Source organism: Typha latifolia, chromosome 9 (assembly GCF_019914945.1).
Source record: "Typha latifolia isolate L0001 chromosome 9, TyphaL0001v2, whole genome shotgun sequence".
Classification (NCBI taxonomy): Eukaryota; Viridiplantae; Streptophyta; class Magnoliopsida; order Poales; family Typhaceae; genus Typha; species Typha latifolia.
Genome location: NC_133094.1, coordinates 6,619,612 through 6,691,700, shown reverse-complemented (window position 1 = coordinate 6,691,700; position 72,089 = coordinate 6,619,612). Strand labels below are relative to the sequence as shown.

At 42.3% G+C, this 72,089-nt stretch overlaps 2 protein-coding genes across 6 annotated transcripts; one reads left to right on the top strand and one right to left on the bottom strand.

The window, feature by feature from the left end:
- Window positions 1-18,458: 18,458 nt before the first annotated feature.
- Window positions 18,459-46,660, top strand: LOC140795321 (uncharacterized). Of its 5 annotated transcripts, none has more exons than XM_073147820.1 (3): window positions 18,459-18,655; window positions 18,798-18,886; window positions 46,236-46,660. In XM_073147820.1, the coding sequence occupies exons 1-3, from the start codon at window positions 18,511-18,513 to the stop codon at window positions 46,365-46,367; spliced, it is 366 nt and encodes a 121-aa protein (XP_073003921.1). In that variant the 5' UTR covers window positions 18,459-18,510; the 3' UTR covers window positions 46,368-46,660. The 5 variants fall into 5 exon arrangements, with proteins under 5 accessions (XP_073003921.1, XP_073003920.1, XP_073003923.1 ...); XM_073147819.1 differs by having other exon boundaries at window positions 18,461-18,655; window positions 18,792-18,886; XM_073147822.1 differs by having other exon boundaries at window positions 18,467-18,655; window positions 46,127-46,660.
- Window positions 32,860-34,817, bottom strand: LOC140795320 (uncharacterized). Its single transcript, XM_073147818.1, has one exon. It carries the CDS (start codon window positions 34,214-34,216, stop codon window positions 33,026-33,028), a length of 1,191 nt encoding a protein of 396 aa, XP_073003919.1. The 5' UTR covers window positions 34,217-34,817; the 3' UTR covers window positions 32,860-33,025.
- Window positions 46,661-72,089: the final 25,429 nt, after the last annotated feature.

Here is a 72,089-nt window from a genome sequence, read left to right as displayed (position 1 = left end):
ACTTAATTACATTAAATTAACTAAGCTAACCTAATTGTACATATATATATATATAGAAAGAGAAGAGAGAGAAAATGAAAAAAAATAGAAAATAGAATTGCATTTAGTGCTGGGCTCAGCCCAGCACCATGCACAGCAAGGCGCTGGGCCGAGCCCAGCGCCTGGCGCTGCAAGGGCCCTGGGCCGAGCCCAGCGCCACTTGCAGGGTGCAGACAAAAGAGAGGAGGAAAGAAGGAGGAGGAGGAGAGGAAGAAGGAAGAGAAGAAGAAGGAAGAAAGAAGAAAGAAAAAAAAAAAGAAGGTTGGGCCATAGGGAGGGTGCGGCCGCCGGTGGCCACTCGGCGGCGCCCTCTCGACGACGGCTCGATCCTCCGGCGGTTCCGAGAGGAAGCCGACAAGGAGAAAAAGAGAAAGAGAGAGAGAGAGAGAGAGAGAGAGAGAGAGAGAGAGAGGGGAGAGAGGGAGGGGGAGAGAGAGAGGGAGGGAGGGAGGCTCACCGGAGCTAGAGGAGGTGGTGGCGGCAGTGGGTAAAGAGAGAGAGTGTTTGAGAGAGAGAGAGGAAGAGAGAAAGGTCAGCGAGAGCTCAAAAGAGAAAAAGAGAGAGAGAGAAAGAAAAAAAGGGGAGAGAGGCGGTGGGGAGGAGGCTGCGGCGGCGGCGGCCCAGCTACGGCGGCGGCGGCGGGGGCGCGGCGGGGCCCACCGCGCTAGCTGGCTCGGCCAGGTTGGCCGGGCCAGCGCTTGGGACGCGTGGCGCCCATCTCGGCTGCCACTGCATGGCACGAGCTGTCGTGCCATGCAATGCAGGAATAATTTTTTTTTAACCTTGGGTTATTACAAGTTGGCCCGGCCTGGCTGGCCGGGCTAGCGGCTGGGAGTGCGTGGCATGTGGCCGGCCACGTCGTGCTATGCAAAATTTCTTTTTTTTTTGGGATAGGTTGTTACACCTAGCCCAAGATGTACCTGGTTCATCTTATCGTGCATTCTATGAGCCAAATCCAACGCCTTGGGTTCTTAATGAACCAGTTCAGTCTTGGGTTCGCCCTACTGAACTAGACGCGCGGATTGAGCCACAAGTTGGACGGTTCAACATCGAACTAGAAGAAGCAGATGCGTGGGCTAGTGGGCCAAGACGACAATCGGGACAATGGAACCCACACCAAATAGTTCCACCAATTCAAGGGTATAGAGCGCGTAACTAGTCTTGGGCTCAAGTGGGTCGAGATGAAAACTAGATCCCTGGAGTTCAAGTTTGTACTTTACAACTTGAATTTCCTACGTTTTCAAGTGGAGATATGCTAAACTTGTTGCATCGAGTCGAGTAGCTATTTGACTAATGAGGGACCCCGGCGCACCAACAAGTCAGACTCATGTCGTTCCACTTACAAGATGAGGCGTGCAATTGGTTCTACGCTGCTAATCGTACCCAACCATTTCAGACCTAGGCCGAGTTCGCTGATGCCATATGTAGGCATTTCGGTCCAACCGACTCCAGCAAAAAATCACGGTGCAAGTGTACAAGGCTGAGTTTGCCCGAATCAGCAATTGAACTATAGGATGGTTTGACTCGCAGCTACGCTCAGCTTTCATTGGGGGACTTAAACCTGAAATTCGAGCTGAGGTGAGAGACATGAATCCGATGACCCTCTTGGACACCCATGCATGTGCAGAGGTCATGGAGGAGAAGCTGCAAGAGATGGGGCGGACCAGCATATCAGGAATGGCCTCGGATTGGAAGAGCACACGCCCTGCATCAAGCTTGACTTCTATAACAACCTAATCCCAAAAAAAAAACACTAGTTACATGGCACGACGTGGCTGGCCACAGTGTAGCCGCCCTTGTGCCATGCAGTGGAAGGAGGGGAGCGTGCCATGCCCCCCTCGCGTCGCCGCAGCCAACTGGCTTCAGCCAGGTGGCCGCGGCGGGCCCCAGCGCCGTCGCAGCCACCGCCAACCCCCTACCACCTCTCTTTCTCCCTCTACATCTCTCTTTCTCTCGCTCTCTCTCTCGGTCCCTCTCTCTCTCTCTCTCTCTCTCTCTCTCTCTCTCTTTCTCTCTCTCTCTCTCGCTCACGCCCAAGCTCGGGCCCGTCGGAACCGAGCCGCCGGCTGGCCAGCAGCGGCCAGTGCCCTCCCTGCCGACCCGGTTCCGCAGTCCCCTCCCCTCCTCTCTTTCTTCTCTTCTTCTCTTCTTCTTCTTCCTTCTTCTTCCTCTCTCTCTTTCTTCTTCTTCTTGTCTTTCTGCAACAGTGTTGGGCTCGGCCCAGCACTGTAGCAGGCTAGTGCTGGACCAACCCAGCACTAGTACTAGTAATCCTTATTTTGTTATTTTTTTATTTATTTGTTTAGGTATTTCTATTTTAATTAATACAAAGAAATTTAGACATTATTTATTTTAATAATAATATATATTCATCAATATGATTATTGTTAATTATAATTAATTAATGATTAATTAGGTTATAAACTATTACACATGAATATAAGTAATACTTATACTTATTTATTTATTTATTTACTTATATGTATATTAGATTAATAGATAGATTTGTAAATTATAATTATTAGATTTATATTCTAATATTCTTATGATATACATTTTAAGTAATTCTATTAATGTCTTATACATTATTATTTTTATAACAAATAAAATACTAGGCTTATGTATTTATTTATTATTTAATAAAGTAATCTCTAATTAATCAAGATATAATTATAGTTAGGTTTTCATCTATATTTTTATTTTTATTTTTATTTTTATTTGTAATTAAAAATCTAACTAGTTATAAAGATGAGTAGAAATTCTAAAACCTTCTAAATCATCATATATTATATGAACGGATTTTAATCAGATAAACGGCTAATATCATACTACTTAAATAATTTCAGATTTCGATCCCCCCCTGTTCAGGATCCCGTAGACTTAGCTATCGAGGCTTGATCATTGTCGTAGCAACGTGAACGAGTGGTTGTTTGGTATTTGCAGTGGTAGTGAGTAGTCTTATCCCCTAGACGCCTTTCTCAAATTAGGATATATTATATCTTATGTACACGCATGTTTTGGCCTCCAGCATGATTATATAATTTTATCTAAAGATGATTTCAGTCAAGCATATTTTATCATACATTTGATTAGGCTGATCTGAGATATGAGTACATTGGTGATATATAGAGATGATTATACTGTTATGGTTTTTATGTCGGGATGATCTCTATCATGAGTATGCATGTGATAGACTAGCAAAAGTATACATGGTTAGAGTCGGCATTGCATCATTTTTCTCTCGGCTTTTATACTACCTAAATTCCTGAGTTGCATGATCTGTTGTCGTACTGGATATATGCATATAATTTATCATGTATAGAAAATCATAAAAGTACATGTGTATGTGATGTGATATGATATGATGTGATGGCTGGAATAGTAACCGGTCCGGACTGGTACTGGACATACTCTTAGCGTTTGGTAGAGTATGGTGATGGTTGATGGTTGTACTCTTAGCGTATGATAGGGTACAACTATCATTGATATACCCTTAGCGTATGGTAGGATATGATTACTTTCTTCTGAGATACCCTTAGCATATGACAGGGTATGATTTATCTACAGAGGTACTCTTAGCGTATGACAGGGTATGCTTTGAGCTTGTGACATAATGTGTATCGAATTTGGGGCCGGGTACCGTAGTCCAGCATGGTGGATGATATTCAGAGTTGAGACGGTTGATTGTGATAGTGAGAGATATGTGGATTATATTTGGCTCTAACATATATGATTATCTAGTGGTTGGCATGCATCATGCATCATCATTGATGTGACCAGTTTTATTATTGTTATACATAATATGTCGTTATATTCGATGATGTTATATGGTAATTTCATCATGTGATATATTTTTAGTTGAGGATATAATATGCTCATTCATGAGAATTAATTTCATTCATATATATATCATTGAGGATACATATATACATGTTCATACATGGCATCATGCTACTTTCTGATTCATATTATCCAATACGAGATTTACTCTCTATTTGGCATCACTGATTCGGGGTAAGGTCTATTCACTGAGCCTTTTGCTCACGACTCTCTTTATTTTTTTTCTAACCCACTTAGATACGTGGTATATGATAGCGACTTGAGATATCTCGAGAAGATATTTTAGAGCGATGATGTGGTGAGCTATAGATGCGAGATAGTATAGATGATAGTTTATATAGGAATTGAGTTGTACCAGTATTTGATATTTGTACTCTGTTGTATTAGACGATAAATTGTATAATACAGGTCGAATCATAGTGTACTCTTATATTAGTCATTTTAGTTGTATCTTGATGGTTTGTTATGGCTTGTGTGGGTCCTACTAGATTATGTAGTGGTTTAGTGTATATTATTGTGGACTGGGATATTCATATGTTAACAGGTTCATTTGGTTAATAATATGATTTAATTAGTGATGGGTTATGTGATCATGGATATGTTAGCAGGTAGTATTTGATGATGTCATGATTGTATGTATATAGGAGAGTATCGGTGTGCGACGGGCCCCGCCCGACCTGTCGCGTGCGCCGTCTGTGCCGTGTGGGCGCGTGGGCGTGCACGTGCCCGTGCCGGGCGGGGGCGTTACAGTTCAGGTGGTATCAGAGCCTAGGTTTAAGGATGATCTGGCCAACCATCAAGTATAGTAATCGTCGATTTGGTTTAGGGTTACGTTAGTAGTCGATCTCAATGAGTTTGATATTAATTGGTTGAGATAGAAATCTAGGTTGTAATGTTGAGATTATTACGTTTTGATACTTTGACGATATTGATAGAAATAATTTGTAATGTTAGTATATTAAGAATTTATTTGAGCGACTAATGAATGAGAAGAGATATTACTAAATCATGCATTGATGTTATTGATATTGAGATGTTATAGTGTACGGAGCATAATATTGGATATATAGACTTGTTCTTACGTGATGATAAAGTGTAGAAATTTATAAATATGTGGAGATATGTATTTTGTATAGAAGGATTATTATCAGTAGATTTGAGGTTATTCTGAGTAGACATAACATATTTTTGGATTTTTGATCTTTTATGGATATATGTGAGATTAGGAGGTTGATATAAAAGGTATATGTGTAGAGAGACTATTCTAATTTTTATGAAAGTTATAATTATGGATTGTGGATGGATGAGTAAGACATATGATGATTTTGTATAGTGGAAAAGAAATTATGTGTTGTGATATAGATGATTGTAGATTGTATATAGAAAATAATTTTCGGATGACCAGTATGATAAATTATGTTTGCAAGATATTTGTGTTAGTAGGTATGAAATTTTGATTGTATCGATAAGATGGGTGATTTAGTAGGGATATGTGTAGCTAACAATATTGTTAGAGGATTAACGTCTCGTTTAAACCTTTGAGTTGATTACCAAATAGGGTAATGGGTATAGGAAATATGATATGGATACAGTTATTGGTTTGTGAGTGATGTCAATAATTGAGAAGTAATGTATATCTTTTTGGATGACATGATAGTAAGTTTAGTTTAGAAGTTGTTGATTATGTGAATTTGATTAGATAGAAAGAATGATAATGAAAGGAATTATATAGGGTGATGATAGTTGCTAAAGTTGATAGTCTCAGGATATATCTTATATGACAGTGAAAATGTATTATGGTTATTAGTTTAGTTTTGAAAATTGAAGGAACATTGTGCTAACCCGATACTGCCGAGCTTGCAGCCTATTCTTCTCCTACCTTTCCCTTCCTTGACGAGCTGAGGTATGCATGTACATCTGACACAGATATTTTGAGATTGTTGCAGGAGGTGATAGATGATCTGGAGCGCCATCTAGAGTTTGAAAATTGAGGTGGTTTGCTGCTAGACCGCGGATGCATTCAAGTGCCCGCAAATGATGGATTAAGGTAGAAATTGTTGGAGCACTTACACCACACTCGATAGGCTGGTCATGAGGGTGTCTTGAGGACTTATAGGAGGATATCTCAGAGTTGCACGTGGCCAGGATTAAGGTGGGATGTGAGGAGTTTTGTGCGTGCTTGCGAAGCCTGTCAAATGGCTAAGGCAACACATTGAAATCGATCGGATTACTACAACCTTTACCTATACCGGACTGTGTTTGGGAAGACATTTCTATGAATTTCATAGAGGGTCTTCCACTTGTACGTGGTTATTCTGTTATCTTTGTGGTGATTGACAGATTGAGCAAGTATGCACACTTTTCGGCATTGTCACATTCGTTTTCAGCCAAGTCGGTGGCTGAAATTTTTGTTAGAGATGTTGCTCGGTTACATGGCATGCCACGCACGATTGTCTCGGATCATGATCGTGTATTTATGAGTAACTTTTGGACTGAGTTTTTTAGATTGTAGGGGACTCGGTTGAACTTCAGTTCGGCCTACCATCCACAGACGGACGGCCAAACTGAGGTGGTCAATTAAGGCATTGAGCAGTATTTGAGGTGCTTTGTGGGAGAGATGCCGAGATGATGGTTGGAGTTCTTATCGTGGGCGGAGTGGTCTTATAACACCGCCTACCATAGCAGCATTGGCATGACTCTATTTGAGGTAGTGTATGGACGCACGGCTCTGACGTTATACGCTTATGATCTAGTGGTATCTGCAGATCATACGGAGGTGGACTAAACTTTGATGGATAGAGACACCACATTGAGGAGGTTGCGTGCTCATCTTAAACTTGCTCAAAACTGCATGAAGCAAGTTTATGATCGTAGCCATAGGGAGCAGGAGTTTGACAACGGCAGTTGGGTGTTTGTGAAGGTGCAGCCGTATCGAAAAGTGACCTTACGACTGATGCGTAACCAAAAGTTAGCACATCACTACTTTGGTCTGTTTCGGGTGTTGGAGCGTATTGGTCCAGTTGGATATTGTTTAGAGTGCATCCTGTCTTTCATGTTTCATTGTTGAGAGAGCGCATTGAAGATCATGAGATTGTTGGATCAGTCCTACTAGAGCCATTGGAGGAGATAAAGATCGCAGAGCCTGTTCGAGTACTTGCTAGACGTCGACGACGACATGGTACCAGATTGGAGATGGAGATTCTAGTTTAGTGGCTTGGTACTAGATTGGAGATTGCTAGACGTCGACGATGACATGGTACCACCTGTCACCACCACCATCACCCACGTTAATCTGTATTTTCACTCCTGCTATATTTCGAATCTGTGAAGAAAGTAAATACAAAAGTTGTAGATAAGGAAGTTACAGATCTAACCCATTTAGTTTTGTAATTTGCTAACTACCAGAGAACATTTGACAAATATTTTCTCATAGTCGCGCAGACTGATTCCTATAATACATGCAAATCTTGAAGGAATCATTGCATAGCCTATATTTGGTTCAAGAACTTATCAAGTGGTATCGAAACTTATCATAAACACTACAGCAAGAATAAAAGACACCCCTAAAGTGTTTCCATGCTCGAGACAACATTGGTGAAGCCCGAATCATATCAATCCACCACGCTTCCGCAACCTTGTCCTCAAGGTGTGAAATTGGGGAAGTGATCAATGATTTCCGACTCAAGCTCCCAGATAGACTCATCAGTGGGCTTGCCTAGCCACTCGATCAACACTTCTGTCTCCAACCTAGATCCATGGTGTCTTCTCCTATGGCCTAAGACTTGGACTGGTTCAGCTGGGCTATCTTCCTTCATTGGTTCGGGCAAGGCCAAACCCACCACATGGTTAGGCCCGCTTGGTTTGAGCGTCTCTGATTTGACTCGTTGGCATATTTGACATTCACGCATATATTTTTCATGTCTGACTTCATCACTGTCCATGTACAGCTTTGGGCCAGCCACTTATAGGTACATAAGACTCCTTTATGGCCTGCTATAGGGATATCATGGAAGTGTGCCATCAATAGTCTCCGTAGCTTTTCATCCGCGGGTACCTTGATCCGCCTGCACTCGAGTACCAACCCGTCGCGTTCCTCGTGCTCAGGGTGGCTCGATAGGTTCTCTCTCAACTCCTCCATGAGTCGAACCAGATCACTATCATCTGCGCTGGCTCTCCGCAGATCTAAAAAAAAAGGAAAAGTAGGTGCTGAGAAAGAAGCAAGCTCACTTGCGTCCTCTACGCTTGGAAGTTCAACAGCGGTTGATTTCCATCCAATAGCACTCTCCGGTCATTCCTCCAAAATGTCAGTATGAGGTTTGTAAAGTCAAATGTCATGGGCCCCAAGATTCGAAGCCATTGAGTCCCCAAGACAATGTCGGCACCTCGCAAGGCCAATGGATAAAGATCCAATGTGAAAATTTGGCCTTGCACTTTTAACTCCACACCTCTACAAATAAAATCTGCTCGCAAGGTGGTGCCATCTCCAATCGTCACATCAAACCTGTCCATGGGTTCCGACTTGAGCCCAATCTTCCTAAGAGGCCTCTTGTTAATGAAGTTGTGGGTGGGCCCGATGTCAATCAAGATTCTCACTATGGTTTTCTTGACTACACCATTCACTCGCAAAGTCCTTGGCGCGGCTATCCCAGAATAGGTGTGGAGGGAGATTTCGGCCATCATGTCCTCTACGGGTTGCTCCTCAGCTACTCCTCCTTGCTGTCCAGCCACACCCTCATCTTCAGCTGCAATCTCATCCTTTGCCTCCTCCAACCTGTCTATTAGCATCACTGATTCCATCGGCTTAGCGCAGCGATGTCCGGGTACAAACTTCTCATCACAGTGAAAGCAAAGGCCTTTAGCTCTTTGCTCCTCCACTTGAGCTGGTGTGAGTACTCGACTCAGACCTCTGGGTGCATACTTCACATCTTGGGAGGGCTTCAGGGGTGCTCGAGGAGGCACCATTGTAGCAGCGGCTTTTGGTACGCCGATAACATTTCTGGCTACTATGGTAGGACGAATCGGATTGCGGCTTTCTTGGCTCGTCCAGTTCTATTTGAGGTGTAACTTCATGGCTCGATGTTTGTCTTCCATGAGTATTGCATCTTCGAAGGCCTCCTTTAAGGTTCTAGGCTTTAAAGCCCTCACGTCGGCTTGTATGTCTCCCCACAGCCCGGAGATAAAGGTGCTGCGAAGTTGTTGATCCGTCCATGGAGGTTAGCATCGGCTACTTATCCTCTCAAATTCTTCTTGGTATGCCCCGACCATGGTCCTTTGCACCGTCTTTGAGAGGAGAGCATCATCGAAGTCTTCATACCCCGACGCTCCAAATTGCCGCGTAATATCGGTGCAAAAATCGACCCAAGTTTCAATCATCTCATGGGAATTGGCTGCTTGAAACTAGTGAAGCGCCGCATCTTTAAGGTGGAAGCTTGCAAGCGTCACATTATATTCTTCCACTGTACCCTGGTACGCGAAGAATTATTCCGCACTATACAACCAATCGATCTGATCACCACTTTTGAACTTGGAAAATTCGAGACGCACGATTTGTCCACGGATATCGTTGTCTCGATCCGAATCATATCCAAGTCCTTGTCTAATCGAAGGAGGATACACCATGAATGGTTGATGATCCCTCCTTCAGTTTTGGTTAACTTGACGCGGTTCCGGTTCGTATTGCCCCGCCCAAGGATCTAGATCTCCAAGACGATTTCCATTTTGGTTCGCTTGTCAGATGAGCTCACCTACAACTAGGCCTAGTTGAACCATCCTTGCTTGTCTCTACCCATAGGGTGGTGGCAGCAGAGGCTCTTGTTGGTGCAAATTCTGAACCGGTGGCAGCGGGTTCATGGGGGTGGACTCGCGTTGTGGAGTCGTTGGTGCATTTTTGTTTGTCATGGCTTCTCTTGTCGCCCGTATTTCCCACATCATGTCCATCATCATCTGGTTATTGATGGCCATTTGCTCGGAAAGAGACCCAATCATGGCTTGAATGCTAGGCTCTTCAGTATTTAGATTTAGTCGGGCAGTTCTGCGGGTGGAAGTTCCCGCAGCCATCTCCCCCTTCTCTATTGGGGAGATCTCTTCCTTCTCATTTCGCCGTACAGCCCTAGCTCTAGTGGTTGTCATCGAAAGTACGCGTCTGAGAAATGGTGGCTCTGATACCACTCTTGATACGATCGCCCCTTGGATAAGGTTCGATCTATCCCATTTTTCAGATCTTGACAAGATTTGATATGGAAATTTGGAAAAAGATCCCAAAAGATTCAGCCGTCGGATCGATGTAAACTTTTGATATGTTGTAGCCCTAGAAAAGAGTTTCCAAAAAAATCTAGCTCTAGGGAAATCAGACGGTGGGATCTCAAGATATCGTTTAAGAAGTAGATGAACATCAATGACTCCGTCTATGGATCCGTTGATGGAGACATGAGATCCTAGATGATGGTGGATGGTGATGGACCAGCGATAATGGGGTAGCACCGGTGAGTAAGTGGAGATGGAAGGACTATGGATGATGGAAGGACTATGGATGATGGAAGGGGTTAGGCAAGGTGATAGATAGATTGGAAGAAGGAGGAGGAGTGGGCCGTCCTAAGGGACTAGGGTGAGTGGCCGGTCAAGGGAGGCTAGAAGCGGCGACGCTGGGGAACGAGAGAATGAGAGAGAAGAAGATGAAGGAGACTAGGGCAAAACTCAATTCATTCAATAATGACTCATTGATTTTCATCCACAACTTTAGAGGCTAACCAAATAATTCAAAAATGCCAATTATTAACCCTAGAAACAGCGGATTTTCGCCGATCACGTTTGAACGCGCTCGATCACGTTCGAACGCACAATTTGCGCTCTCTGTATTTGCGAACCTAATGTAGGTGTTCACAAATGCGTTTGAACGCACCCCACCTGCATTCAAACACAACATACAAGAAAACCTTTTTTTCCCTAAAATATACACTATAACAAGAATAAAAGATACCCCTAAAGTATATCAATGCTCGAGACGACATCGGTGAAACCCGAATCGTATCACACCGAAAAAGAGGAAACTGAACAATGGGAAGATGAGCATGAAGATCATGAAGAGGCTGCGGAAGAAGAAGAGGAGATGATGCATGCTGAGTTGAGTCTCCATGCCTATTCAGGCTCATATGCTCCTAGGACACTACGGTGCAGGGCATGCCATGGAGTTTGGCGACAGTCTTCGCCAAAAAAGGGTGTGCCAACTCTGCAAAGTGAGCATACTTGCTCAACCTATCTACCACAATAAATATCACTAAAAATCTATGTACCAATGGTAGACCTTCGATAAAATCCATTGATATATATTCCCAAACTCTATCTGGCATTGGTAAAGGCTAAAGAAGTTCGGCCGATTTCATCGTCTCCACCTTTGCTTATTGGCAAGTCTCGCACACCAACACGTGCTCTCTAATGTCCTTTCGTAATCGAGCCTGGGTACAACTCTTGGAGAGTCTTTTATAGGTCCTCAATATGCCTTCTGATATGGTGTGGAACACCCTATTTAATATCTAGATTGATTGTAGGAAGCAGTCCGCGCAATCGAAGAAAAATATTCATCAAATATTCTTCCATAGTCAAAAAATTGCGAAACCAAGAGTGGTTGAATCCACTGGCTCATGAGTAGGGAAGGTTTCTCTAGTCCGCGCGGATGGTGAAGCGATGCCCAATCAAATACGACCTCCATTTGGTGACGACATGCAACATAGCCAACATTTGTTATTTAATATTTTATTTAGATATAATTAACATAAAAATATTAAGAGTTTTTTATGCGAATCAGATTAGATCGGATCACATCAAAGGGAGATTAGACTCAATGGATTGAGTCTAATTATATTATTTGGTTATTTGGTTTAGTTAGAGTCTTAGTGATACGATTCGGACTTCACCGACGTCGTCTCGAGCTTGGATTTACCTTAGGATAAGATTGAGTTTTAGGATAAGATTGAGTTTTAGGATAAGATTGTGTTTTAGGATAAGATTGAGTTTTAGGATAAGATTGTGTTTTAGGATAAGATTGAGTTGTTGGTTAGCCTATAAAAGTATGCGTAGGGCAACCAAAATTAGGAATTGATTATTGAGAATTGAGTTTGCCTTGCCTCCTTCGTCTTCTTCGCTCCCGTTCCCTCAATCTCCCCGGCGACACCGCTTCTAATCTCCCTCGACAGGCCAATCACCCTAGTCCCTTAGGAGTGGCCTTCTTCTCCCCCTTCTTCCAATTTATCCATCGCTATCCCTAACTTTTCCATCATCCATAACCCTTCCACCATCACTTTTACACCGGTGCCACCCCATCAACACCGGCCCTCCACAATCCACCATTACCCAGGATTTCGTGCCTTCATCCACGGAATCCAAAAACAGAGTATCCTGACGTTCGTCTACTAAACGAACGATATCTCGAGATCCCCAACTCCAATTCGCTTGAAACTAGATCCGTTGGAAAGCTCTTTTCCGGGCCTACAACATATCGAAATTTCACAGTGATCCAACGGCGGGATATTTCGGGATCTTATCTTAAAGTTCCGTGCAAGATCGTAACAATCTGGTATCAGAGCCATAGCACCAAAAGAGGGTTCGTATCAAGCTGGTATCAGAGCCTATAGCCGAGGAAGGATCATACCAAGCTGGTATCAGAGCCTATAGCCGAGGAAGGATCGTATCAAGCTGGTATCAGAGCCACCGTTCCTCGGACAAGCGCTTCCAATGACGACCACCAGATCCATGGCTGCACGGCGTGATGATGAAGAAGAGATTCTCCCAATAGAGGAGGAAGAGACGATTGCGGGGACTTCCACCCGCGGAACCATCCGATCTAATCGGAATACGGAAGAGCCTAGCGTTCTATCCATGTTGGGGTCTATTTCAGAGCAGATGGCCATCAACCACCAGATGATGATGGAGATGATGCGGGAACTACGGGCGCCAAGGAAGCAATGTCTAACGGGAAGGCACCATCGACCCCACGACGCGAGTCCACCACCTTGAATCAATCCTCACCGGTTCAGCCTTTGCAACCACAAGAGCCGCTGCTACCACCACCCTATGGGCAGAGGCAAGCAAGGATGGTTACACCAGGACCAGTTGCGAGTGAACCCATCCGACGAGCGAATCACCATGGAGACCACATTGGAGATCAAGATCCATGGGCGGGCCGATACGATCCGGAACCACGGCGAGTTGATCTAAACCGAAGGAGGGATCATCAACCCTTCATGGTGCATCCTCCGCCGGTTAGACAAGGAGTTGGGCATGATCCGGAACGAGACAACGGCATTCGTGGACAAGTCGTGCGTCTCGAATTCCCCAAGTTCAAAGGTGGCGATCCAATTGATTGGTTGTATAGGGCGGAGCAATTCTTTGCATACCAAGGTACGGCGGAAGAATACAAGGTGACGCTTGCAAGCTTCCACCTTGAGGATGCGGCGCTTCATTGGTTTCGATCAGCCAATGCCATTGAGGCCATCGAAACTTGGGCTGAATTTTGCGCCGATATCACACGGCGATTTGGAGTATCGGGCTATGAAGACTTTGATGCTCTCCTCTCAAAGACGGTTCAGAAGACCACGGTTGGGTCATACCAAGAAGAATTTGAGAGGATTAGTAGCCGATGTCATCCACCATGGATGGATCGGCAACTTCGCAAAGACTTCATCTCCGGGCTGCGGGGTGACATACAAGCCGATGTGAGGGCTTTAAGGCCTAGAACCTTAAAGGAGGCCTTCCAAGATGCGGTGCTTATGGAAGACAAGCATAGAGCCATGAAGATACACTGGAAGCGAGTTGGACAAGCCAAGGAAGCCGCACTCAAGCTCTACCAAACATAGCGGCGGGAAACACTAGCGGAGTACCAAGAGCTGCTACGGCATTGATACCTCCTCGAGCACCCTTGAAGCCATCCCAAGATGTGAAGTACGCACCTAGAGGTCCGGGGCGAGCACTCACACCTGCCCAAGTAGAAGAAAGAAGAGCCAAGGGCTTATGCTTCCGTTGTGATGAGAAGTTTGTACCGGGGCATCGTTGTGCTAAACCGATGGGATCGGTGATGCTCATCGATGGATTGGAGGAAGCGGAGGATGAGCTTGCAGCTGAAAAAGCGCAGATGTGGCTGGACATCGAGGAGAAGAAGTTGAGGAGCAAAACGTGGAGGACGTGATAGCTGAAATCTCCCTCCACGCTTATTCGGGGACGGCGGCGCCAAAGACATTGCGGGTGAACGGAGTAGTCAAGAAGACCACAGTGAGAATCTTGATTGACACCGGGTCCACCCACAACTTCATTGACAAGAGGCTCCTTAGGAAGATTGGGCTCGAGTCGGAACCCACGGAAGGGTTCGATGTGACATTGGAGATGGCACCACCTTGCGAGCAGATTTTATTTGTGGAGGTGTGGTATTGAAGGTGCAAGGCCAAAGTTTCACATTGGATCTTTATCCATTGGCCTTGCGAGGAGCTGATATTGTTTTGGGAACCCAATGGCTTCAAAGCTTGGGGCCCGTAACATTTGATTTCTCAAACCTCACACTGACCTTTCGGAGGAATGGAAGAAAGGTACTGCTGGATGGAAATCAACCGCGGCAAGGACCAACATTGCAACCACTTGTAGGCTTTCCTAGTGCAGGGGACCGAGCTCTACTATTGCAAATGGCTGTTCCTGAACCAGAACATCCCTCACCAAGGAGAATAGCCGCTGACTTGCAAGAGCTGCTGCATGAGTTCCAGGATCTCTTCGAGGAACCCCGAGGACTGCCGCCGAACCGTCGCCATGACCATCGCATCTTCATAAGTGAGTTTTGGTCCGAGTTCTTCAGATTGCAAGGGACTCAAATCAATCTTAGTTCAGCTTATCACCCCGAGACGGATGGCCAAACCGAGGTGGTGAATCGTGGACTAGAGCAATACTTGCGATGCTTTGTGGCGGATCGACCAAAGGATTGGGTCAAATTTCTTCCCCGGGCCGAGTGGTCATACAATACCGCTCATCACTCAAGCATTGGCATGACCCCATTTGAGGCGGTTTATGGGCGCACTCCCCGTCTTGCGTGCCTACGATAGACTCGCGGCGACGGATAGGACTGAGCTTGACTTGGAGCTTGCTGATCGAGATGAAACATTGAGACGGCTCAAGACTCACCTAGCCACAAAGACAAAACCGCATGAAGCAAATGCATAACAAAGGCGGACGTGAGCGAGAATTTGAGGTGGATCAATTGGTGTTCGTTCGAGCTCAACCGTATCGATAGTCCACATTGAGGCCAATTTTGAACCAAAAGTTGGGATACAAGTACTATGGTCCGTACCGAGTGCTACAACGAATCGGTCCAAAGTAGCTTACCGATTGGACCTACCCGAAGGAACCAGGATACATCCCGTCCTCCATGTCTCGGCATTGAAGGCCCAGATCGGGCCTAACCATGTAGTGGGTTCGACCTTACCCGAACCAATGGAGGAAGATGGCTCCAATGAGCCGGTTCGAGTCCTAAGTCGTAGGAGAAGACGCCAAGGATCCAGATTAGAGACTGAAGTGCTGATTGAGTGGTCTGGGCAAACCTACGACGAGTCTACATGGGAGCTAGAGACAGACATCATGGATCGCTTCCCAAATTTCAAACCTTGAGGACAAGGTTGCGGAAGCGTGGTGGATTGATACGATTCGGACTTCACCGACGTCGTCTCGAGCTTGGATTTACCTTAGGATAAGATTGAGTTTTAGGATAAGATTGAGTTTTAGGATAAGATTGTGTTTTAGGATAAGATTGAGTTTTAGGATAAGATTGTGTTTTAGGATAAGATTGAGTTGTTGGTTAGCCTATAAAAGTATGTGTAGGGCAACCAAAATTAGGAATTGATTATTGAGAATTGAGTTTGCCTTGCCTCCTTCGTCTTCTTCGCTCCCGTTCCCTCAATCTCCCCGGCGACGCCGCTTCTAATCTCCTCGACAGGCCAATCACCCTAGTCCCTTAGGAGTGGCCCTCTTCTCCCCCTTCTTCCAATTTATCCATCGCTATCCCTAACTTTTCCATCATCCATAACCCTTCCACCATCACTTTTACACCGGTGCCACCCCATCAACACCGGCCCTCCACAATCCACCATTACCCAGGATTTCGTGCCTTCATCCACGGAATCCAAAAACAGAGTATCCTGACGTTCGTCTACTAAACGAACGATATCTCGAGATCCCCAACTCCAATTCGCTTGAAACTAGATCCGTTGGAAAGCTCTTTTCCGGGCCTACAACATATCGAAATTTCACAGTGATCCAACGGCGGGATATTTCGGGATCTTATCTTAAAGTTCCGTGCAAGATCATAACAATCTGGTATCAGAGCCATAGCACCAAAAGAGGGTTCGTATCAAGCTGGTATCAGAGCCTATAGCCAAGGAAGGATCGTACCAAGCTGGTATCAGAGCCTATAGCCGAGGAAGGATCGTATCACTTAGCATGTTAGGATTTTATTTAATTAGCTAAATCCAACTCTGTGTAGTTTTGAAAAAATATTCGTAAAATATCTACACATATCCAAATAATATCAAACTAGTTGGATAAGGTCTCCAACCTCGACATCTACAACTTTGATATTCATGGCTTCTCCAGATTCGGAATCTACTTGCGATGAAACGAAGGGTGAATCGAGAAAGATAAGGAAGACTGGTTTAGTTGATTTGTTAGGGTTTCAACTTAATTGTTGGTTTGTTAGGATTTGTTAGAGTTGTTTAATTTAGTTGATAAGTCCCTAAGAGCAACTCCAACCGGGCTCCAAATTTAGAGCTAGCAATAGTGGGGCTCCAAATTTGGAGCCCCACCATAAAAATGGAGCCCGGCTCCGTTTGTCATTTCAACCTTTTGAAATACCAAAATTGCCCAATAATTATTACATTCAATAATTTTAATTCCATTTATATCATTTATTAAATAATTTAGTTAGTTAAACTGAGTATATAATTAGTTTTACTAATCAGTTTTTAACAAAAATAATACCATTGGAAAGGTCTCATCGAGACCTTTAAAATGAATCTAATATTAAATTATTTTTGAGTTAATTTAAAAATTAAAATTTTTAATCCTAAAATATAATTACTTAAAATTATTCTTAATATAAATATTAAATATTAAAATATATTTGATATGAAATACATCAAACATGAAATATATTAAAAATGAAACCGAGACCGGAACTGGTTGCTACGGAACTGGAACCGGTGGCTACGAAATTGGAATATTAAACATCTATTGTTTTTATTATGTTTGATTAATTTTTGCTTATTTATTGTAATGCAATTTTGATATTTTTAGTTAATGACATGTAATGTTTATTTCGATGTTTATTTTGTGTAATGTAATTTCTATGCATTTAATTAAAAAATTAGTAATTTAAAATTAGTTCTGAAACTATTAAATATTAGTCTTATTTTAAAGATCTCAATGAGAGTTTTCTAACCATATATTTTTTATTAAAAAATAATAATGCTAAAATAACCTATTAAGTAATTTAAAATAGCTAATATAATAATATATATTATATTATTATTTTAATATATATAGAGCCCGGTGCATTGGAGTGCACCGCGCTCTTGCTCCATTTTTGGCTCCATATTTGGAGCCTTTGGGCTCCAAATATAGAGCCACGATTGAAGATGCTCTAAGGTGAGCCTCTATATACATGTGGAGAAAATCCTAATTGAATGATGATGATGATGTTATTGGAATTGGCTTTAGCCTTATCTCCTTCTCTACTTGACTCTAGCCATTGGCGCCCTCTCCTACCTCCCTTCTTTTACTGCCCAAGTCTTTGGTTGACCTCTTCCAGCCTCTAACTACCCTTTTCCACAATAACTTCTTTCTCTTTATACCAAAAACTAACTCTAGCATCCATCTAGCCATTGGAGGACCATCAAGTTAGTATCTAATTGACCTTCGACCACTATTTGGTTGATATCTTGAGATCTAACCGTCCAAATCCGGTAATCTTGGATTCTTGGAAAGCTCTCTTCAAGGACAACAACGCATCCAAAATTCAGGAGGATTTAGTTAGTTAGATTGTTCGTAAATCCCCTTGGAAGTTGGGTGCTTCATAAACTCCAGAACCGTTGCCGACCGGATTAGGCTGATTTGTAATATTTTACAACAAATAAATTTTTTGTATGCCAAATATGTAAAATTAGATAAATTAATATCTATAAATAATATATAACATATTATTAGTAACAATATTAATATTTACTATTTAAATAAGTAAATTATAAATTGTAAATCATTTAAAAAAATATGCACGTAAATAGATACCCGATTTCCGTATCCGACCCATATTCGAATCCGTATCTAAATTTTTTTTAAAATTCTATCCGTATTCGAATCCGTATCTGTTTTTTTTTTAAATTTTTATCCGTATTCGAATCCGTATCCAAATTTGATAAAATTTTTTTATCCGAATCCGATTTGAGTAGAGTGAGAAAGTGGGTCGAATCATAGTTAATGAGACTTGTTTTCACCCGTTAGCAGGAGTTTACTAGCGCAACACGAGTTCTCCAAATTATAACAGCAGACAGCCGCAATTTACGGTTTCTTTAATTTACAAGGACCACACTTACGTTTAGACCGAAGCTTCTGATGGCTCCGCCTAGAAGAGGGAAACCAAAGGCCGCCGCCGCTGCCGCCGCCGCCGCTTTTCCAGGCTGCCTTCGTCTAATTCCTCCCTCCACCGTCGCCATTTCCGTCCACGCCAAGCCCGGCTCCAAGGTCGCCACCGTCACTGGTTTGCATACCCTTCTTCTCTCTCTCCCTTTTCCTTTCTATCTAAACCTTTTTTGTTCCTTTTTTGATTTCTTTGTGCGCTTGATACGAGGAGTTTTTTTTTTTTTTTGAATTCTTTGTTTGCTTGATACGAGGAGACTCAGATCTCAGCGACGAGGCTGTGAGCGTGCAGATCGATGCTCCAGCGAGGGACGGCGAAGCTAACACGGCGCTACTCGAATTCATCAGCTCGGTGAGCCCTTTTCTTCGAATTTGGAAATTAGTTTCTATTATAAGGAGAAGTTGGTGTGAAAATAAACTTTGAAACACATCTTATTAAATTTGTTCAATTTGCTCAAAGGTTAATTATTGATCTGATTTGAAGAAACATGTATATGTGTCAAACGAGATTAAAGAAAAGGGAATTCAATGTCTTAGATTATTTCATGAACAATCTGGACGCTAGAATATTTTGCTTTTCTCCTGTTCTGTTAGAGGAACCGCTGGAAGAGCACCATCTTTCCACTTACATCTTTTCAGCACAATTAACTGGAGTGGCATGTGATCTTGTTGTAATAATTCATTGGTTATATGTAATCTAATGCATTTGTAACATTATTAAAAGAAGATGGAAAAAGAGGAAAGTAAGTGGAATAGAATTCTCATCTACTCCCTGCATATTCAGCTACTGCAATAATCTATGCCGGATATCCTACATAAGTCAAGAGTGCAATCTCCTCTTAGCTGTGTTATGTAAATATACAGTTTATATCTCAACTTTGTAATGTTGGTTGATATATGAACGGAGGAGAAGTGTTGTGCTTCTTGTTCTGCTGGGATTAGGAATTTTTGTAGGAATAAGCATCTTATATAGTCTGAGTTGTTATCTTAAGGATGAAAAATACTTCTAATTCTCTTCTCTCTCTCTCTCTCTCTCTATATATATATATATATATATATATATATATATATATATATATATATATATATATATATATATATATATATATATATATATATATATATATATAAAACACACACACTATGTCGAATAATCTATAATCATCCATATACTACTGTTTTACCTAGCACGAAATAGGGTTGGACCAAAAAAATGCAAACTAAGAACATAGCTTGCATTGGGTGTGCTTATATTTAGGAAAAATGTACTATAAGTGACAACATCAAAACATCATTGACAAATAGTTGCTCATATAACTTAATTGACAATTTTGATAGCTCACAATAACCAAACTTGAGATCTTTAGAGCACTTACTAATTGCTTTTCGTTTTGTTCGATCCAATCATGACAAAAGGAACATGTCATACTAGTTCTAAACATGGATGGTCGTGCTGATCGGCACGGGGCGTGCCGGTTGGCACTTGCCGTGCCGGCGGCGTATTGGCACGTGGCACGACGACACGTCTCCTAATAACTTCGCCGCTCACTATCGACCTCGTCGTTGAGCTACCTGTCGTCGATTGCCGATCGTTGATCGCCGCCCGCCACTCGCCGTCGCTTCGTCATATGCCCTAGCCTGAGAGAGAAGAGAGATTGAGAGAGAGAGAGAGAGAGAGAGAGAGAGAGAGAGAGAGAGAGAGAGAGAGAGAGGGGCTAAAAACATAAGTTGCGGATCGGCGAGCGGCGGGCGGCGATCGGCGAGCGATAGCGACGGTAACTGCAAAGGTGAAGGTGAGTATCTCTTACCTTTTTCTCTCCTTCTCTTACGACACGGCTGGTAAGTGCCGCGGCACGTGCCATGCCGTGCTGTGCCGGCCGGAGGTCGGCATGGCCATCGTTGGTTCTAAACTAGTGCATGTTTCATTTCGCTCTTTTGTAGCACATCTTATCAATGTTGTACAAAGGGTCAGGATATTTTTATTTAGAACTTAAAATTATTCAAGTGCAGTTTTGGACCTGCTAATTTTTAATTCAGTTTAGGATAAATATCATGTCAATCTAATTTCTCTTGTTTGCTTTACTTGAAGACACTGACTAGATTGAATTAGGTTTGAACAAGAAATGAAGTTTAAGGATAAGGTTTTATGGCTATCTTCATCTATTATACTTTACAAGGTAAAAGTGGAAAAAAGTGAAGCATTATATGATGGAAGTCTATTTATTTGAAGCTGTCCTTATCTTACTCTAACAAGAACTAGCTGCATGCTGCTATCATATAGCATGCCGCTGATTGGTAATACAAGGTTAATGCTCTCGAGTTATTAATCACGAGTAAACTTTTTTCTACATGTTCCCCATTTATCTTAGAATAGGATTTTCACATTTTATTATTGGGGAAAGCATCCACCCATCTTCATGTACGAGATTCTTTGACAGTAATAGTTTTGATGTGTATTTTGCTGACTAATGTACAATGATAGAATATAAATGCTAAAACTTTGTTGTGAACTCTTTCTTCAGTATTAGCTCTTAGAATTGCATTTTGTAGCGTCACCTTCTTAGGAAACAAATAACAGGGTTCAAGTTCATAATTTTGCTTGTCCCTTCTTTTATGTTATCACTGAGCAAAATGTGAAAGACTATGATACAACCGTAGGTTAGGGTTATCTCAGAAAGACTAAAGGTTGGCCAAGCAAAGAATAAAAGTGGCTTTCATACTAGGGCACCCTGGTCTAGCCGACTGGATTGGTTTTGATTGGCTAGAACTTTGTGCTGTCACTTGACTGGCGGATATGTCTTGGTCTTAGTGAGAGTTAGCTATGAAAAGGACTTGAGGACTTGGCTAAGAGATAGATCAAGTGGGCAGAGGCTCTGGACTTGATGGGCTGGCACGGGTTTATCGAGTCCGACAAGAGCTTCGGACCGGTTCAGGCTGTTAGGTATAGAGTTTTAGACTGAAATTTGGTATGGAAGTGGGTTAGATTTTTAGCTTGAGATGAGCTAGACTTTGAGCCGTGGAACAAGGGTTAATAGGCGAAAACCTTGGCTAGCCTGCAGCAACTTACGTAGTGGGGCCTTGGGCCAGCTAGGGTTTTGGCGCCCCTACTGAGTGGGGAAGCACGTCTAGGGTAGGGGTGAGGCCGACTTGGTTAGGGGAGATCTTGGCTAATGTTTTGGCTGTAGTGGAGCAAGGAAAATGATGATTAGGAGATGGGGAATGGTCAGTGAATCGGAAAGGGGTAGCGATGGTGATGGGGACACCACTTTTCGTCAAGTTTATTTTCGTAAGCACAAAAGGGCTGCACCCATGACCCTTTGGCTTAACGAGAGTTGTGACTAGTCATCTTCTAGGGCTATTTTCGTCTTTTGTCTTTTACTTTATTTTGCCTATATAAAGGCTTGTAATTATCTTTTATGGGTTAATGAATATTTTGAGAGTTTTTGCCTATTGAGTGTTTGTTGGTGGATTCCAACATCGGTGGATTCCGACACCCCGATTGGTAGATTCCACGGGTTTAATTATTTCTCTCTACTTTTTTTTTTCAACTCTACAATCAAGACGTTGTCCTGTATCAGATGACTTAGTTGCGGCGGGAGCTTGGTGGTGGTGGTGGTGTGACCTAAGGCTAAAGGTGACGGTGATTTGGGCTAAGGATGAGAAGACACGTATAGGGTGAAGGCTGGTCGTGGAAGAGGGTGATGGTGGTGGCAACGTGGAGGCCGAGTGGAGTAGTGATGAGCTTGGTTAGTGGTAGCTGCAGTTGTGAATGGTAGGCTTGAGACATCGACGGTAGAAATGAAGGCCTTTTGGTAGGTAGGAACGGGTGGCATTTATATTGGAGGCTATTCGTACTCAACCCGACTCAACTAACATACTTGATGAGGACTCAACGAAATTAAAAGACAAATATGTTTAGACCGAACTAGGCCTAAACTAACTCATGCGATAAGCAAATAACACAATATGAAATGCAAAGAAAGGAACTAGACTTATCTGACATAGTTGGTCTGCCGGCTTGGGCTAATTTTGACTTGGACCCAGATTCAGAACTAACTCATGCCATAAGCAAATAACACAATATGAAATGCAAAGAAAGGAACTAGACTTATCCGACATAGTTGGCCCGTTGGCTTGGACTAATTTTGACTTGGACCTAGATTCAGTCCAGATCGTAGTATTCTACAACGCTTCCATTCATCTTGACCACAAGGTGAGAATTAAAGGAAACCAAGCCATGTAATCTGATTTAGCCATCTGAGTCGCTTTCTCCTCCTTGAAGTTAGTCTCATTTGGCTCCTTCCATCAACATGATTGTAGTCGGCCTTGTGCACTTGTGTCTTAGGATAAATTTTTTATCATAGTAAAAGCACAAGCCTACGTGTAGGAGGCCGTGGTTGAGCTCTGAAGGCTGTGAGCACCTTTGGCCCAACTCTGGCCATTGAGCCAATTTGCGTGTCTGTCTTGGCCTCAGGTGGAGTTGCCACTGGCTGAGGTAGCTCTAGAGTGTCTGTCGCTATCCATGGTGGCTTTCTACCGGTCTTCAGCATCAAAGCTTCTTCTCTTTTACCTAAGTAAAGCGGAAGGTGTCCGTTAGAGATAGAGGTTGAGTTGTCTTCACCTTGGCTTGGATCATATGTTTCGATTACGAGCGTATCAGGGTTTGATTGGTCTTGATGTCAAACCTGGAAATTATGTGTGATTGGGCTAAGGCAAGGTGTAGAATATGATTTCGGTGGCGTTTAGGCGTGTGAGTAGGCTAAATTGATGAGGAGAACGAGAGGAACTCGCTGGTAGTGGTGGTTTGGGAAAATGACATGGCTTGATAGATGATAACCCTTGGTAAAGGTTAGGTGGTAGCTTAGTGCAAAATTGCAAAAATAGGTTAATGGATGTGTTAGGATACTTGTGGGTATTATTGACGGTGAAAGGTCGAAGATGGAGAAGTGGGTTGGCCTCAAGGATTGAGGGAAACAACCAAACAAAAAGGATCTAAGAAAAAAGACGAGAGAATTGAGGGAGAAAGAGAGTTTTAGAGAGTTAGAGGAAGATAGAGTTTGGAGAGATAGACTTCAATCAAATATTCAATGCTTAATCAAGATAGGCTACCTAGACACATAATTATAGGCTAAACTATGTTGTAAAGACCCTAAAGATAAATACAAAGAAAACACATTTAGAAATACAAAACAAACTTGTCATCATGTTTGCTTTTCATTCTGCCATAGATAGAGTTCAAATCTAGATAAACTTTGAATATAAAAGTTGTAGATTAGGTTGTCATCAATCTTATCCAATTAGTTTCGTAAATTTTGGACCTTATATCTTATGAATATTCTCTCAAAACTGCATAGGTTTGAATTCAATTAACTAAGCAATTTCTAACCTACTACGACTCACTAAATTATAGAAGCAAATAAGATAACAACCCATTGAGCTAATATCCCTAAGATGTGATATGACCTAACCCGGTTCGTATCATATTGGATGCCATGACAAAGATTGCTAATGAAGGTACTTCACAAAGTGCAGTCCGACCACCCATGTACTAATACAAACCGAGTTAGCTCGGATTATACCTAGGGGACATTGGACTCAATGAATTGAGTCTATTTGTCTTATCTAATTTTATAGTTTAGTTAGAGTCTTAGTAAGTCAGAAATTTATTTAATTAGCTAAATATAGAACTGTGCAGTTTCGGGAAATTATTTAGAAGATATTCTTTAGGTATCCGAATATTATTAAACTGCATGGATAATATCAGCAATCTTAAGATCTACAACTTTCGTATTCAAGGTTTCTCAAGATTCGAACTCTATCTGTAGCAAAACGAAGGGCTAATCCGAGAAAGATAAGAAAGACTAGTTTAGTTAAGTTTATTTAGGACTCTTTTAATTTAATCTCTATAAATATGATATTATGGCTCGTACCTTGGTATGCTTGGGATGAAGAATTAACTAGCTTTTGCCCTTGCATCTCTCTCAACTTAGCCACCGGCTTCAACATCTCCCACCTCCCTCTTCACCAACCAACACTCTTCCATTAGCAAGGTCTCGTTTAGCTTCTAATATCTCTTCCGTTGATTTCCTTAGTCCTATAGGGCAGGCCTACTTCTTTCCCTTCTTATCTAAACTATCAATCTACCTAACCACCACTATCATCATCCACCATCGACGCCATCTCTATTATTATCTACAAACCGATCCACCCACTACCTACACCATTGTCGGTTTGTCATCCAGATTTGACCCCAATATCGTCCAACTAGTTTCATAATTTTCTAGCATCCGAAAAATATTCGGTGTACATTCTCCCTCAAGCAGAGTTGTCTGCGATTCAGATTGACCCCAAGTCTGTTCGTATCAATTTGGTATCAAAGCCAACATTCTTTGAACCATGATGAATACCACTAGATCAACAGCAGCAAAGCAAGTGGAGCAAATATCACAAATAACGGATCTAGCCATAGAGACGGAACAAGAAGTACCATCTAGATCGCCATCTCCATTGCGTTCGCAAGATTCGACGGAGGACCATGCTAATTTATTGCAAATGTTGGCATTCGTGGCGCAAAACATGATGGCAATTCAAGCAACCCTCTTGGACATGAATCACCACCTTCGAAGGTGTACCCCAGACCCTACCACCCATGGGGTGAATGTCTAAGGTGGCATGCCACCTCGAACCAATGTCGTCGCCGATCCTGATCCACTCGCGCCCACTAACGAACTAGTGATGGCCGCAACTTTTGTGGTGCCTCCCCCGGCCTCGGCTTAACTAGATCAGCATCCTCCACCTCATGACCAGCATTGTAGGCCAGAGGAGCGTCCACCGTTGGAAAGGACCAACAATGGTCAATTCAGCAAGCACTATGGCCTCGGCGCGACGAACCACAACGTCAACGTGCAGAGTTTCCACTCTTGTATCCTATACCACCTATGGCAGCAAACGATCAAGAAGACTCATGGGATAAGTGGGATGAACCCCACCATCGACCAAGGGCAGAGGCAAAGGTGAAGAACCAGCTAGAGGCCACAACTAAGGACTAGTTAGGTACTTTCACTTGGGAGGATGAGAAGGACTCAAGCCAAGTTGATCCGATCAACTTAATTATAAATTTGTGTCCAAACTTTCTTTGTGTTTCAGGCCTGAAGAGTGGCCACTTGCAAGGACCAGATGTGATCAAACCCTGGTTAGCGAAGATGCTCGGACTTGGCTCAAATGTTGAAAGAAAGGATTCGACAACCACAAAAAGGTTCGTAAACCACCATGGATATCTTGAGGATAAGATGGTTAGAAGCATAGTGGATTGATACAAACCAGGTTAGTTTGGATCATATCAAGGGGATATTAGGCTCAATGGGTTGAGTTTGTTTAGTTGGAAATTTATTTAATTAGCTAAATCTAGCTTTGAGCAGTTTTGGAAAAATATTTAGAAGTTATTCTTCAAATCTTCGGATAGTATGAACCACATAGATAAGATCGGCAACCTTAGGATCTACAACTTTCCTATTCAAGGTTTCTCAAGATTTAAACTTTATCTGCAGTAAAACAAAGGGCTAATATGAGAAAGATAAGATTGATTTAGATAAGTTTGTTTAGAACTCTTTTTATTTGATCTCTATATATATGACCTTATGGTTTGTATCTTAGGTATGCTTGGCACGAAGAATTAATTGACTTTTTCCCTTGTATTTCTCTCAACTTGACTATCAGCCTCAACATCTCCCACCTCCTTCACCAATCTACGCCACCTCTTCCGTCGATAAGGTCTTGTCTAACTTCTAATTTTCTTCTTTCACCGATTCCGTTAGTCCCGTAGGGTAGGCCTACTCTTTTTCCTTTTCCTCTGAACTATTAATCTACCTAACCACCACCATCATTATCCACCATCGACGCCATCTCCATTATCATCTACAAGCTGATCCACACCCGCCACCTACACCATTATCAGTTTGTCATCCATATTAGACCACGATATCATCCAAATCTAAAAAGAGTCTAAATTCAATAACCTAGATCTGGAAGTTACGAAACTATTCCAATTGGTTTCATAATTTTCTAGCATCCAGAGAATATTCAACGAATATTGTCCCTCAACTGTGTAGAACTGTCCGCGATTCGGATTGACTCTAAATCGGTTTGTATCATGTACTTGGTTGAAGATTCTTTCAAACTTGTCTTGATAGATCTGGATAGAGGAGAATTGAACAAACTTCGATAGGATTGCCTAAAAGTCATCATACCTATATGATCCAAATCGTTCACAAATTGCCTCGCGAATGCGTCCCATGTCTGAACGAACGGTTTCATTGTGCCAATTGGAACCATTTTATTGCAATGTTTTCTAGATATAGGGAGGCCAACAACACCTTATGATCCTCCAGTGTCTTGGTAGACTACAACAAAATTAAATTCTTGTGACATTTTATGTGTGGCAAAAAATAGAAAATGCATCACAAAAAGTATTTGCAATGACTTAAAAAGTCATCGCAGGTTGTTGAAAACATTGCCGTCGCAAAAATATTTATGATAGTATAATACTAAGTTGATGCAATTGAGTAATTATTTGCGACGCTAATTGCCATCACAAATATTTGGGAATGTCGACGCGATTAATATGTTATTGTTACCATCTGAATTAATTGTCATTGCCATCTCTTTTTGTGACGGTTATTTATAGCAACAAATACATGAATTTACATCAGGTACAATATGTGTTGCAACTTGCAAATAATATATTTTTAACAACTTACATCCGACACGAAAGATAATTTAATTAATAAAGTAATATTTATTTTAACTTCTTTTGCATCCTGTAGTAGGTGTCACAAATGGTACAATATTTTGTAACACTATTTAGCTTGTCATAAAAAGTAGTTTTTTTTATAATCAAGTTATATTTTTATCGACGTTTATATGTTGTCCCAAAAGGTAGTTTTTATTAAATTTTTTTTTGTCAATTACATTCTTTAATACAAATATACAATGTAGTGATATTTTTGAGACTATCTAAGACAAACGACAACTTATCATCCACAACATGAATAAACCTGTAGTATAAATTTAGCAAAGTATCAACCAATAATTGCATTAACAAAACAAAATCTTCATAAACATAAGAACTTGTTTATAAGTAAATGATAAATTAAATCATACATGACAAACTAAATCATCTCACTAACTAATTAAAGCCATTCAAGATATGAAATTTGATTCTACAAGTAAAAGCATGTCACACTCCGCAGTAAGCACTTGAGAAAGAACTATCAAGGTTCTCCAAGATTGGTCTCCTGTAAAAATTTAAGAAATAAACTATTTAGAATTCGTACGTGTATTTGATATCATTGAATAAGATCATAAATAATATTTACCTCTCTTTATACGCAATTAAGTAAAACAAAATATCTAAAACAAAGGTGTCTAATAATCTTTAATTAATTTCTATGTAGTAAGAGTATTACACAAATTCATATGCCTGATCTTTTACTGCTGGTGATGATTTAGATGGTAGAACTACATGAGAATTTGGTGTGAACTGTGATCCCAAAATGGATGGCATTCCTGGAAAAGCAGATCGCATATGATCCATCCATGTTTGTACCGAACTCACTAATTCATCCATGCAATTTCGCGCCTCGATAAGTTGTTCTTGCATTGTTGCACATCTTTTGTTTGCTTCTGTAGCTTCTTGAACAGCTTGTTCATACTTTTGGGACAACATTGTTGACTTAGAAGATGTTTCACCATAATATGACTTGATAGTCTCACTTCGAGGGGCACAACGAATACGACTAGACCTATTAGGACCCATGACTTTAATGAATATCTCTTCACGGGTGGGAGCAAATTCTCACGGCCTCTGATGTTTGAGTAGTAGATTGCACCTCTGATTGTATGTTTTCCTGGATTCATGAAAATAGAACTTGTTAGTTCATGTCTTTCGACTATCTAAAAGACTAATTAAGATGCATACCCAACACTTTTCAGCCTCTGTATTAACCCACTTTCCATCTTTCTTTTGCCGACTCATCTCAAATATTTCAAGTTGATCAAGTTCATGATGTAGTGTTTCCTCCTATTCACAACAATAGTATCAAATTAATTATAAGGATAAAATTTTATGTTACATAAACTAAAGCTAATGAAATCAATTATTACCGCAGAGTAGGCAAGTTGTGTGAAACTAGTACGACCTGTCAAATGTGGCATCCCCTGATTTTTTGATCGATTTATCTTATTTCTATTGGAGACAACCTATATTGACAAGTAAATTGTTAATTATCTACATCTGAAAACAAAAAGAATAAAAATTAGGATTGACATAAAATAACACATATAGAGATAATTACTTGGAATTCTTCAGAGCCCCAATATTCACAGAGCTAGGCCCAATCATCTCGTAATCAATGTTTTAAAAAGCGGCCATGGGTGGCAGGCGGTCACCCCACCGCCTAGCGCCTAGGCGGAAGGCGGGCGACAAGGCGGGTGACAAGGCAGTCTAGCATTTTTAATATAAATAAATAAATAAGTATAGTATATACATAAATTTTAATAGTGCACTAAATCAAAACACTAAATAACATAATCACATTGGCTAATTGTTTATTAGTGATAACTGAATAACTAAGATATCTATTTACTAACTCTAGTTTATTCACATGAATCACATTTCAAAATCCTCTAATCAGAAATTATATACTTAAATAGCAGGCAATTAGTAATTCCCCCAATTAATAATGCATGACAGTGAAAAAAAATTTCCTCTGTAATCTCAATTCAATAATTCATAAAGCAATTAGCAATTAACTCCTCTAAATTGGTTAGTTTTATTAAACCCGATTCGCTATAAAACCCGACCCGCTCACTAATAACTGCATCTCGACTTGGCGGGCCGAAGCGCTAGCCCGCCAAGTCGGGCAAGGCGGCCCACCTAGCACTATTTAGCACCTAGGCAGCCGCCAAGGCGCTTGGCTGCCTTTTGCCGACGCCTTTCAATATGGCGGGGCGGCCGGTGCACCTCCTCGCCATGGCGGCCGTCTTTTCCGCTTTTCAAAACAGTGCTCGTAATATATTGGAAGGACGAAGATCAACCCGCTTGTGAGGTGTCTTTCCTTTGCTATAGTAGAACTTCACTAATTGTGAGTGATAGTTTTTATATAACCTGTTAAGAAAGCGAAATATACCCTTTCTTTGTTCTCCTTCCCATGAAAAGCAACTCTGTTTCACATTTAAAACAAATACTATTAAATTTATTGAAAGCGGAACTTAATTTTCTATGTATAAAAAAATGTTACTTACTCCAAAATAAATATATACGTACTTTAAGGCGAAGGTATATATTTTCTTTCACAGTATCTGGAACTTCTTTCCAATTCTTTGTTTTCAAAGGAACAAGCTGTCTTACTAGCATTCTGGCCTCAGAAGCAAAGCTAGCAGAATCTTTACCAGAAAAATCACCTTGCTTTGTAAATTTAAGGTCCTTAAGTTTTTCTCCTTGAGCTAATTTCCTTTTTGATCCCAATTGCTTTTCCTCGCCCTTTTCTTGATCGATTATTGGAACCTATTACTCAGATACAATATAAGTATCAAATACCATAAATTATTAGTACATTAATCAAATTAATATGAACAAAAACTTTTAGAAAACATAAGTTTAAATTTGGTACTAGTAGAATTTTATTGTCCAGTAGTAGCAAGATTTTGAGAAGAAGGCTCAGTCACTGAAGATTGCGTTGTTGGTACAAAGGAATTTGACGATGACATAAATTGTGTAGGAGCTTGAACTTCTATACCTCCTGTATATCTGAGGTGTCCTTTTGTGTCCTTTTCCACTAACCATCTTAAGAAAAATATATTCATAATCCATGTGAAATATCATAAGTGAAAAACTCTAAAATTTGAGATAAATTATATGAAATTGCTTACCAAATCTAGGAACTAAGCACACTGACGAATAATGTTAATAAAGAGAAAAGTCAAATAACTCACAAACTAAATGTTATAAGTGCTCTAAAAAAATAAGGTGACTACAGAGCTATATGCTGACATTACACTAATATAATGTCTTAATAATAATTAAGATATAAAATAGAAAAAAATGACCATAATGTAACACAATTTTAGGCCATTACTTCAACATCCATAATATTATCTCTGATATTCTAATTATTATCTTGATCTCTATCAAGGCAATCTGCATCGATAGCTGCTACTGGTTAATATGAACTTCAATATCATGTTGTTGGTACAGGTCCTCATCATGATCTGATTCTGACTCATTCATATTTGGAATATTAAAATAGTCTCTTGGTGGTGTCCGCACTACAAGATACCAATCTTTTCTACTATTATCTGGCACGTAAAAGACTTGTTCAGCTTGGCATGCTATTATAAATGGTATTTAAAGGAGATTTGCTGTTGAGACATGATCCCATGCACATCTTTGACCCAACCAATATGATCACGCTCATTTCGAGAGTCCCACCAAGTACATTTGAATAAAACAATGTGTCTTTCACCATATTCAAGTTCTATGATCTCATTTAAGATGCCATAATAGTCACATTTTGAACCTTCCTCAAATGTTATTGACAACAATGCCACTATTCTGTGACATGCTCTTCTCTTCAACTTTTTCTGTACGAAATCTATAACCATTCACAATGTATCCACTATAACATCTAACTCCAAGGCTCGGGCCCAGCTGCCAATGAAAGCATCTCCTCAGTTGCTCGAGAATCTCTGGCCATTTGTAGTGAGATGATCTATAAGATAATATAAATCATATTATAAATAAAAGCATATCTCATATAGATTAGGAGAGAAAATTCTGATATTTATATAACTTACATGATTATAGAACCATCTACGAAAATCTTGTCAGTGAGCTCTCGATACATTCTCAACAAGTAAATCTTCAAGCAATTTTTTATGCTCACTAGAGAAAGACAAGTCATTAATTATTTTATAAAAGTAAAGTTATTGTAATAAATGATTTATAAGTGCATATAATAGTTAAGGGTCTAAGTCTTACTCAGCAAATGGAGTGACCTCATCCAATTGATTTAGCACATACCACTGCACTTGGTCCAACTCATATTCTCTAAGCCATTGTATTTTTCCTTTTTTGGATGTTGATCGTCCATTTTTTTGAAAAATCCAGATGGTGCCATTATAATCAGAAGGACCACCATCATAGTTTCTTTCAGTTTGATTAAATCTTGTATCTATACTATGAAGATACCGTGAGCAGAATGTTAAAGACTCGGCAAGATATCCTTCTGCTATTGATCCCTCAACTCGACTTTTGTTTTGGATATAATTTTTAACCTCCTTAGATACCTATAATTATCATTATAAGTTAATATTTAATATATTCCTAAAGTAAAAGCATACAAGTTATGAAAAAAGTAGCATTTAAGAAAACTAACCTTTCAATAGGATACATCCATCGGTAATAAACTGGACCACCAATTTTAGCTTCACTCCCAAGATGGATAAGTAAATGGACCATAACATCAAAAAATAATGGTGGAAATATCATTTCTAACTTGCATAATGTTATAGCAATTTGTGATTCCATCCTTTCCAAGACATCTACCTTTAGGACCTTCGAACACAAATCTCGAAAGTATATACTCAACTCAATCAGCGGATTTGCTACTTGTTTTGGTAAGACTCCACGAATTGCTAAGGCAAGAAAATGTTGCATCATTACATGACAATCATGACTCTTCAATCCAGATATTCGACGATCTTCCAAATTCACACAACGAGATGTGTTTGATGAAAATCCATCTGGAACTTTTATGTCTTTTAAAAATTTGCATACTGTAGTCTTTTGGTTTGCATTCAATGTGTAAAGTGCATTTGGTAGTTTATACTTATCACCATGTGGTACTGGATGCAGATCTTTCCTTATATTCATCTCTTGCAAATCAAGACGAGCTTTCAAGTGATCTTTAGTCTTCCCTTCAATGTTCAATAATGTTCCTAGAATATTGTCACAAACATTCTTCTCAATATGCATAACATCCAAATTATGGCGCAAGAGATTTGTTCTCCAGTACGGTAAGAGAAAAAAAATACTTTTCTTCTTTCAATTATCTGAGCGTCTCTTTAACTCACTTCTCCTAATCATTTTTCCAAATTTATTCTCTCCAAAATCCTCCAATTGTTTCAAAACATCACCACCAACTCTTCGCTTTGGAGGACGTGATTCTTTAGAATTATCAAATGACTTTTTATTTGCTCTCCATTTATGGCTCATTGGCAAGAATCGTCGGTGACCCATATATGCAAACTTGGCACTATGTTTAAGCCTACATGACCATGTATCCACATTACATGTAGGACATGCTAAACTACCTTTAGTGCTCCACCCAGATAAGTTAGCATATGCTGGAAAGTCATTAATTGTCCAGAGTAGTGCAGCACGCATTTGAAAATTTTGCTTTTTAAAGTCATCATATGTATCCACACCATGGTCCTATAATTGTTTTAGTTCCTCTACCAAAGGTTGTAGGTAGATATCAATGTCATTTCTATGAGCCTTAGGTCCAGGAATAAGTAAAGTGAGCATTATATACGGTTGCTTCATGCATAACCATGGAGGTAGATTATAAGCAATAAGAACAACGGGCCATGTGCTATAGGATATGCTCATTGATCCAAAAGGATTAAAACCATAAGTAGCTAAACCAAGCCTTACATTTCGATTGTCGGATGCAAAAGTTGGGTGTATTACATCAAATGTCTTCCAAGCTTGGGAGTTGGCTGGATGTGCCATAACTCTATAAAGTGAAGTAGAACGATCTACACTGTACCATATCATATCTTTAGCTGTTATTGGTGACATAAATAATCGCTGAAGTCTATTTGCAAGTGGGAAATAATGTAAAATCTTGTTTGGTATCTTACTAACTGTGGTAGAACAACGATCAACATCTGCATCTTTTCCCAAGTTTCTATTCAGTTTATACCTGGAGGCTCCACATATATGACATGAATCTGTGTATTTAAAATCTTTCCAGTACAACATGCAATCATTCACACATGCATATATCTTCTCGTAGTTCAAACCTAGATCTTTAATTATTTGTTTTGCTTTGTACCAACTGTTTGGCAAAGTTTCACCTGAGGGGAGTATGTTTCTCAATAGCTTAATAATCATATTAAATCCCTTGTCACTCCAATTATTAAGACACTCTATATGAAATAACTTCACAAGGAATGATAGCTTGGAGAATTTTTCACAGCCTGGATAAAGAGGTCTTCGAGCATCTTCCAACAATCTGTAAAATCTTGTAGCCTCTTCATTTGGTTCTTCCTCTAGATCTACACTTGTTCCACAATTTAAGTCATGCATCATTTCCTCTAAATTATCATGCTCATCTTCATCATCATCATCGCCAATTTCTTCTATATTGTTAAGTTCAATAATGTCCTCTCCATGTGCTACCCAATGGGTGTATGTTCGTAAAATTCCATGTATAATTAAATGATCGTAGACTTCTTTTCGAGTCCTTATGCGAGCATTATTACATTTCCGACATGGACATAATATTTGATCTTGATGCATACTGTGTTGAAAGGCAAAATCCAAGAATATCTGAACTCCTCTGTACTCATTGCTTAATCTATCTTTATTTTCCATCCATCTTTTATCTATTTGATCCATTTGCAATCTAGGCAATAAAAAAATTTACAATTAATGATATACATATTACAGTATCAATAAAGGAAAATAAATTATGCTATCAAGTCACAAACTAGCTTACTCTTCAAAATATCTGTATAATTCTTAGTTAAAAATCAGAGTGTAGTAGTAATTGCATGGTTTACAAAGGCAAAGCACTGTTTAAAATTAATAAGAAAGATGCAACACTAATAGTTGTATATGCCCCATGATTTATTGATTGTTTATTTCATGGCTAATTCAATAGAGTCAAGTTGATGCTAATCATTCAATCTTAAAATAGGTTAAAATTTCTAAGTTGTGGGGCCCGTATTAATTTATATAAAATTATTAAAATATTTTATATTTACTAGTGAGTGAATGAACACATATTGATTTATATAAGTTGCAGGGCCCACTAGTATTCAACTTGTCATCAATGTCTTAATCTTTTTATGATGTAGATTTGTTTATATCATCATGAATAGATAAAGATAAATAACAAATCTATATTTCAAATTTCAAAAATTAGACTTTTTCTTTTCTTTTTACTCTATTGCTATTTTTCCTAGTTTATGTATATAATAGTGATGCATGAAAATATTATTTGTAATCAAATAGGTATTGGAATTCAAGTTGGACTTAATAATTCAAGTTTTGTATCCCTTATTAGTTGTCACTAAGTCTTTTATAGAGTAAGTTATATATGTGTCCATCTTAATTGAATTATTTTTATTTGGTTTTATATTTGTGTTACACAAAAACTTATACTTTTACATAATTATTAGTGACAATCTTGTGAAATAGTCACTCAAGTAATACTTGTTGCGACACTTATTTTATATTATCACAAAAAACTATTATTTATGTCAGCTTTTATACCCCGTCATGAAAATTAAAATAGTTGTGACACATTATATAATCGTCATAATTAAGATCTTTTACGCGTCAACCTAACAAAAAGTGATGCAAACAAATCTATCTTTTATGTCCCTTTTGTTAACCGTGACAAATATATATGTAGTTGTGTCCAAATAAAAAATATTTCGCAAATAATATGTATTGAAGTCTGTCGTAAAATAATGTGTCATAAAAGGTACAATTTCTTGTAGTGGTACGAGAAGAACTGCTTTGCTCGATAGATCTAATCGAGCGGGTCCTTGTTGCTGAATTTTGAAAAGCCCAGCCTTGTGGTTAGACCTTGTTTCGCTGGTCCACGAGTGTCTCTACGTCCAAACTCTCCTCGGCCATGAAAGGGCTCTTTCACTATCGTTTGATATAGCTGCCATGATTCTGGTTGGTCAGCCCATGGATCAGCTGTGGGGTTGCGCAGGTCAGTGGGCGTGGGTATATGATATTAGCCTATGAGAGCGATTGCTGCTCTTGACTCTAGTGTGGTCAACAATGGTGCTTGGGGTTGCTGATACATTTAGTCAGAGTCTTTTCTTATTGCATTAGTTATTTATTTTCATTAAAATAAATTTTCTATAGGTTGCGTTCGAATGCCTTTGTGAATGCCTGCATCAGGTTCGCAAAAACAGAGAACGTGAAATACGCGTTCGAACGTCTTCATCAGGTTCGCATCGATAGAGAACGCCTTTTGTGCGTTCGAACGCGATTGAGTGTGTTCGAATGCGATTGGTGGAAGTCCATTAGAAATAGGGTTAATAATTGTTATTTTGGTTTGTTGGCTAGCCTCTATAAAGGTGTAGATGGCAGCTAAAATCATTATGTTATTGTATTATTGGTTTCTTGCCTCTCTATCTTCTCTCTACTCTAATCTCCCTTCTCCCTCTTCACCAATTTACTACCTCTACCATTGGCAAGGTCTCTCCTAACTTCTAATCTCCCTCGTCTGTCGAGTCCTCCCTCTTCTTTCGGATCTCGACCACTTCTTCCCTTTCGTCTTTATCCCTTAAGCAACATTACCCATCCACCCTCATCTCCATTATCATCCATAACCCTAACATCCATTTTACCCGTCACCACCACCATCATCCGCACTATATCATGTTTTCGTCCCAGTTGCAGTTCGAATCTGCGAAGGGCATAAGTACGAAAAACGTAGACCAGGGAGTTACAGATCGATTCCATTTAGTTTCGTAATTTTTTGACTACAGAAGAATATTTGGTGAATATTTTTCCTCGGTTGCGCGAATTGCTTTTTGCAATAAATCCAGATCTTGAAGGAATTGTTCCATAGTCTATCATTGATATCATAGCCTATCAATTTGGTACTGTAGACCCTATCATTGGTATCAGAGCTAGGCAAACCGTAGACCTCCATTAATAATAGAAATAAGGAAGATGACATCAACAAGAAGATCAATAGAGGGCACACCGACAAGGGAAGACTTAATCCACGATAACCCTAACCGTGAGGCCGATTCCTTTGGAGCGACCACGGCAGAACTGAGTCAACCAACGTCCATGGGTGTGAACATGGGTTTAGCGGATAAACTTCGGGGCATGTTCCAAACATTGCTGCATAGGGTTGATGCAATGTAGAATGATTATAATGCTTTAAAGGAATATGCCATGAACCGATCGGCTTCGTTATCTCCTTGACGAAGATCGGTGCCTCAAAAAGGACCAGCGGTGGGACCACACCGATCCATACCCCACAGGTCCAGGTACGACATGTTAATGTCAATGATCCTCTTTTACCTATTCCTACACATCATCCCCCACCTCCGATACACAACCTAAGATTGGTGGTGGTGGAACCCGAGAGGCGTGCGGCACCGGTGCGCTTTGTCGATGAAGAGGATTGGATGATGTTGATCTCTTTATAGATGGTGATGGACGAGCTTGAGGATATAGAGGAGATCAGCAAGCACAAAGGTTCAGACCTGACCCAAGGATCTTTCGCGAACCCGACAATGCTATCCGAGGGAGAACCGCATGCTTGGATTTTCCAAAATTCTAAGGCGGCGATCTGACGGATTGAGTGTTTTAAGTGGAACAATATTTTGATTGTCAAGAAACAACGGAGGATGCAAATGTCCAGATGGCAAGCTTTCACCTCCAAGGAACGACATTGCATTGGTATCGATCGGTTATTCGTGGTAGAGGATTTATTGGTTGGGCTGACTTTTGTAGGAGGATTACACGCAAATTTGGGACAGCGGCATATGATGATTTTGCTGCCATATTAAGCAAGATGGTTTAGAGGACGACCGTATTGGAGTACCAGGCAGAACTTAAAAGAGTTAGTAGTCGTTGTGAGCTACCTTGGCCCGAACCGACATTAATGAGCACATTCATTTTAGGGTTGCGGGAGGAGATATAGGCAGATGTTCGTGCTCTCTGTTCTACCACTCTTGAGGAGGCCTTTGAGAAGGCAGTGAGGATGGAGCAAAAGCATTAGGCTCTCAAGATGGCAGCGAAAACAAGTAGGGGCAACTGAGATGGGCGGTTTGCGCCAAGAACGACGGCTAAAAATTTTGCAGGTTAAAAGATAGCGGCTGCTAGTACTAGAGCACAACCACCTTTGAGACCTTCCGATATTAGAGGAAGCACAAGACTTCCCGTTCGAACTCTCACACCTGCTTAGGAGGAGGAGCGAAGAGCGAAGGGTCTTTGCTTTCGATGCGATAAACGTTTTACCCCTGGTCATCGGTGCTCCCAATCGATCGGGAGTGTGATGCTCATTGACGGTCTTTTGGAGGACGATGAGGTTGTTGGTGATGGAGAGTGCTCAGAGGAGGTCCATGAGGAGGCCGTGGAGGAGGGCGCAGAGGAAGATATCTAAGTGGAAATATCGATGCATGCATATTTGGAGAATATGCTGAATTTTGGTGTATAGTAGGATTGAAATGGAGCATTGGCGGTATTTGGAGAATATGCTGAATTTGTTGAAGTAAAACCAGCTAAAGATTAAGAAGTCCAAGTGCCTATGGGGAGTACCACAAGTGGAGTATTTAAACCACATCATCTCAGTGGAAGGTGTAGCGGAGGATCCTCAAAAGGTAGCATGCATGACCGCTTGGCCGATATCTACTACTACCACCAGATTGCGAGGATTCATGGGGTTGACTGGATATTATCGCCGCTTCATCGCTGGGTATGGCAAGATCGCTGTTCCTCTCACTTTTTTGTTGAAGGACTCGTTTAGATGAACGGATAAAGCTAATATAGCCCTTGAAAAATTGAAAACAGCAATGACAATAGTGCCCGTTCTAGCTCTACCGGACTTCACCAAAGAGTTCATTGTGGAATGTGATGTGTCAAGTGTTGGTATAGGAGCTGTACTAATGCAAGGAGGACGTCCTATAGCATTTCTTAGCAAGGGTTTATTACAAAAATTCCAACAATTATCGACCTATGAGAGAGAGATGTTGACAATTCTGCATGCGGTGTGAAAGTTGAGGCTTTATTTGATCGATAGGCGATTCATTATCTGAACCGATCAAAGGAGCCTTCCATACTTTATGGGACAGCGTATTAACACTCTGACACAGCAGAGATGAGTCACAAAATTGCTGGGGTATGATTATGAAATCCAATATAAGAAGAGAACGAAAAATAAAGTAGCGAATGCACTATTGCACCAACCCGATACCGTCAAGCTCACAGCATATTTTTCTCATACTTTTTCCTTCCTTGACGAGCTAAGGTATGCATGTACATCTGACCCAGATATTTTGAGATTGTTACAAGACGTATTGGATGATCCGGAGCGCCATCCAGAGTTGGAGAACCAAGCTGGTTTGCTGCTGGAGCACGGGTGCATTCGGGTGCCCGCAAATAACCGATTGCAGCAGAAATTCTTGGATCACTTTCACCAAACTCCAGAGGCTGGTCATGAGGGTGTCTTGAGGACCTATAGGAGGATATCTCAGAGTTGCACGTAGCCAGGATTGAGGCGAGATGTGAGGAATTTTATCCGTGCTTGCGAAGTTTGTCAAAGGGCTAAGACAACCACATTGAACCGGCCAGATTACTTCAGCCTCTATCGATACCGGACTGTGTTTGGGAAGACATTTCTTTGGATTTCATAGAAGGTCTTCCGCTGGTACATGGTTATTCTGTTGTTTTTATGGTGGTTGACAGATTGAGCAAGTATGAGCATTTTTCTGCATTGTCACATCCATTTTCAGTCAAGTTAGTGGCTGAAATTTTTGTTAGAGATGCTACTTGGTTGCATGGCATGCCACACACGATTGTCTTCGATCGTGATCTTAGATTTATGAGCGACTTTTGGATGGAGTTTTTTAGATCGTAGGGGACTCGATTGAACTTCAGTTCGGCCTACCATCCACAGATGGATGCCCAAACTGAGGTGGTTAATCGAGGCATTGAGTAGTACTTGCGGTGCTTTGTTGGAGAGATGTCAAGATGATAGTTGGAGTTCTTACTGTGGGCGGAGTGGTCTTATAACACTGCCCACCACAGTAGTATTGGCATGACTATTCGAAGTGATGTATGGGTGCACGGTTCCGACATTATGCGCTTATGATCCAGTGGCATCTACAGATCGGACGGAGGTGGACTTAGCTTTGATGGATAGAGACGCCACATTGATGAGGTTGCATGCCCATCTTAAACTTTCTTAAAGCCGCATGAAACAAGTTTATGATCGCAGCCATAAGGAGCAGGAGTTTGATATCGATAGTTGGATGTTTGTGAGGGTGCAACCGTATCGTCAGGTGACCTTGCGTTCGATGCGAAACTAGAAGTTAGCACATCGCTACTTCGGTTCGTTTCGGATGTTACAGCGTATTGGTCCAGTTGCATATCGTTTGGAGTTGCTGGAGGGGTCGAGGGTGCATCATGTCTTCCATGTTTTATTGTTGAGGGAGCGGATTAGAGATTATGAGGTCGTTGGATCAGTTCTACCGGAGCCATTGGAGGAGACAGAGATCGTAGAGCCAGTTGGACGTCGACGACATCATGGCACCATATTAGAGATGGAGGTTCTAGTCGAGTGGCTTGGCAAGCCATTTGATGAGGCGACATGGGAGTTGGAGACGGACATCTTAGAGCGTTTTCCCGACTTTACACCTTGAGGGCAAGGTGGGGGAAGCGTGGTGGGCTGATACACTTAATTAGAGTCTTTTCTTATTGCATTAGTTATTTATTTTTATTAAAATAAATTTTCTGTAGATCGCGTTCGAACGCCTTTGCGAACGCGTGCATCAGGTTCGCAAGAATAGAGAACGCGAAATGAGCATTCGAACGCGGTCGGGCGCGTTCGAACGTCTGCATCAGGTTCACATTGACAGAAACGCCTTTTGTGCTTTCGATCGCGATTAGTGGGAATCCACTAAAATTAGGGTTAATAATTGTTATTTTAGTTTGTTGGCTTGCCTCTATAAAGGTGTGGATGGCACCTAAATTCATTATGCTATTGGATTATTGGTTTCTTGCCTCTTTATCTTCTCTCTACCCTAATCTCCCTCCTCCATCTTTACTAATTTACCACCTCTACCGTTGGCAAGGTCTCTCCTAACTTTTAATCTCCCTCATCTGTCGAGTCTTTCTTTGGGATCTTGACCACTTTTTTCTCTTTGTCTTTATCCCTTAAACAATATCACTCATCCACCCTCATCTCCATTATCATCCATAACCCTAATATCCACTCTACTTGTCACCACCACCATCATCCGTACTATATCGTGTTTTCATTCCAGTTGCAGTTTGAATCTGCGAAGGGTGTAAATACGAAAAACGTAGATCAGGGAGTTACGGATCGATTCTACTTGGTTCGTAATTTTCAGACTATAGGAGAATATTTGGTGAATATTTTTCCTCGGTTGCGCGGACTGCTTTCTACAATAAATCCAAATCTTGAAGGAATTATTCCGTAGCCTATCATTGGTATCAAAGCCTATCAATTTGGTACTGTAGACCATATCAAGTGCTGTCCTAGTTTAGAAGAGGCATGTCATCATGCCGGGATAGCGGTGGAGGTGTTGGTGTTAGGTTGCATGTTGGTATGGTTGCGGCAACGACAATAGGCGATCCAGTGGTAGGTTTGGATCTGCCTCCATCCTTCATCAAGTAGAGAATCCATGAATTCTCCACAACGGTCAACCTAAACTTGATGAAGACCTTGTACATCATTGCCATTAGAGAGGAGAGATTAGCTCTGGTGGGATTGATGGGCATCTCTTATTGAAAATGTTCGATCTTAAGTTCCGTCACGAGATTGGGTTAGAGAGGAGAGATTAGCTCTGGTGGGATTGATGGGCATCTCTTATTGAAAATGTTCGATCTTAAGTTCCGTCACGAGATTGGGTGGGGCCAATGTTGATGAACTCGAATCAGCCAAAACTCTCCTTACAGACATGGATTGGGTGGTGGCATGCTAAGGAAGGGTGGCTTTAATACCAATTGATACAACCGTAGGTTAGGGTTCTCTCAAAAGGACCAGAGGTTGGCCAAGGGAAGGAGAAAAGTGCTCTCAGCCTAAGGTGCCTTGGTCTAGCTGACTAGACTAGTTCTGGCTGGCTAGAGCTTTATGATGTCACGTTCCTTTTGGTTACGAATCTTGGCTTGCCATTTGGCTAGAGGATAGGTCTGGGTCGTAGTGAGTTACCTATGGATAGGGCATGAGGATTTGGCTAGATAGGTCAAGTGGATGAAGGCTCTAGACTCAACACGTTAGCATGGGTCTGTCTGGTCAGGATAGAGCTTTGGGCTAGTTCAGGCTCGTAGGGATAGAGTTTTGTTACGGTCCAACTACGCCAAGGCAGAGCAAGGAACATAGGAATGCTGGATGCAAATCGGGAAGACTCGTCGAATGCAATAAGGACCCTGGGATTTCTTTATTTAGATTTAAGTTCATATTAAGTAAGTCAACTGTAATCGGTTAGGCATAAGGGTCTAACTTGAATTTTGCACTTGATTGATAGGAGCTAGTCAGACCCAAGCTCATTGAGCAAGGGGTCAATCGAGTCGAGTCTGTAATTCGATCAGGGTAGCCGTCTACAAGAGCACCCTATTGAATCACAAATTGATGAATGAGTTATTTTCTTGCATTAGGAGTAGTTGCTAATTAGCTTCCGCCAACCCTAGCTCACCACTGACCATCATCACCGTCACCGAGCGCCTCCACCCTTTCCACGACGCGTGGCCACCCTCTCGAGCCCATCGAGAGCCCTCACCGTTCAAGTATCTCGTGATGGTCGAACTGTTTGGGGACCATTACATTTTAGTATTAGAATCAACATTCCTTGGTGAAATGACTTACACATGAAGCAAGTTTGTGCACGCTACAGGGGAACAGTCAGCAAGGAGAGCCTTCCATCGACGGCACCTCAACCAGTGGACGCTCCGCCAGTAAAGGAGATCACCTTGACACCAAAGGTACCAACTGCCGGTGTGGGTTGCTGCCATGGCAAGAGGAAATGAGAAGGACGAGAGGTCCTAGAGCAGACAATGGAGCAAATGATGGCCCTCCTTGCAGGAAGTATGGGGTGGCAAACGGTAGCGTCTGCATTACCCTTCACGTTACCATAGGGAGTCACTGCTGTAGCAAAAGCACGCCCTAGGGCGGGAATCAGGCCACTAATGCAAACGTCTCCCCAGTCCAACAATTGTTGAGAGTCCAAGTCTTCAGACGATATTGGATTTTGACTCTCGTAGAGAAAGTTAGAGATATCACAAACCTTCAAGGTTAAGATGATTCTTCAAAGTTAGAGATATCATAGAAAGTTAGAGATATTCGGGAGGAGACCCATTTGATTGGCTGCACTAGGTGGAGCAGTTCTTCAGCTACCGCAGAACTCCATTGCACTAGCAGGTCCAACTAGCCTTTTTCCACTTTGAACAGGAGATGAGTCACTAGTTTTGAATCATGAGCAAGGCTCGACCATTCGTGGGATGGGCTGATTTTGCGGCAGCCATGTGTACTTGGTTCGGGTCCCACCGAGTATGAAAACTTTTAGGAGGCATTGTCTCAAGTATACTAGTGAACCATGATTCGAGCCTACCAAGCTGAGTTCAAGTGCATCTCGGATCGGACCCAAGGCTAGACCGATTCACTAATCCGTGGCATGTTCATCAGTGACTCAAGGTGAAGGTCATGAAGCCTCTAACCTTTCTAGAAGCCTTCTCGTGTGCCTCTATGATGGAGGAGAAGCTCAAGCATTTCCGAGGGTCGTACCAAAGCTTGGGTTTTGCTTTGGAAGGAAGAGCCACCTGCACGAGCACCCTACCCAGTGCGGTGGTACTCAAGGCAAGCCCTAGGGCTGGGCTTCTTGTCAAGCTAGTCCCCATGCACCACCCCGAGTGGCCCTGACCGAGCGGGAGGTTTTGTGAGGAGTGAATCGTAGGAGACTCACCCTGGCGGAGGTGGTCGACCAAAGGGTTAAAGGCCTTTGTTTCCATTGTTACGAGCGGTTTATGCTCAGCAACAAATGCAAGAAACAATACTCGGCCATCATGCTCCTCGAGGCAGACGAGGAGGAAGAGGAAGTGGGAGCTTGGAATGGAGACATTGAGCAAGCCGCATATTAGGTTGGAATCGAGGCTCAGGTTAAGTTGAGCCTGCATATCGGCACGGGCTCAAGTGCATTTTGCATCCTATGGAAGGTGAGGTCAAGGATGCTTGGGTCAAGATCTTAATCGACTCGGGCAGCACACACAACTTCGTGGAAGCAAAGTTGGCGCGTCAGCATGGACTGGTGGTGAGCTCGACCGTTCGGTTTGATGTGGCTATAGGCGATGGAAAGGTCTTACAGTCGAATGACAGATTTGAAGGGCTTAGGATCTAGATCCAAAGATATGAGTTCGAGCTTGACTTGTCCCCACTCACACTCAAAGGGGCGGACATAATTCGAGAGCTCAAGCTTGATCTCGGTGCTACCCAACCAAATCAAGGTAGACGGAGAAGCTGCAATGCTTGGAGAAGGGCAAGGGACTCCAGCTTGTAGGAGAAGAAACCCTATTATAAAAGAGGATCTTCTCGCTCATAGGTTGGCAGAGGGATTGAGAAATCGACCCTGAAGCCCAACCCATTTTCCCAACTCGACTTACCAACTCGTATCTTAGTAATGGGTGAGTCGAGTTGGGCTGACGATTCGATCTCCGATGGGAAGGAGCCATGATGGATGGCTCTAAGGCGCATTCCATCAAAGACGGCTTAGAGAGGGACAAGTGTTGGTGGTTGGCGGCTTTTCTCAACTTGAATTACCAACCATACCTACCAGATTGTTGGTAGCTCAAGCTGGGAAGAACCTCAGTTAGCGACATCGAGGAAGACGATCAGCAAGGAAGAAATTGAAAAGGGGCATCTATCGGGAACCAATGGCTTTTCCTAGTTTGAATTACCAGCTACGCTGATTGGAAGGCTAGTAGTTCAAGCCGGGATGAACTATTAATCACCGGCGTCCAAATTGAAGAATAGTGAGGGAGAATGGGACCGGCAGCTTCCTTTCAGTGACACCTTGAGCGCAAGGTGAAGGAAGCGTGGTGGAATGTTACTATCCTATCAGGCCAAGCCGGAGCAAAGGAAGACTCATGGAATGCAATAAAGACCCTAGGATTTCTTTAATTAGATTTAGGTTCATGTTAAGTAAGTCAATTGTAATCAGTTAGACCCAGGGGTCTAACTTGAATTTTGCACTTGATTGTTAGGAGTAGTCGGACCTAAGCTCATCAAGCAAGGGGTAAACCGACTCAAGTCTGTAATTTGATCATGGTAGCCACCTATAAGAGCTGCAATGTGCACCCTTTGGGATTAGGAGTAGTTGCTAATTAGCTTCCACTAACCCTAGCTCACCACCGACTTACAAAACTGTTACAAGTTTTGGGCTGAAATTAGATATGGAAGTGGAGTTAGGTTCTTAGCTAGAGATGGGCTAGGATTTTATTAGGGTTTGAGTCATGGAACAAGGCTTTAATGGCTAAAGCCCTCGCTGGGCCTCTGGCTAGAGTTTTAGCATCCCTGTTGAGTGGGGAGGCATGTCCAGGGGAGGGTCATGGCCGACATAGGTTGGAAAGATCTAGGGTAGAGTTTTAGCTATAGTGGAGCTATGAAAATGACGGCTAGGAGATGAGAAGGGTTGATGAACTGAGAAGGGTCGACGACTGCTTGGTGGCTATAGCAACTTGGTGGTGGTGGTTGCATGGTCTAAGGCTGAAGGTGACAACAGCTTGTGTTGAGGATGAAGGACCACGTCTAGAGTGAATACTGGTCATGAAAAGGGTTGATGGTGGTCGCAAGGTGGAGGCCGAGTGGAGATTGCTGTGGGATTGGCAAGGTAGATGATAGTGGTGGTGGTTGCGGGTGGTAGGCTGACAATATCAATGTCAATGGTAGATATGACAATCGTATAGAAGGTAGGGATGAGTGGCACAAAGAAGGATTAGGAGAGAGAAGCTAGAGACAAAATAGAGGAGGAAGAAGAGAGGTTCAATAATCAAGCATCAAACCTAAACTTGAGTTGCTCTCTACATTTATATTGGAGGCTAACCCGACTCAACTAGTCGACTTGGCTAGGACTCAACCAAATTAAAAGACAAATAGGTTCAGACCGATTAAGACCTGTACTAATTTATGCCATAAGTAAATAACATAATATGAAATGCAAAGAAAATAACTAGACAGACTTAATTGGTCTGCTAGCTTGGGCTAATTTCAACTCGGATCTGGATTCAGTCCAGACCGTAACAGTAATTTGCTGGACCTTTTCGAAGACACCTAATATCTATTGAAGTTATTTTTTCAATGAGAGGATTCTAATTATATGGTCGCAATTTGCCCCTAATGGTCAGATGATTTTATGTCCCATCCTACCTGTATGGTATCCAATTAGCTATTGATGTTCCAAGCTGCCCAATCCAGCTCCTTTTTCCCATTAAGGCCTTAAAAACAGCTTCACAATAAATTGTTTACTCCCTCTTAGAGAAGAAATTTCTCTCCACATGATCTGCATTGAACTGTTTCCTATTTATGTTAGCCAGGCCAAAATGGAGCTTATTCATGATCTTCAGCGCCAGAACCACATAGTTACAAGATGTGGCTCCGCCTTTGATTCACACATATAAAACTTATACATCTTCAAACATACAGGTCTTGGGTGTGAAGAAAAGACAAGTTTCTATTGGCTCCGGTTCAAAATCAAGGGAAAAGGTTGTGCTCGTGCAGGATGCAACTCTTCAAAATGTTTTTGATGCTTTGAATAATGCCTGCAGTTCCCAGTGATGTACAGAAGTTTCTACTCTTGTAGCTCCTCCCATAAATAAGACATATATGGCCAGCCCACTTTCTCCAAAGAAAAGAAAAAAATGATGTACAAGTCAACACCTTCATACGATGGACAGGCACTTGACATTGGAAGGAGCTGTATTTAGACAAAGATTTTAGTATTTGAAAACATTTATGTAACTAAAAGATTTGCATTTGGATGAGGCAATGTTTATATTGTCAGAGGCTTGAGAATGTAACAATTCTGTGAAACAGCTTTGATCCCAGGTTTTTGTTTTCCTTATCTGAAATGATCTTGGATCCCATGGTTGCAAGTTACTTTCTTACAGCGGCCAGTGATGCATTTGCCATGATATTTGGGTGGCTTAGGGTTCTTATAAATACTGTAATATTTAACTGCATTGTCTAACAGCCTACTTTCTCTAAAAGAAAAGAGAAAAATGATGTACAAGTTGACACCTTCATATGATGGACAGGCACTTGACATCGGAAGGAGCTGAATTTAGACAAATATTTAGTATTTGATAACTAAAAGATTTGCATTTGGATGAGGCAATGTTTATATTGTCAGATGCTTGAGAATTTTACACTTCTGTGATGATCTTGGATCCCATGGTTGCAAGTTACTTCTTACAGCTGCCAGTGATGCATTTGCCATGATACTTGGGTGACTTAGGGTTCTTATAAATACTGTTATATTTAACTGCATTGTCTAATTTCTGGTTGGTGAGGTTATTGTGGTCCCACAACACGAGATTCTTAGATCAAATCCTACTAGGCTTATATATATATATATATATATATATTTTTTTTTTTTTTAATTTGAATTCCCTTCTTGAACTTGTTAAAATGTGCGTCTGAAAGCTATCTCTAGTACTGAAATTACCTTAAGCTGAAGAAATGGATTTGGACGAAGGGTCATTTTTCAAATTTATCATGATAACTTTATAGGTATATATATATATATATATATATATATATATATATATATATATATATATATATATAATTTCAATCCTCATGAGGCAAGAGATTTTTATTCTTTATACTTCTGCAGATCTCGAGATTGATGAAAGTTTCAGGTTCACTCTTAAGGACTGAAGAGTTCTTCTGGAGCTTGACATAGAAATTCTGACTAGCTCGGAATAATTGGGGATGACGAAAGAAATTCATAAAGATACTAAGATGAATATGGGCCAGTTTTGGCGAGTTTACAAGCCCATGCAAGCCCTTTATTTAAAAAGTCTGTAATTCATTTTAGACCCTGATGCTCTGCATTTTGATTTTGAGTCATGATTTGCTTATTAGTCATTACATATGATTTAGCCTTTGTGCTTGAGTCCAACTGTATGGGCTTGCCGAGCTGAGTTAAGAGTAGCTGATGTGAATCTAACTAGGTTGGATCACATTATGAGAGCATTGGACTCGATAGATTGAGTCTATTTCTCTTATCTGCTTATATAATTTAGTTAGAGCCTTAGTATGTTAGAATTTATTTAATTAGCTAAATTCTGCTCTGTATAGTTTTGGAAAAATATTCAAAAGATATTCGTCTAGTGTCTAAATATTATGAACCTAGTTGGATAAGCTTGTTGATGTCATGATTTAGAACTTTCATATTCAAAGTTTCCTTGGACTCTTTCTGTGGCAGAATGAAGAACTAATCCGAGAAAGATCAGGGAAACTAAATTAGCTAATTCATGTTTATCTTTAATGTAAGATTTTATGGCAAATCATAGTACAAGTCAGTTTAGGGTTAGTCTCTATGTACATGTGGAGTTCTACCCTAATTGTTATTCAATAAATGAATTAAGGAAGAATTACTTGTCTCAAGCCCTTTACCTTCTCCCCTCTCAACTTGGCCGCTAGTCTCAACTTCTCCCTCCTTCACCAACCGATGCCACCTCTTTCCTTCGCAAGGTTTTGTCTAGCTGCTAATCTCCTTCATCTGGCCGCACCACCCTTGTCCATAAGGGCACTTCCTTTCCCTCATCCTCTCTTCCACTTAGTTATCCTCTAATTCGTATTATTGCACAAAACATATTTTGACTTTCAGCCACTGTTTGTTGAAAAGCTCTCTTCAAGAGTGACAACATGTTCAAATTTCTAGAGGATCCAATGGATAAATTTGACATAATTGCCCTCGAAAGTTTAGTCATTAAGTTTATCTAGAAGCTGTTATGAATTAGTTTAGTCATTGAGTTGTATCATTGTTTGTTATATTTGTACTTTATTATATCAAATGATAATTTGTATAGTACATGTCAGATTATAGTGTACTCCTGTATTAGTTTATATTATGTAGTGGTCTGTGTGGGTCCTATTAGATTATGTAGTGGTCTAGTGTATATTATTGTGGACTTAGATATTCATATGTTAACAGGTTTATTTGGTTAATAATATAATTTATTTGGTGTTGGATTATGTGAGTATAGATATATTAGTAGGTATTATTTGATGATGTCATGATTATATGTGCACAGGAGTGTATCTGTGAGTGATGGGCCCCGCTCGTCTTGTCTCGTGAGCCGCACGTGCCATGTGGGCGCGTGGGTGTGCATGTGCCCGTGCCGAGCAGGGGCATTACAGGCTGGCCAACAACGGCAGCCCCCTCCCCACCAGCCCGGGTCCGGAGCCCCTCCGCTCCCTTTCCTTTTCTTCTTTCTTCTTCCTTCATCTTCTTATTCTTCTTCTCCCTTCCCCTTCTTTTTCTTTTCTATAATGGTGCTGGGCTCAGCCAGTACCCTACAGTGCATGGTGCTGGGCTCGGCCCAGCATCTTGCAGCGCATGGTGTTGGGTGTGGCGCAGCACCTGCTGTGTGTAGGTGCTGGGCCGAGCCTAGCACTACGGTAAGGGGAGGTTGCTCACTGTTGTTATTTTTATTAATTATATAATTTATTTTCAAAAATTAAGGTAAATTAGTTTATTTAGATAATTTTTGATAATTTACAACTTTCTAATATAATTATTAGCAAAGAATAAGTAGGACAAATATAATTAATTGTAATTATAAGTATTTTGATATTTATAGCTTAATTATTCATCCTTCACGTCCGACCCTCCTTCATGCTAGGACCTTCTCTAGAGTGGGCTCAACTACCTGTGATTCGGGCTTGAGTAGTTGTGCTGCAACTTGCTCAACTAGATCAACTTGGGCTCTCAAGTTGGATACATAGAAAACCGGGTGAACTCGGGATGACTCGGTAGGTCCAGGCTTATATGCAGCCGATCTCAACTTCTCTAGGATCTGGAATGGACCAAAGAACTGATGTGCCAACTTTTGGTTTTGAATAGTTCGACCCAATCGCCAACTTCATAGCAATCGCCAACTTCATAGCATCTTTCCTAGTGTTTGCGATCATACACTTACTTTATTCGGTTTTGTGCCATTTCTACATAAAGCTTGAGCCGCTTGAGTAATTCATCTTGTTCCATTAGTATCTCATCTATGTCGGTGCGGTCAGGTGCGCTCGGCCGGTCATATGATCGCAACGTTAGGGGCACGTGCCCATAGACAGCCTTAAAAGGGGTCATCCCAATAGCGGTGTGATAATCCATGTTGTATGAGTACTCCGGCCAGGGTAGGTAAGCTAGCCATCTCTTTAGTTGCTCCCCCGCAAAGCATTGCAAATATTGCTTGAGGCAACGATTAACGACTTTAGATTGCCCGTTGGTTTGTGGATGATACGCTGTTACGAACTGGCTTGATCCGATTCATAGCAGTTGAGATTCAGGTTTGCACGGGATTTGAGATCCGTGGGAGGAGGCACAGATTCTTAGGTATAGGATTGAGGTGATGATGGAGTGGAGGCCGAGTAATTAATGGAGGTGGCTCAGCAATAGATGATGGTGGTGATGGTTTGCGAATGCGGATGTGATAGATGGTTGAAGGATATGATTGGCCTACAACTGTCGTAAAAATTGTACGTGATGTAGAGACGGTGTTACAGACAAGATCTGGAATGATCCGTCCATAGGATGATTATGAAAATTTAGGTGGAGGTATTCATGAGTTAGGGTTCTAATGGCTTTGGTTTCACCTAAATTGGAGGTCGAGATGAAAAGATAAAAATAAAATAGTAGAGATAGGTCAGGAAGGGCAAAACGGTAGTGTGAATTGTGCGTTCGAACGCGCTGTGAACGCCTGTATTGCGTTCGCAAATCTAGCGAAGTGGGAAATAGGTGCGTTCGGTCGCGCGTTCGAACGCCTGCATCGCATTCGCAAATCCAAAGAAGAGCAAACTAGGTGCGTTCGAATGCGAGCAGGCGCGTTTGAATACAGTCGGCGAAAATATACTGTTTAGGGTTAATTTTGAATTGTTTGGTTAGACTCTAAAGTATGTGGATGGCAACCAAAGAATTATTATTGAAGAATTGAGTTTTGCCTTGCCTCCTTCGTCTACTTCGTTCTCGTTCTCTTGATCCCCAGCGACGCCACTTCTAACCTCCCTCGACTGGCCAATCACCCTAGTCCCTTAGGGGTGGCCCTCTCCTCCCCCTTCTCCTAATCTATCCAACACTTGCCCTAACCTTTCCATCAACTATAACCCTTCCCCCACCGCTTTTCACCAGTGCCACACTATTAATGCCGGTCAACCTCCAACCACCATCATCCTAGGATCTCGTGCCTCCATCCATGGATCCTGATCCGACCCCCCTAACATTCGTCCACTAATCGGACGATATCTCGAGATCCTCACATCTGATTCGCCTAAACCTTGATTTGTTGGAAAGCTCTTTTCCGTCAGCGGTATCTCGGGATCTATTTTCAAAGTTTCATGCCAGAATCCGTCCAGATATGAGAATTGGAAGAGATCGAACCTTAGCTAAAAAGGTGAGATCATATCAAGCTGGTATTAGAGCCACCGTTCCTCAGACAGGCGCTTCTTATGATGACAACCAGAGCCATGGCTGCATAGCGAGATGATGAAGAAGAGATTCTTCCAATAGAGGAGGAGGTAACGGTTGCGGGGACTTTCATCCATGGAACCGCCCGATCTAATCGGAATACGGAAGAACCTAGTTCAAGCCGTATTAGGGTCTCTTTTCGAACAAATGGCAATCAACAACCAGATGATAATAGAGATGATACAGGAATTACGGGCGACAAGGGAAGCCATGGCAAATGGGAATGCACCATCGAACCCACGACACGAGTCCACTCCCATGAACCCACCGCCACCAGTTCAGAATTTGCAACCACAAGAGCCGATGCTGCCACCACCCTATGGGCAGAGGCAAGCAAGGATGGTTCCACCAGGGCCAGTTGTAGGTGAACCCATCCGACGAGCGAACCACTATGGAGATCACCTTGGAGATCAAGATCCGTGGGCGAGTCAATACAATCCGGAACCACGGCGAGTTAATCAAAACAGAAGGAGGGATCATCAACCCTTCATGGTGCATCCTCCTCCGGTTAGACAAGGACTTGGACAGGATCCAGAACGAGACAACGACATCCGTGGACAAATTGTGCGTCTCGAATTCCCCAAGTTCAAAGGTGGCGATTCAATTGATTGGTTGTATAGGGCGGAGCAATTCTTCGCATACCAAGGTACGGCGGAAGAATACAAGGTGACAGAGGCCTTCGAAGTCTTGAAGACAGCTATGTTTACCGCTTCGGTTCTAGCACTACCGGATTTCAGCAAGCCCTTTGTGGTGGAATGCGATGCTTCGGGTGAGGGCATTGGAGCAGTTTTGATGCAAGAGGGCAGATCTGTGGCATATATGAGCAAGGCATTGTCAAACCAGTCGTGACAACTATCCCACCTACCAGCGCGAAATGCTAGCGATTCTACACGCCGTCACTAAATGGCGACCCTACTTGATCGGCCAACGGTTTACTATCCGCACGGACCAGCGTAGCTTACCCTACTTCATGGAGCAACGTGTGCACACCCCAGCCCAGCAATGGTGGGTCACGAAACTCCTTGGGTATGACTACGAATTAGTCTACAAGAAGGGGATCGAGAATCGAGCGACTGATGCCCTTTCACACCAACCGGACACAAGTGAGCTCGCCTCTTTTTTAGCACCAACCTTTCCTCTAATTTCAGATATGTGGGGAACCAATGCAGAAGATCAAATCATGGAGGAGCTAGAGTCAGATATCATGGATCGCTTCCCAAATTTCAAACCTTGAGGACAAGGTTGCGGAAGCGTGGTGGATTGATACGATTTGGACTTCACCGATGTCGTCTCAAGCATGGATTCACTTTAGGGGTGTCTTTGTTTCTTGTTTTAATGTTTAATTCCTAAGAAAATAACTTTTCTGCAAGTTGCGTTCGAACGTGGGTGGAGTGCGTTCTAACGCGGTTGTGAATGCCTGCATCACATCCAGAGAGTGTGAATTGTGCGTTCGAACGCGTTGTGAACGCCTGTATTGCGTTCGCAAATCCAGAGAAGTGGAAAATAGGTGCGTTCGGTCGCGCGTTCGAACGCCTGCATCGTGTTCGCAAATCCAGAGAAGAGCAAACTAGGTGCGTTCGAATGCGAGCGGGCGTGTTCAAACGCGGTCGGCAAAAATGTACTATTTTTGGTTAATTTTGAATTATTTTGTTAGCCTCTAAAGGATGTGGATGGCAACCATAGAATTATTATTGAAGAATTGAGTTTTGCCTTGCCTCTTTCATTTTCTTCACTCTCGTTCTCTCGATCCCCGGCGACGCCACTTCTAACCTCCCTCGACCTGCCAATCACCCTAGTCCCTTAGGGGTGGCCCTCTCCTCCCCCTTCTCCCAATCTATCCAACACTTGCCCTAACCTTTCCATCAACCATAGCCCCTCCCCCACCGCTTTTCACCGGTGCCACCCCATTAATGCCGGTCCACCTCCAACCACCGTCATCCTAGGATCTCGTGCCTCCATCCACGGATCCTGATCCGACCCCCCTAACGTTCGTCCACTAATCGGACAATATCTCGAGATCCCCACATCTGATTCGCCTAAAACTTAATTGTTGGAAAGCTCTTTTCTAGGGCTACAATATCCAAATTTCACATCAATCGGTCAGAGGCATCTTTCAGGATCTATTTTCAAAATTTCATGTCAGAATCTGTCTAGATCTAAGAATTGAAAGAGATCGAACCTTAGCCAAAAAGGTGAGATCATATCACCCATGGTAGGTGCTGCTTTAGGGCCCATCATTTTGAGCCAAGGTATTAGCACATGAGATTTTGGCCATGGGTCAAGTGTAGCTGGTCCAAGGAAGGTGCTAACGGTGGTGGCTTGGACTGAAAGTGCCTAGATCACCATCGGTGGAAATCTAGGGTTTCGACCTTTATTTTCCACCTCGACCGAGGAAGATTGCAATGGGGCTGTCGTTAGGGGCTGCTCCAGCATTGCTACAATGGAGGGCTCGATCTGTAAGGATGGAGGGTGCTCCACTACAACCGGAGAAGGGATGGTCTCGGTTTGAATGGTCTCCACGGTGGTTGGTGGCGCAGCTGGTGCAGGGTGGTGGAGGGCGGCTAGTAGGACCTCTGTCAAGGCCTGAAATGAGTCCTTGAAGGAGGTTTGGATCTTTTGGATCTCCTTCACGTTCTCCTTCGACTCGATCGAAAATGCTTTAAAAAATGCTTTTGCCCACACCGATGGCTCATCGTCAATAATTGCTGGGATTGGAGGGGGTGCCAGATCAACTCCCACAGGAATGGCGATGAGATCATGGTCCTCCATGGTCGATGCCTCCTCATTGGCTTTGGAATGCATGTTAACCATCTTCCGAGGAACGTCAGATCTGATACCAATGTTACGGACCAGATCTGGAATGATCCGTCCATAGGATGATTATGAAAATTTTGGTGAGTTAGGGTTCTAATGGATCTGGTTTCACCTAAATCGGAGGTCAAGATAAAAAGATAAAAGTAAAATAGTGGAGATAGGTCAGGAAGGGCATAATGATAATTTTCGATATTGTGGCGATCGTCGGAGGGTGGTGGACGACCAAGGGTGGTGGTGGACGGCTGTGTAGTCGGGTGGATGTTGGAGGTAGGAGGTGACTAGGGTTTGGATGCTTGAAGAGGATTTACGGTTATGATCTACTCCTATAAAGATAAAAATAATCCAACGGTTAATGTAAAAAGATAAGGATGAGAATAATAACTGGTTAAACTCAAATTTCTCTCCATTTAGTTTCATTCTTATCAATACATGTCCACTCCTATTTATAGGAGTAAAAATTCATAGCAGATCAGATCCACATGTGGATTATCCAATTTATTTGAAATGCAAACAACAAGATAAAGCTAGCTAACTAACTAAATCAGCCTTCTTTATCTTTCTCGGATTTATCCTTCATTTCTCTATAGATTTCGAATTTGGAGAAATCATGAATACCAAAATTGTAGATCTGGAGGTTCCACTAGTTTGATATTATTCGGACGTTTGTAGAATATTCTGCGAATATTTTCTTGAAACTGCGCAGAGCTAAATTTAGATAAATAAAATCATAACCTTCTAACTAAACCAAATAAGCAAATAAGATAATTAGACTCAATCCATTGAGTCTAATCTCTCCTTGATGTGATCCAATCTGACCCAGTTCGTATCAGATGGCTAAGATAAAAAGACGAAGGGGGAGAAATAGGCCTGCCCTACGGAACTAGGGGGATCGGCAGCAGAGGGATATTAGAAGCTAGACGAGACTGCGCCAATGGAAGAGATGGCGCTGGTTTGTGAAGAGGGAGGAGGGAGATGTATAGGCCTACGACCTAGTTGAGTGATGCCAAGACAAAAACCAATTAATCTTTCATTCCAAGTATGCCATAGATATAAGCCATAAGGCCCTATTTATAGAGACAATCAAAAAGTCTAAAACAAATTTAATTAAACTAGTCTTCCTTATCTTCTCAGATTAACCCTTTGTTTTTCTATATATAGATTTCGAATCTGGAGAAGTCATGAATAGAAAAGTTGTAGATCTGGAGATTGGCGATCATATCCAACTAGTTTGATATTATTCTGATATCTATAGAATATTATGCTAATATTTTTCCGAAACTACAGAGAGTTGGATTTAAAACCTTGACTAAACCACATAAGAATAATAAATAAGATAACTAAACTTGATCTATCAAGCCTAATGTCTTTCAAGGTGATCCGATCTAGTCCGAATCACATCATTCTACCACACTTCCATTCACTTTGTCCTCAAGGTGAGAAGTAGTCCCTGTCTATGGAAAGACGTCTCTTTAATAACCTCGAAATTGCCTTCATGATGTCTTGGTGTGGTCTTTCTTGTGGTCAGTATCTAGTTCGAGGAAGACATGCTCTAATACCAATGCAGTGTCGTTCCTTGGAGGTGAAAGCTTGATATCTGGACCTTTGTGTCCTCCGCTGTCCCTTGACAATCAAAGTATTATTCCACTTGAAACACCCAATCCATCAGATCATCGTCTTGAAATTTTGGGAAGTTCAAGTGTGCAGTTCTCCCTCAGATAGCATTGTCGGGTTCACGAAAGATCCTCGGTTCTAGTCTGAACCTTTGTTCTTGTTGGTCCCCTTTTTTAATCCTCGAGCACGTCCATCCCCATCATCGTCCTCTAAGTGCCAATCCTCTTCATCGACGAAGCGCACCGGTGCCGCACGCCTCTCGGGTTCCACCACCACCGGTCTTGGGTTATGTATTAGAGGTAGGGGATGATGTGTAGGAATAGGTAAAAGAGGATCATTGACATTAACATGTCACACTTGGACCTATGGCGTATCGGTTCGGTGCGGTCCCACCGTTGGCCCTTCTTGAGGCACCGATCTTTGTCGAGGAGATGACGAAGCCGATTGGTTCATGACATATTTTTTTAACGCATTATGATCAGTCTGTATGGTGAAGAGCAAGGAGGGAGAGAGAATAGAGAGAAGATAGGAGGTAAGAAATTAATAATCTAATAGCATAATAAATTTCGGTGCCATCCATACTGTCATATATGTTAGCCAACAAGTCCTAATAACATAATTTAACCCTAATCCCATTGCAATCCCACTGATCACGTTTGAACGCGCTCGATCGCGTTCGAACGCACAAAAGACGTTCTCTGTATGTGTGAACGCGATGCAGGTGTTCGAACGCACCCGACCGCGTTCGAACGCGCTTTCACGTCCTCTTGTATTTGTGAACCTAATGTAGACGTTCGCACGAGCGTTCGAATGTGACCCCTCCTGCGTTTAAATGCGACCTACAAGAATTAATTTTAATGAAAATAAACAACTAATGCAATAAGAAAAGATTCTAACTAAATATATCAGCCCACCACGCTTCCCGCACCTTGCGCTCAAGGTGTAAAGTCGGGGAAACGCTCCAAGATGTCACTCTCCAACTCCCATGTCGCCTCATCGGATGGCTTACCAAGCCACTCGACTAGAATTTGATACGATTCGGACTTTACCGATGTCGTCTCGAGCATGGATACACTCTAGGGGTGTCTTTGTTTCTTGTTTCAGTGTTTAATTCTTAAAAAAAAAAAATTCTATATGTCGCGTTCGAACTCGGGTGGAGTGCATTGGATCGCGCTTGTGAACGCCAGCATCAGGTTCGCACACCTAGAGAGTGCGAAATATGAGTTTGAACACCGCGTTCAAACGTGCTTGCGAATGCCTGCATCGTGTTCGCAGATACAGAGAACGCAAAATGTCCGTTCGACGAAAATCTATTGTTTTAGGGTTAATAATTGTCATTTTTGAATTGTTTTGTTAACCTCTATAGGTGTGGATGGCAACCATGGAATAATTATTGAATGAATTGAGTTTTGTCTTATCTCCTTCGTCTTTTTCTCTCCCGTTCTCTCAATCCCCGATGTCGCCGTTTCTAGCCTCCCTCGATCGGCCAATCACCCTAGTCCCTTAGGGGCGGCCCACTCTCCCCCTTCTTCCAATCTATCTATCACTTTGCCCTAACCCTTCCATCACCCGTAACCCTTCCACCGCCACTTATTCACCGGTGCCACCCTGCTAACGCCGGTCCACCAACCTCCACCATCACTAAGGATTTCGTGCCTCCATCCACGGATCCTAAGATAGACTCCCCGACGTTCGTCCACAAATCGGACGATATCTCGAGATACCAATATCCAATTCGCTAGAAACTTGTTTTTTGGAAAGCTCTTTTCCGGGGCTAGAACATATCAAAATCTCACGGTGAGCCGACAGCGGCATATTTTGGGATCTATTTTCAAAGTTTCGTGTGAGATCCTGTCCAGATCTAAAATTTGGAAAGGATCGAACCTTTGCCTAATGGGAGATCGTATCAAGATGGTATCAGAGAAGAGATCATATCATGCTGGTATCAGAGCCACTATTTCTCGGACACGCACTTCCAAACCATGGCTGCATGGAGAGATGAGGAAGAAGAGATTCTCCCAATAGAGGAGGGGAAACGGTTGCGGGGACTTCCACCCGCGGAACCACCCGACCAAATCGGAATAGGGAAGAGCCTAACTTTCAAGCCATGTTTGGGTCTCTTGCTGAACAAATAGCCATCAACAACCAGATGATGATGGAGATGATGCGGGAATTATGGGCGATAAGGGATGCTATGGCGACCGGGAATGCACCATCGACCCCACGATGCGAGTCCACCCCCATGAACCCACTGCCACCGGTTTAGAATTTGCAACCACAAGAGCCTTTGCTACCACCACCCTATTGGCAGAGACAAGCAAGGATGGTTCCACCCAGCTCAGTTACAGGCGAGCCCATTCGACGAGTGAACCACTATGGAGATCGCCTTGGAGATCTAGATCCATAGGCAGGGCAATATGAACCAGAACCGCGTCGAGTTAATCAAAATCGAAGGAGGGATCATCAACCATTCATGGTGCATTCTCCTTCCGTTAGACAAGGACTTGGATATGATCCGGATTGAGACAATGGTATTTGTGGGCAAATCGTGCGTCTCGAATTTCCCAAGTTCAAAGGTGGCGATCCGATCGATTAGTTGTATAAGGTGGAGCGATTCTTCGCATACCAGGGTACAGCAGAAGAATATAAGGTGACGCTTGCGAGCTTCCACATTGAAGATGTGGCGCTTCATTGGTTTCGAGCAGCCAATTCCCATGAGACTATTGAAACTTGGGCCGACTTTTGCACCGATATCACACGGGAGTGTCGGGGTATGAAGACTTCGATGCTCCCCTCTCAAAGACGGTCAAAGGACCACGGTTGGGGCATACCAAGAAGAATTTGAGAGGATAAGTAGCCGATGCCAACCCCTATGGACGGATCAGCAACTTCGCAACACCTTCATCTCCGGGCTGCGGGGAGACATACCAGCCGATGTGAGGGCTTTAAGGCCTAGAACCTTAAAGGAGGCCTTCGAAGATGCGGTGGTCATGAAAGACAAACATCGAGCCATGAAGTTACATCTGAAACAGAACTGGACAAGCCAAGGAAGCCGCAATCCGGTTCAACCAACCATAGCGGCAGGAAATGTTACCGGCGTATCAAGAATCGCTGCTGCAATGGTGCTTCCTCGAGCACCCCTAAAGCCATCCTAAGATGTGAAGTACACGCCTAGAGGTCTGGGACGAGCACTCACACCAGCTCAAGTGGAGGAACGAAGAGCCAAAGGCCTCTGCTTTCGTTGTGATGAGAAGTTTATACCCGGGCATCGCTGCGCTAAACCGATGGGATCGATGATGCTTAATCGACGGATTGGAGGAGGCTGAGGATGAGATGGCAGCTGAAGATGAAGGGGTGACTGGACAGCAAGTAGGAGTACCTGAGGAGCAACCCGTGGAAGACATGATAGCCAAAATCTCCCTCCATGCCTATTCAAGGACAGCCGCACCAAAGACTTTGCGGGTGAATGGTGTAGTCAAGAAAACCACAGTGAGAATCTTGATTGACACTTGGTCCACCCACAACTTCATTGACAAGAGGCTCCTTAGGAAGATTGGGCTCGAGTTGGAACCCACAGAAGGGTTTGATGTGACGATTGGAGATGGCAAAATATTGCGGGCAGATTTTATTTGTGGAGGTGTGGAATTGAAGGTGCATGGTCAAACTTTCACATTGGATCTTTATTCCTTGGCCTTGTGAGGTACCGACATTGTCTTGGGGACCCAATGGCTTCAAAGCTTGGGGCCCGTAACATTTGATTTTTCAAACCTCACACTTATATTTCGGAGGAATGGTCGAAGAGTGCTGCTGGATGGAAACCAACCGTGACAAGGGCCGATGTTGCAACCACTTTTGGGACTTCCATGTGTAGGGGACAGAGCTCTACTATTGCAAATGGCTGTTGCTAAACCAGAACATCCACCATCAAGGGAAATAGCCGCTGACCCTACAAGAGCTGGTGCAGGAATTTGAGGATCTCTTCGAGGAACCTTGAGGACTACCGCCGACCCGTCGGCACGACTATCGCATCCAGATCATTCTAGGGGCTGAACCAGCAAATGTTCAACCCTATCGGTACCCGCATCTCCAGAAGGAAGAGATCAGCAAATTGGTGGTGGAGATACTAGAGCAAGGGATTATTCAACCGAGTAGAAGTGCCTACTCATCGTCGGTGCTGCTGATTCGGAAGAAAGACGAGAGTTGGCAATTTTGCGTCGACTACCGAGCCTTGAATGCGATCACCGTCAAAGATCGGTATCCAATACCGATGATCGAGGAGTTACTGGATGAACTTACAGGGTCGGCTTACTTCAGCAAACTTGACTTAAGAGTGGGGTACCATCAAATCCGCGTCGACCCGTAAGATGTGCACAGAATGGCATTTTGTACTCATGATGGCCACTATGAGTTTCGAGTCATGCCGTTTGGGCTCACCAATGCACCGGCTACCTTCTAAGGGCTGATGAATGACCTTTTCTGCCCGCTCTTGCGTTGGTACATGCTCGTCTTCTTTGACGACATTCTCGTGTATAGCAGGATTTGGAGCGAGCACTTGCGGCATGTGCGTGAGGTGTTGAATATCTTGCGACAAAACCAGTTAAAAGTCAAGATGAGCAAGTGCCTTTGGGGTGAGCCACAAGTGGAGTACTTGTGTTATGTAATCTTAGCGAAAGGAGTGGAAGCCGATCCAAGCAAAATTAAGAATATGGTGGACTGGCCGATTCCCACTAATTAGCGGGAATTGAGGGGATTCCTTGGGTTGACGGGGTACTACCGGCGATTCGTTGCCAACTACGGCAAGATTGCTGCCCCGCTAACCTCCTTACTCAGGAAAGGAGGGTTTCAATGGACGGGCAAGGCGACGAAGGTATTCGAAGCATTGAAGATAGCATCTACTGCATCGGTTTTGGCTCTATCGGATTTCAGCAAGCCTTTTATGGTGGAATGCGATGCTTCGGGTGAGGGCATTTGATATGATCACGCCTTTTTGGTAAAGGGTCGATCTCTTCCAATTCTTGATCTGGACTAGATCTGGCACGGAACTTTGAAATAAGTTCCCAAAATATTCCGCCGTTGGATCGATGTGAAATTTTGATATGTTGTCGCCCTAGAAAAGATCTTTCCAACAAATCAAATTTTAGGCGAATCGGAGTTGTGGATATCGAGATACCATCCGTTTAGTGGACAAACATCAGGATGCTCTGTTTTGGATTCGTGGATGGAGGCACGAGATCCTAGGTAATGATGGTTGGTGGAGGACCGGCGTTAATGTGGTGGCACCGGTCAAAAGTGATGGTGGAAGGGTTGTGGTTGATGGAAGGATTAGGGCAAGTGTTGGATAGATTGGACGAAAGGGGAGAAGAGGGCCACCCCTAAGGGACTAGGGTGATTAGCCGGACGAGGGAGGTTAGAAGCGGCGTCGCCGGGGATTGAGAGAACGGGAGCGAAGAAGACGAAGGAGGCAAGGAAAAACTCAATCTCAATAATCAATCCTCAATTTGGTTGCCTACCACATCCTTTTATAGGCTAACCAACAACTCAAATTAACCCTAAAAACATAATTTTCGTCGACCGCGTTCGAACTCGCCCGACCGCGTTCGAACGCACCGAGTTCGCTCTTCTGGATTTGCGAACGTGATGCAGGCATTCAAACGCGCGATCAAACATGCCTGTCGGTATTTGCGAACGCGATGCAGGCATTCACAGTGCGTTCGAACACACAGTACATTCTCTTCACCACGTTCACAACCCCGTTCACAAACCACGTTCGAACTCACTCCACCCGTGTTCGAACGCGACTTACAGAAAACTTATTTTAATGGAAATTAAACACTAAAACATGAAATAAAAACACTCCTAAAGTGAATCCATGCTCGAGACGACGTCGGTGAAGTCCGAATCGTATCAGCATTGGAGCTGTTATGGTACAAGAGGGAAGGCCCGTGGTATATATGAGCAAGGCATTGCCAAATTGGACGCGACAGTTATCCACCTACGAGTGCAAAATGCTAGTAATAGGCGACCCTACTTAATTGGCTAACGGTTTACTATCCGCACGAACTAGCGTAGCTTACCCTATTTCATGGAGCAACGTGTTCAAACCCCAGCACAGCAATGTGGGTCATGAAACTCCTTGGGTATGACTATGAACTAGTCTACAAAAAGGGGATCCAGAACCAAGCGGCCGATGCCCTTTCGCGCCAACCGGACACAAGTGAACTCGCCTCCTTTTCAGCACCAACCCTTCCTCTATTTTCAGATATGTGGGGAACCAATGCAAAGGATCAAATCATGGAGGAGCTTGAGTCAGAGTTCAAAGATCGCTTCCCTAATTTCAAACCTTGAGGACAAGATTGCGGAAGCGTGGTGGATTGATATGATTCAGACTTCACTGATGTTGTCTGGAGCATGGATACACTCTAAGAGTGTCTTTGTTTCTTATTTTAGTGTTTAATTCTTAATAAAATAAGTTTTCTGTATGTCGCGTTCGAACGCAGGTGGAGTGCATTCGAATGCGCTCGTGAACGACTGCATCAGGTTCGCACATCTAGAGAGTGCAAAATGTGCGTTCGAACGCCGCGTTCGAATGCGCCTGTGAACGCCTACATCGTGTTCGCACATACAGAGAATTCAAAATGTGCATTCGAACGCGGTCGGCAAAAATCTACTATTTTAGGATTAATAATTGCTATTTTTGAATTGTTTGGTTAGCCTCTAAAAGTGTGGATGGCAACCATGAAATAATTATTGAATGAATTGAGTTTTGCCTTGTCTCCTTCATCTTCTTCTCTCCCGTTCTCTTGATCCCCGGCATCGCCGCATCTAGCCTCCCTCGACCGGCCAATCACACTAGTCCCTTAGGGCGGCCCACTCCTACCCCTTCTTCCAATCTATCCATCACCTATAACCCTTCCACCACCACTTATTCACCGTTGCCACCCACTAACACCGGTCCACCAACCTCCACCATCTCCAAGGATTTCGTGCCCATCCACGAATCGTAAGATAGACTCCTAGATGTTTGTCCACTAATCAGACGATATCTCGAGATCTCAACATCCAATTCACCTAAAACTTGATTTTTTGGAAAGATCTTTTCTGGGGCTACAACATATTAAAATATCACGTCAATCCAACGGCAACATTTTTCAAAATCTATTTTCAAAATTCCGTGTCAAATCCTATCCATATCTAAAAATCGGAAAGGATAGATCCTTAGCCTAAGGGGAGATCGTATCAAGCTGGTATCAGAGCAGAAATTGTAGTAGAATCTCCATCTCTAATTTGGTATCATATCATCATCGGTGCCTAGTAATTACAAGAACTGGCTCTACGATCTCTGTCTCCTCCAATGGCTTTGGTAGAACTGATCCAATGTCCTCATGATCTCCAATTTGCTCCCTCAACAATGAAACATGAAAGATAGGATGCACTCTCGACCCCTCCGTCAGCTTCAAACGATATACAACCGGACCAATACGCTATAACTTTTGGTTACGCATCGGACACATGGCACCTATCAATACGATTATACTCTCACAAACAACCAACTGCCGATGTCGAACTCCTGCTCCCGATGGCTACGATCATAAACTTACTTCATGCAATTTTGAGAAAGTTTAAGATGGGCACGCAACCTCCTCAATGTGGCATCTCTATCCATCATAGCTAAGTCCACTTCCGTCTGATCTACAGATGCCACTAGATCATAAGGTGTAATGTCGGAGTCGTGCGTCCATACACCACCTCAAATGGAGTCATGCCAATGCTGCTATGGTAAGCAGTGTTGTAAGACCACTCCACCCACAGTAAGAACTCCAACCATCATCTCGGCATCTCTCCAACAAAGCACCTCAAGTACTGTTCAATTCCTTGATCGCCCACCTTGGTTTGACTGTCTGTCTGTGGATGGTATGCCAAACTGAAGTTCAATCGAGTCCCCTACAATCTGAAAAACTAAGTCCAAAAGTCACTCATAAAGACACGATCACGATCCGAGACAATCGTGTGTGACATGCCATGTAATCGAGCAATATCTCTCACAAAAATTTCAACCGCTGATTTGGCTAAAAATGGTTGTGAGAATGCCAAAAAGTATGCATACTTGGTCAATCTGTCAACCACCACAAAGATAATGGAATAACCACGTATCAGTGAAAGACCCTCTATGAAATCCATAGAAATGTCTTCCCAAACACGGTCTGGTATAGGTAAAGGCTGTATAATCTGATCAGTTTCAATGTGGTTGTCTTAGCCCTTTGATAGACTTCACAAGCACGGACAAAACTCCTCACATCTCACCTCAGTCGTAGTCATGTGTAGCTCTGTGATATCCTCCTATAAGTCCTCAAGACACCTTCTTGACCTAGTGGCATCTGCAATCTGGAAAACTCAGTCCAAAAGTTCCTCATAAATACATGATCACGATCCGAGACAATCGTGTGTGGCATGCCATGTAACTGAGCAACATCTCTAATAAAAATTTCAGCCACTGACTTGGCTAAAAATGGATGTGACAATACCGAAAAGTGTGTTTACTTACTCAATCTGTCAACCACCACAAAGATAACGGAATAACCACGTATCAGCGAAAGACCCTCTATGAAATCCATAAAAATGTCTTCCCAAACACAATCTGGTATAGGTAAAGGTTGTAGTAATCTGATCGGTTTCAATGTGGTTGCCTTAGCCCTTTGATAGACTTCACAAGCATAGATAAAACTCCTCACATCTCACCTCAGTCATAGTCATGTGCAGCTTTGTGATATCCTCCTATAAGTCCTCAAGACACCTTCATGACCAGCCTCCGAAGTTTGGTGGAAGTGCTCTAACAATTTTTGCCTCAATTTGTCGCGGTCCAGTAGCAAACCGCCTCGTTTCTCCAACTCTGTATGGCGCTCCGGATCATCCAATACCTCCTGTAACAATCTCATAACATCTGGGTCAAATGTACATTTATATCTCAGCTCGTCAAGAAAAGAAAAAGTGGGAGAAGAAATGGTTGCGAGCTGGTGGTATTGGGTTGGCACGATAATGTATTTGTCGCTCTATTTTCTGTCCCCTTCTTGTATAGAATTTCATTATCATACCCTAGCAATTTTGTACCCATCTCTGCTGTGTAGGAGTGTGAATTTGCTGTCCCATAAAGTATGGAAGACTCATTTGATCGGTTTGAATAATAAATCGCCTACTGATCAAATAAGGGCTCCACTTTGCCAACATCTCCCTCTCATAGGTCGATAATTGCTAGGATTTTTGTTGTAAAGCCTTATTGAGAAAGGCTATGGGATGTCCTCCTTGCATTAGTACAACTCCTACACTAACTCCCAACACACCGTATTAGACAACAAACTCTTTGGTGAAGTTCGGTAGAGCTAGAATAGGTGTTGTTGTCATTGCTGTTTTTAATTTTTTCAAAGGCTGTAGTGACTTTCTCCGTCCATCTAAAAGAGTCCTTCCTCAGCAAATAAGTGAGAGGAGCAGTGATCTAGCCATACTCGGTGATGAAGCAGCGATAATACACAATTAGCCCCAAAAAGCCACGCAATCCTATTGCGGAAGTAGGGATCGACCAAGCTGTCATGCGCACCACCTTTTGAGGATCTGCCGCCACTCCTTTCGTTGTTATGATGTGGCCTAAATACTCCACTTGTGGTATTCCCCATAGGCACTTGGACTTCTTAATTAATACACTTAGTTAGGATATTTTCTTATTATATTAGTTGTTTATTTTCATTAAAATAAAATTTCTATAGGTCGCGCTCGAACGCAGGTGGGATCGCGTTGGAACGCCCTTGCGAACACCTGCATCAGGTTCGCAAATACAGAGGACGCGAAAAATGCATTCGAACGCGGTCGAGCGAGTTCATAACGCCGTGTTTGAATGCTTGCATCGCGTTTGCACATATAGAGAACGTCTTTTGTGTGTTCGAATATGATCGGGTGCATTCAAACTCAATCGGCGAAAATACTCTAGATTTAGGGTTACTCATTATTATTAGGACTTGTTGACTAGCATCTATAAGTATGTGTATGGCAGCCAAATTTATTATGGAATTGGATTATTAATTTCTTGCCTCGTATCTTCTCTTAGACTCTCTCCCTCCTCCCTCTTCACCATCCTTTCACCTCTACCATTGGCAATGTATCTCCTAACTTATATTCTCCCTCGTCTATCAAGTTACCCCTATTCTTTAGAATCTCGACCACTTTGTTCCCTTTGTCTACATCCTTAACCACATCTACCATCCACCTTTACCTCCATACCCATCCATAACCCTAACATCCACTCCACCCGTCACCACCACCATCACACACGTTATTTTATATTTTCGTCCCAATTGCATTTCAAATCTGCGAAAGGCATAAATATGAAAGTTGTAGATCATGAAGTTTCAAATATAACCCAATTGATTTCGTAATTTTCTGACTACCAGAGAATATTTAAATATTTGATGAATATTTTCCAACGGTTGCACGGACTGATTCCTATACTACATCCAGATCTTGAAGGAATTGCTCCATAGCCGATCTTTTGGTACCGTAACCCATCAATCTAGTATGAGAGCTAAGTGAACCTTAGACCTCCATTAATAGTTGAAATAAGGAAAATGACATTAACAAAGAGACATATGGAGAGCACACTGATAAGAGAAGACTCAACCAACGATAACCTTAACCTTGAGGTCGATTCCTTTGGAGCAACCGTGGCAGGACCGAGTCAATCAACGTCCATGGGTATGAATATGGGCTTGGCGGATGAACTTAGAGGCATGTTCCAAACATTGTTGCATAGAGTTAAAGCAATCAAAAGGATCATAATGATTTAAAAGAATATGTCATGAACCGATCAGATTCGTCATCTCCTCGATGACGATCGGTGCCTCAAGAAGGACCAGCGATGGACGGATGAAGCCACTGCCTTTGAAAAACTAAAAACAGCAATGACGACAGCACCCGTTTTAGCTCTACCTGACTTCACCAAAGAGTTCACTATGGAATGTGATGCAGATACAATTAGTTAGGAACTTTTCTTACTGCATTAGTTGTTTATTTTCACTAAAATAAATTTTCTGTAAGTCGCATTCAAACACAGGTGGGGTCGCATTCGAATGTCGTTGCGAACGCCTGCATCAGGTTCGCAAATACAGAGAACACGTATTGTGCGTTCGAATGCAGTCAGACAAGTTTGAACGCCCGCGTTCGCACATACAGAGAACATCTTTTGGTTCGTTCGAACGCAATCGGCGGGAATCTTCTAGAATTAGGGTTACATAATATTTTAGGACTTATTGGCTAGCCCCTATATATATGTGGATGGCAGCTAAATTCATTATGCTATTGGATTATTAATTTCTTGCCTCTATATCATCTATCTACCCTAATCTCCCTCCTCCCTCATCACCATCTTTTCACCTCTACCGTTGGCAAGGTTTCTCCTAACTTCTAATCTCCCTCAACTATCGAGCCACCCCTCTTCTTTGGAATCTCGACCACTTCGTTCCCTTCGTCTATATCCCTAAATCTAATGCACAATCCACCTTCATCTCTATATTCATCCATAACCCTAACATCCACTTCACCCGTGACCACCACCATCACCCATGTTATTCCATGTTTTTGTCCCTGGTACAGTTCGAATATGTGAAGGGCATAAATACGAAAGTTGTTATGGATCTAATCGAATTCGTTTCATAATTTTTTGACTACCGAAGAATATCTGACGAATAGTTTTCCATAATTGCACGGACTGATTTCTATAATACATTCAGATCTTGAAGGAATCGTTACGTAGCCTATCTTTAGTTCGAGAATCTATCAATTTGGTATTAGAGCTTAAAAATTGGTATCAGCGCTTATCAAATTGGTATCAGAGCTTATCATTGGTATTAGAGCTTATTATTGGTATTAGAGCTTATTAGATGCGTCTAGTGTTGGCATAGGAGCTGTACTAATGCAAGGAGGACGTCCCATTGCCTATCTTAGCAAGACTTTATCCCAAAAATCTCAACAATTATCGACTTATGAGAGAGAGATATTAGCAATTCTGCATGCGGTGACAAAGTGGAGGCCTTATTTGATTGGTAGGTGATTCATTATCCGAACCGATCAAAAGAGCCTTCAATACTTTTGTAGCCTATTCATCTCCTACCTTTCCCTTCCTTGACGATCTGAGGTATGCATTATATCTGACCCAGATATTTTGAGATTGGAGGTGATGGATGATCTGGAGTGCCATCTAGAGTTGAAGAATTGAGGCGGTTTGCTGCTGGACCGCGGATGCATTCGAGTACCCGCAAATGATGGATTGCGGCAGAAATTGTTGGAGCACTTCCACCAAACTCTAGAAGCTGGCATTGAGGGTGTCTTGAGGACTTATAGGAGGATATCCCAGAGTTGCACGTAGCCAGGATTGAGACGGGATGTGAGGAGATTTGTCCGTGTTTGCGAAGTCTCTCAAAGGGCTAAGGCAACCACATTGAAACCGGCCGAATTACTACAGCTTTTACTTATATCGGAGCGTGTTTGGGAAGACATTTCTATAGATTTCATAGAGGGTCTTTCGCTGATAAGTGGTTATTCCGTTATCTTTATGATGGTTGACAGATTGAGTAAGTATGCGCACTTTTCAGTATTGTCACATCCATTTTTAGCCAAGTCGGTGGTTGAAATTTTTGTTAGAGATGTTGCTCCGTTACATGGCATGCCACGCACGATTGTCTCGGATCGTGATCGTGTATTTATGAATAACTTTTGGACTAAGTTTTTCACATTGTAGGGGACTTAATTGACCTTCAGTTTAGCCTACCATCCACAGACGGACGGCCAAACCGAAGTGGTTAATCATGGCATTGAGCAGTACTTGAGGTGCTTTGTTGGAGAGATGCGGAGACGATGGTTGGAGTTCTTACCGTGGGCGTAGTGGTCTTATAACACTGCCTACCATAGCAATATTGGCATGACTCCATTTGAGGTGGTGTATGGACGCACGGCTCTGACATTACACGTTTATGATCCAGTGGCATATGCAGATCGAACGGAGGTTGACTTAGCGTTGATGGATAGAGACGCCACATTGAGGAGGTTGCGTGTCCATCTTATGATCGTAGCCATAGGGAGTAGGAGTTCGACATCGGGAGTTGGGTGATTCTGAGGGTGCAATCGTATCGACAGGTGACTTTATGTCCGATGCATAATCAAAAAGTAGCACATCGCTACCTTGGTCTGTTTCGGGTGTTGGAGCGTATTGGTCCGATTGAATATTATTTGGAGCTGTCGGAGGGGTCGAGAATGCATCCTATCTTTCATGTTTCATTGCTAAAGGAGCGGATAGGAGATCATGAGATCATTGGATCAGTGCTACCGGACCCATTAGAGGAGATAGAGATTGTAGAGCCAGTTCATGTACTTGCAAGACGCCGACGACGACATGGTACCAGATTGGAGATGGAGATTTTAGTTGTGTGGCTTGGAAAGCCATCCGATGAGGTGACTTGATAGTTGGAGACTGACATTTTGGAGCGTTTCCCCGACTTTTCACTTTGAGAGCAAGGTGGGGGAAGCGTGGTGGGCTGATACACTTACTTAGGATCTTTTCTTATTGCATTAGTTGCTTATTTTCATTAAAATAAAACTCCTATAGGTTGCATTCGAACGCAAGTGGGGTCGCGTTCGAACGCTCTTACGAACACCTACATAAGGTTCACAAATACAGATAACCCATATTGTGCGTTCGAATGCCTACATCACATTTGCACATTCAGAGAACGTCTTTTGTGCATTCAAACACAATAGGTAGGAATCCTCTAGAATTAGGGTTACTTATTGTTTTAGGACTTATTAGCTATCCTCTATAAATATGTGGATGGTAGCCAAATTCATTATGGAATTGGATTATTAATTTTTTGCCTCCTATCTTCTCTCTAGACTCTCTCCCTCCTCCCTCTTCACCATCCTTCCACCTCTACCGTTGGCAAGGTTTCTCCTAACTTCGAATCTCCCTCATCTGTCGAGCAACCCCTCTTCTTTGGGATCTCAACCACTTCTTCCCCTTCGTCTACATCCCTTAACCACATCCCCCATCCACCTTCATCTCCATACCCATCCATAACCCTAACATCCACTCCACCCATCATCACCACCATCACCCACCTTATTCCATATTTTTGTCCCTGTTGTGTTTTGAATCTGTGAAGGGCATAAATACGAAAGTTATAGATGGACAAGCGACCTTACGTCCGATGCAAAACTAAAAGTTAGTACATCGCTACTTTGGTTCGTTTTAGGTGTTGGAGCGTATTGGTCCAGTTGCATATCGTTTGGAGCTGTTGGAGGGATCGAGAGTGTATCCTGTCTTCCATGTTTCATTACTGAGGGAGTGGATTGGAGATCATGAGATTGTTGGACCAGCTCTATCAGAGCCATTGGAGGAGACAGAGATTGTTGAGCCAGTTCGTGTACTTGCTAGACGCCGAAGACGACATGGTAGCAGATTGGAAATGAAGATTCTAATGGAGTGGCTTGGCAAGCCATCCGATGAGGCTACATGGGAGTTGGAGACTGATATCTTGGAGCGTTTCTTCTACTTTTCACCTTGGGGGCAAGGTGGGGGAAGCATGATGGGCTAATACATTTAGTTAGGATCTTTTCTTACTGCATTAGTTATTTATTTTTATTAAAATAAACTTTCTGTAAGTGACGTTCGAACGCAGGTGGGGTTGCGTTCGAATGCCCTTACGAACGCCTACATCAGGTTCACAAATACAGAGAACGCATATTCTGCATTCGAACGCGGTCGGGCGAGCTCGAACGCCCGCGTTCGAATGCCTACATCACGTTCGCACATACAGAGGACGTCTTTTGGTGCGTTCGAACGCGATCGGGCGTATTCGAACGCCATCGACTAGAATCCTTTAGAATTAGGGTTACATATTGTTTTAGGACTTGTTGGCTAGCCTCTATAAATATGTGGATGGCAGCCAACTTCATTATGATATTGGATTATTGATTTCTTGCCTCTCTATCATCTATCTACCCTAATCTCCCTCCCTATACACCATCCTTCCACCTTTACCGTTGGTAAGGTTTCTCCTAACTTCTAATCTCCCTTGACTATCGAGCCACCCCTCTTCTTTGTGATCTTGACCACTTCATTCCCTTCGTTTATATTATTTAATCACATCCACCATCCACCTTCACCTCCATACCCATCCATAACCCGAACATCCACTCCACCCGTCACCACCACCATCACCTACGTTATTCCATGTTTTTGTCCTAGTTTTAGTTCAAATCTGCGAAGGGCATAAATGCTAAAGTTGTAGATCAGAACGTTATGAATCTAATCCACTTAGTTTCATAATTTTCTAACTACAAAATAATATCTGACGAATATTTTCCCACAATTGCATGGACTGATTTCTGTAATAAATTTAGATCTTAAGGAATTATTTCGTAGTCGACCTTTTAGTACAAGAACTGATCAATTTGGTCTCAGAGTCTATCAATTGGTATCAGAGTAGGCAAATCTTAGACCTCTATTAATGGTTGAAACAAGAAAGATGACATTAACAAGGAGACCTATGAAGAGCACACCGACAAGGGAAGACTCAATCCACGATGACCCTAACCGTGAGGCCGATTTCTTTGGAGCGATCACGGCAGGACTGAGTCAACCAATGTCCATGAGTGCAAATATGGATGAACTTAGGAGCATGTTCCACAGCCGAACTTTTGGTATAATAACTTATCAATTTGGTATCAGAGCTTATCAAAGTTGTATCAAAGCTTATCATATTGGTATCAAAGCCTATCATATTGGTATCAGAGTGTGCGTTCTCTATATTTGAGAACCTGATGCAGGCGTTCGCAAGGGTATTTGAACACGACCCCACTTGCGTTCGATCGCGACTTACATGAATTTTATTTTAATGAAAATAAACAACTAATACGGTAAGAAAAGAACGTAACTAAACGTATCAGGATGGTAGGCCGAACTGAAGTTCAATTAAGTCCCCTGCAATCTTAAAAACTCCTTCCAAAAGTCACTCATAAATACAAGATAATGATCCGAGACAATCGTGCATGGCATGCCATGTAACCGAGTAACATCTCTAAGCCACCGACTTGGCTGAAAATGGATGTGACAATGCTGAAAAGTGTGCATACTTGCTCGATTTGTCAACCACCATAAAGATAACAGAATAACTACATACCAGTAGAATACCCTCTATGAAATCCATAGAAATGTCTTCCCAAACTTGATCCAGTATAGGTAAAAACTATAGCAATCTAGTCGACTTCAATGTGGTTCCCACTTGATAAGATAGGTTACGCAACGATTCCTTCAAGATCTGGATGTATTATAGAAATCAGTCTGCATAACT

Coding starts and splice junctions, on each gene's coding strand:
- LOC140795320 (XM_073147818.1), bottom strand. CDS start 34,216: ATGGATCAAATAGATAAAAGATGGATGGAAAATAAAGATAGATTAAGC.
- LOC140795321 (XM_073147819.1), top strand. CDS start 18,511: ATGGCTCCGCCTAGAAGAGGGAAACCAAAGGCCGCCGCCGCTGCCGCC. Junction 18,656..18,791: donor CAAGGTCGCCACCGTCACTG/GTTTGCATACCC, acceptor TGATACGAGGAG/ACTCAGATCTCAGCGACGAG. Junction 18,887..46,235: donor TACTCGAATTCATCAGCTCG/GTGAGCCCTTTT, acceptor TCAAACATACAG/GTCTTGGGTGTGAAGAAAAG.